General features: G+C 39.5%; 1 protein-coding gene across 1 annotated transcript; it reads left to right on the top strand.

The window, feature by feature from the left end:
• Positions 1–26,181: 26,181 nt before the first annotated feature.
• LOC115220298 (histone-lysine N-methyltransferase SMYD3-like) lies at positions 26,182–60,485 on the top strand. Its single transcript, XM_036509979.1, has 13 exons — positions 26,182–26,191; positions 39,737–39,800; positions 42,078–42,191; positions 43,423–43,492; positions 44,185–44,300; positions 45,313–45,383; positions 47,529–47,637; positions 49,147–49,260; positions 51,706–51,778; positions 53,950–54,087; positions 55,104–55,281; positions 56,391–56,499; positions 60,224–60,485. Exons 3-13 carry the CDS (start codon positions 42,081–42,083, stop codon positions 60,389–60,391), a joined length of 1,257 nt encoding a protein of 418 aa, XP_036365872.1. The 5' UTR covers positions 26,182–26,191; positions 39,737–39,800; positions 42,078–42,080; the 3' UTR covers positions 60,392–60,485.
• The last annotated feature ends 463 nt before the right edge of the window (positions 60,486–60,948 follow it).

Here is a 60,948-nt window from a genome sequence, read left to right on the forward strand (position 1 = left end):
TTGGCATTAGGAAGGGCATCCAGCTGTAGAAACTCTGCCAGATCAGATTGGAGTCTGGTTCACCAGACCCCGGTTGAACCGTCCAACCCATGCTAGCATGGAAAGCGGGCGTTAAATGATGATGATGATGGTGCACCAGCACAAGTGCTTTATATGTGGAACCATCATGAGTGTCTCTTAACATGGCACCAACAAGGGATGCTTCTTATGTGACACCAGCTTGAGATTTTTTTTATGTGGAACCAGCACCTGCAGGCTTGCAGGACAAGGGCCTCTCAACTGAGAGAGGAAATGGAACTGAGAGATTAGAGCATGATACAGAGACAGGGTTAGCCCTCTTACTATTGAGAAGATATTTGGCTGCCTCAGTAGGACAAGGGAGGAGAGGAAGGTGGGAGAGAGTTAGAGGGCCTTCTGATAGGGAACAATGGGAGTATTATAAGTAGTATAGAGGGGGGGATGTTCCATAAGAGTGTGAGGGGAGATGTTTAGAGACAGCAGAGATAGCAAGTGATGTTGAGAAGAATTGAAGTGGCTAGGAGGGAGTAGAGTAGGTATGTGAGGGCATAGAGAGTGTGCTGATAGGCACATGTGGGAGAAAGGAGGGGGCCTGCAGTGGGGTGGGGAAGATGGGTTGTGGGGAATGTTTGATTGTAAAAAGAATTGTGTGTGAGAGTCAGGGCGGAGGGCATTGTCATAAAGGATATGCCTATTACTCTTTTACTTGTTTCAGTCATTTGACTGCGGCCATGCCAGAGCACCGCCTTTAGTCGAAGAAATCGACCCCAGGACTTATTTTTTGTAAGCCTAGTATTTATTCTATCGGCCTCTTTTGCCGAACCACTAAGTTACAGGGAAGTGAACACACCAGCATCAGTTGTCAAGCGATGTTGGGGGACAAATACAGACACACAAACATATACACACACACACACATACATACATATATATATATATATACATATATACGACGGGCTTCTTTCAGTTTCCGTCTACCAAATCCACTCACAAGGCTTTGGTCAGCCCAAGGCTATAGTAGAAGACACTTGCCCAAGGTGCCACACAGTGGGACTGAACTTGGAACCATGTGGCTGGTAAGCAAGCTACTTACCACACAGCCACTCCTACGCCTATATGTATGGATGGCCACAATTTTACTTAGCTTGAGGTGTCTTCTCAAGCACAGCAAATTGCCAGAAATCTCAGTCCCTTGTCTATGGGACTCAACATCTGAAGGTCCTTTCTCACCACTTCCTCCCACAACTTCCTGAGTCTACCCTTTCCACAAGTTCCCTCTACAATAATAGATCAGCACTTCTTTATACAGCTGTCCTCATCCATATGCATCATATGACCAAACCAGCACAGTTTTCTCTCTTGTACACTACATGCGATGCCCCTCACACCCAGTTTTACTTTCAAATCATTTAGGCTCTGTCATACAACTCTGAGAAAGAGGCCATTTGCTACCAACAAAGGTAGAAGCTGTCTAAACTTTTCCCAGCCTTTTCTTATTTTGGCAACTATGGTTTCAGAACTTCTTCCTCCGCTGCTAACTTGATTGCTTAGGTAACATAAGCTATCTACTACTTCTAAGGGTTCCACCTGACATTTGAGTAAGTTTGTTCTCTGTACACTCTTAGTGTTTATTCTACCCATACATCTGCCACACCCAAAGACTACTTTCTCTGTAAACCTTCCCATGATGCTGCTGCACCTCTTATGTTTCTATTCGCTTGCACTGGGTACACCAGTGTTTCTACCAAAACCTTTTCTTCATAGCGAGCAGGGTCATCATCTCCCTGAAGGGATTTGTAATTTGTTTGTTTTCCTATTAAGACTGTGGTCTTTGCTAAATTAGCTACAAGGCCTTTTGGTTCCAGACCTTACTTCCACACCTGAAATTTCCTTGGGTTTCTTTATAGTTTCTGTGGATCAAATTTCCATGGATCAAAGTAAAAGAACATCCCTGGAAAATAATGAACAGTCTGGAAGACCTACCATGAGCATCATCCCCGGAAAAGTGGGGAAAATTCGTCAGCTTGTGTCTGAGAATTGTTGGAGGATAAACAACAAACTTGTTGATGTTGTTGGTCTGTTGTATGGGTCCTTGCTAACAATCCTCATGTCTGTCTTAAACATCTCGCATGTCTGTGAACATCCCATGTGAACATCCCATGTGAACATGTCTGTGAACATGTCATGTGAATATGTCTGTGAACATGTCTGTGAACGTGTCTGTGAGCATGTCATGTGAATATGTCTGTGAACATGTCTGTGAACATGTGATGTGAACATCACATCAAGGTCTGTCTAGATCTCAGTCAGCATGCCACTGACGACCCCTCTTTCATGTCGAAGATCATCACTAATGACAAGAGTTGGGTCTGTGCATGTGACCCCGAGACAAAGCAGCAGTCATCACATTTGAAGAGCCCTTCGTCTCCATGACTGAAGGAAGCACGACAGAGATGCAGCTCAATCAAGAGCATGTTCATCATTTTTTTTTTCGACATTCATGGTATTGTGCATTGAGAATACGTCCCCCAGGGACTGACCATCAGTTGAGACTTCTGCTTCAGTGTTTTGAAGTGTTTGAGGGAGGACATTTGGCGAAAGGGACCGAATCTGTGGAGCTTGGAGAATTGCACAACAACAACAACAACACACCCTTTCACCAACCTCTCCTCACACATGAGTTTCTCACCAATAAACAACATGGTATCACTTCTGTACCTGCCCTATTTGCCAGATTTGCAGACTTCCATCTCTTCCGCAAGATGAAAAGGCAGCTCAAAGATCATTGTTTTAACACAGTTATTGAGATCCAGAGCAAACTGCAGAAGGTCCTTGGCTTATGGAAAACAACTTCCAGGTTGGATTCCAAAAGTGGCAGGAACACTGGAACTGGTGTATTGCTGTGACTATTTCAAAGGAAATGATGTTGAAACTTAGGTAAATAAGTTATTTTTCATTAAATAGAACTAGTCTAGGAACTTTTTGATACCATCTTATATACAACGGGCTTCTTTCAGTTTTCTTCTACCAAATCTACTCACAAGGCTTTGGTTGGCCCAAGGTGCCACACAGTGGGACTGAATCTGGCTGGAACCATGGAGTTGGGAAGTGACCTTCTTTCAACACAGCCAACACAAAATAAAAACGTAAACAATCACCACTCCACCACCATTAATCAATACTGATAGAAAATGAACAAACGAAGAGGGTGGGGTGTCTTGATAATGGTGAAAATAGATTTTAAAAAAACCATATGCATACAACAGTCACTACAATAAAAAACCAAATATAAAGCAAGGTAACAGGGTAGGTATGAGGTTGTACTAAGCAGTGATGGTGGTGGTGGTGGCTGAGCAAAAAAAGTCATTGACTAATAAACTCTTGTGTCACTTGAACTGATAAAAAAAGTTTTGGTTTGATCCTGACAAAAGAGGTTTAAGGTGTGTCAGTGTGTCACCGTCTTACTCATAACAGTTACCAGATTTTATTCAGCTTATTTTACATTTTCATGGTTTTTTTCTTGTCATTCTCCTTTGTTGAAGTCAATGCAATCAATTAACCCCCACTCCCCTCAAAATTGTCGGCCTTGTGCCTTATTACTTTTTGCCTTTTTTTAAGGCGGTGAGCTGACAGAATTGTTCCCATGCCAGGTGGAAATACTTAGCAGCATTTCATCCGTCTTTACATTCCATTCCATGTTCAAATTCTTGCTATGGTTGACTTTGCCTTTCCTCCTTTTGGGATCAATAAAATAAGTACCAGCTGAACTCTGGGTCAATGAAATCAACTTACTTCAAACCCAAAATTGCTGACCTTGTACTAAAAGTTGAAACCGCTGTTTTTCGTTTTTTTACAGTGAGCTGGCAGAATCATTAGCATACTGGGCAAAATGCTTGCTGGCATTTTCTCTTTCTTTACATTCTGAGTTCAAATTTAGCCATGGTTGACTTTGCCTTACGACCTTTCAAGATCAATGAAACAAGTACCAGATGAGTACTTGGGTCATTATTTCTGCTTTACACAGTTTCTTAAACTGGCTTGGTTTTCTTTTAAGGTTTCCCCATCAGGTCTGAAACTTCAGACAGAAAAAAACCTTTTGCAGGATATGAGTAGTGCCTAATGATGTAGCACTTTTTATATAGTGCCAATGCCATATTTGGTTTTAAGTTGATCAAAGAATTGCAACAATTTCTTTGGGATGGACCCCAGTGCCCTTACCACTGCAGGAATGACTTTTGTAGTGGTGTTCCTCATTCTTGGTAGTTACACCTACAAGTTGGCATTGATGGGAATCAATTCAACTTTTTTAGCAGCCACATTATGGTCATCGGGGACAGCTATATCAATAGTAAAAGTTTAGAGGGTCTCTTTGACCACCAATATGATGTCACTCTCTCCATGTGTACATTAAAGTCTCACAGAATTTTAGCACTGTTCTCCATGACTGTCTGTGCTCTCTCCTCTATTCACCCAAATTCTCATGTACTTTTAATCTAGAGCAGTGGTTCTCAACCAATTTTGTTATGGACCGCGCCCCCGATTCTTAGTTTTCCTTACTGGACCCCCATTCAATGTTTAAATAAAGCCTAGGTTATATATATATATATATATATATATATATATTATATATATATATATATATATCAAGTAGGTACTGTAAATTTAGGGTTAATACTTGATAAGTGTAAGCACCTGTATATGCCAGATAGTGGCAGAGGTGAGAGAGAATATATCAAATAAAATTGAAAACAGAACACAAAGGATATCGTGGTACACGTGTTTCAAGCTTTATAAACAACCTGTTCTTACATCAGTCAACATAGTTAACTCTATGTTGCCTGGTGATACAGTATGGGCAGATTTTCGAAATCCAATGAATCTTTATACATTTATACAGTTAGGAAATTTTACAAGTACACTTTTTTCAAGGAGATATGATAAACCTATTATAATAGGTAATACTACATGTGCTTTTCATATTTTTTATGTTATGATGTAATTCTTTGGACTAACAATGTTTGTGGCTGAAGAGAGCTTTAAACCATCTTTTATATCAATAATACACTGATGTTATAAGCTTGAAACACGTGTACTGCGATATCCTTTGTGTTCTGTTTTTAATTTTATTTGATTTATATACATATATATAATTAAATATTATTAGGAATTGTGTGGAAAAAAATGTTAAAATATTTGTTTTATTTAAAAGTATAATCAATTTATTGCCAATAAACTTTAATGACAAAATTTTATATGCACCTCTAAGGATCATCATGTAGACCTCGGTTGTGAAGCACTGACCCAGAGCTTAGAGAGGCCCCAGTTAATGTACTGACTCATTGTGGTAGGCTTTGTGTGCATGTTTGTGCGATCATCCAACATGCACAAACAACGTGTGTGCACATTCTCTACAGCTTTCCCACACAAGCAGCTCTTGTCACATTCAGCATTCTTGCAGACTGCTTTATGGACCTCATCCTGAGCTACAATGATAATGGCAAGCTGGCAGAATCATCAGCATGCCACACGCAGTGCTTGGTGGCTTTTCTTTCAGCTTTTTTTATGTTCTGAGTTCAACTTCCACTTTCAGGGTCAATGAACTAAAGTACCAGTCATGTACATGGGGAAGGGCAGTGTCAGTGTCATTGACTAAAAATTTCTCCTAAAATTATTAGTCTTTTATCAAAGTTTGAAGCAATTTTTACCTTAATTGATAAGGTGGCAAGCTGGCAGAATCATTAGCACACACGGCAAAATGCTTAGCAGCATTTCATCCATCTTTGCATTCTGAGTTCAAATTCCACTGAGGTTGACTTCACCATTCATCCTTTCAGGGTCAATAAAATAAGTACCTATTTCTTTACTACCCACAAGGGGCTAAACACAGAGAGGACAAACAAGGACAGACAAACGGATTAAGTCGATTATATCGACCCCAGTGCGTAACTGGTACTTATTTAATCGACCCCGAAAGGATGAAAGGCAAAGTCAACCTCGGCGAAATTTGAACTCAGAACGTAGCGGCAGATGAAATACTGTTAAGCATTTCGCCCGGCGTGCTAACGTTTCTGCCAGCTCGCTGCCTTTAATAAAATAAGTACCAGTTAAACACTGGGGTTGATGTAACTGGCTTTCCCACCCTTCCCTTACACCCTTCCCACAAAATTGCTGACCTTGTTCCAAAATTTGAAATCATTATTATTAAGGCGATAAGCTGGCAGAATCATTAGCACACTGGACGAAATTCTTAGCAGTATTTTGCCCATCACTACGTTCTGAGTTCAAATTCCACCTAGGTCAACTTTGCCTTTTATCCCTTCAGGGTCTATAAATTGAGTACTAGTGAAACACTGGGGTCGATGTAATTGACTAGTCCCTCCCCACAAATTTGAGGCTTTGTTCTTCCAGTAGAAAGGATTATTATTATTATGGTGAGCTGGCAGAATCGTTTCAACACAAAACCAACTGCTTAGCAACATTTTGTCCACCTTTGCATTCTGAATTCAAATTCTGCTAAGGTCAACTCTGCCTTTCATCCTTTGGGGGTTGATAAAATGAATATCTGTTGAATACTGGGGTCAGTGTATAATCAACTTACCTCACCCCTCAACATTGCTGGCCCTGTGCCAAAGTTTGAAACCATTATTCGTGAAGGCAGCAGTATTGTTTCCAGCCATGTTTGTTTGTTTGTCCGTTGACAAGATATTCCAAGAACTGCAGGATGGATTTGGATGAAACTTTCAGGGATGTTTGGCCTTGTGACTGGCACAAACTGATTAGATTTTGGGTTTGATCTGGTACTGGACAAGGATTCTTGATTATTTTTTCCTGTTTTTTTACTTAATTTTTGTGAGCGGTCTGGTTCATTTTCAATATTCTCGTTTGTGAGAGCAGTTGAGTTTATTTCAGATATTCTCATTTTAAAAATCATCTCTGATTAATCGTTGAGAGAATGTTGGTGTTGCCTTGGCGGAAGTTTTCACTCTGAGTGATCTTGTTAATATTATTATAAAGATGGTGAACTGGCAGTATTGTTAGCCAGCTGGACAAAATGCTTAGCAGCATTTCTTCTGTCTTTGTGTCCTGAGTTCAAATTCTACTGAGGTTGACTTTGCCTTTTATCTTTTGGGGGTTGATGAAATAAGTACCAGTTGAACACTGGGGTTGATGTAATGTGACTAGACCCTGCCCCCAAATTTCGGACTTTGTGCCTATAGTTGAAAGGATTATTATTATCATATGGCACCCGCGCCGGTGGCATGTGTAAAAGATTCGAGCGAGGTCGTTGCCAGTGCCGCCTGACTGGACCCATGCTAGTGGCACGTAAAAAGCACCCACTACACTCTCGGAGTGGTTGGCGTTAGGAAGGGCATCCAGCTGTAGAAACTCTGCCAGATCAAGATTGGAGCCTGGTGCAGCCATCTGGTTCGCCATCCCTGTCATTCGTCCAACCCATGCTAGCATGGAAAGCGGACATTAAACGATGATAATGGTGATGATGATATCAAAAATCTTGACCGTTATATTTGTTTTTTTTGTTCTTTATTAGGTTTTTTTTTTTGTTTGTTTGTTTATCATACAAGAAGCACTAGTTATTTCTACAATTTTTACTCCCACATATTCCAATAGACATCTTCTTTCTGTTTTGAGCGTTTTGTACTTTGATGTAACTTTGGACTATATTATCCTTTGCAGGCAAGATTTACAACCATTTACAAGACACAACACCCAACTAAAGAACCTATTAAAAACTGCATAGATTCAGCTGTGATGGGGAAATATGCGATTAAAGAAAATCTGCCGGAGCTACTTTGAGAAAAGGTAAATTAAAACTTAAAATAACAAATTAGATTCTGGCTGTGAATTGGAAGAGAATCTGAGGAGAAGCAGCCATTTAAGTAGTTAGGAATAGATAAAAAGGATAAAACCTAGAATTGAAGGAGAGCATTGAGAGAAGGTTCTACAGAACAGTCTAGACTAATATTAAATACAAAATTGAATGCCAGAAATAAGATTATAGGTATAAATACACCAGTCGATGGACAGTTACATGCACAGCTTCTGTAAAATAAATTGGAAGTCAACTCAAGAAGTTAGAAATAAAAGCCAGGAAACTAATCACTGTGTTTCGGAATCACTGAAGTTGGTATGAGTAAGATTATAGTAAATTTGAATGGAAGATGGGTCTGGTACAAATAGAAAAGTATTTCAAAGGAACCGCAGTGGGTCTAGGTAAATAGAAGCAATCAAAGGTAGACTGACTAATGTAATATATTATCATCATCATCATCGTCATCCTGAACTGAATCAAAGTAAACTTTTCCTTCTATATAAGGAAATAATAAAGTATAAACGTATGTCTAATTACAGCCAGGAAAAGGTTTAAAAAGGAGTAAAAAGTAAGGAAAAAAAAAGAATGAAATTAACGTATAACACAAAATATAGCCAAAAGGGAGAAAGAAGAATTTGAAGAGAAAAAGAATCTCTTGATTCTTCATATCCTGCAAGATTGAGCAAAAAGGAAGTGAGCCACATCTGCAAAGTCACAATGACTTTAGTCCATATATATATATATATATATATATATATATGTGTGTGTGTGTGTGTATATATATATATATATATATGTGTGTGTGTGTGTATATATGAATTAAAGACCAAAATGGAAGCTTTGCCTTTACTTCCACAACATCAATATGTTGCCACAAAAACTTACGACATTAATTAAATGTGAAACGAATGTAGTTTTCTGAATTTTCTGCCTAAGCGCTGATGTTCACTTCCAAAATGTCAAAGCTGTAGTGTACAACTGGGCACCAACTACTGCAGTTCAGATTTGGGTATTGGCTACCAAATATCTTTTTAGACCCATCATCTTATTTCGAATTTTTGACTTTCAGTTTTTAAAAATTAGTCTGACTCTTCTTCATTTTTTTATGGAGGAATTTTATATTTAACTAATTTAATTAGCTCCAAAATATTTCTTCTGTTCTTTAATTCAATGTGTAAATCTATTACTATTTTTTTTGTTGTTGTTTCCATTTCTTCCCGACTGTCTTCCCAACACCTAGGGCAAAGAAACTCGCTGTACACATTGATAGGCCATTAAGATAAACAGGTAGAGCCTGGTGCAGCCTCCTGGCTTTCCAGACCCCGGTCAAACCATCCAACCCATGCTAGCACTGAAAACGGACGTTAAACGATGATGATGATGATGTGGCCATAAATTACCTTCGCAATTTGAAAAATTCAGAAAAAACATTGAAAAATAAGGGTAACTCAGCAGAGTTTATTGGAAAAAAAAGTAGGCAAGTAAAGTTTTATGAGAAACATCAGAACACTTTAACCCTTTCGTTACTCTATTTATTTTGAGATGCTCTGTGTTTCTTTCAGTTAATTTTAAATATAACAAAGAATTTAGTAAAATAACTTCGTTATCATTCAGCTAGTGTTAGGAACATAAATTGTGACTAAGGTTTGGTGGAAGATTTTAATTCAGAACTTTTGAAAACAAGACATTTGTACTACAGAGCCAGAGCCGGGTTGGTAACGAAAGGGTTAATGTGGGTTCCTCCGTTCATTGCAAAGGTTGATGGATGGATTTCAGCTTTAATAGATACAATAAATTGTAAATATAATTTATGAATCCCCTATTGTTCAAGATGCTTTCATGCAGAAGGATCAGGATTTTGTAATGCCTTTCATCACAGGTCGGCTGAGTCAGGCTGACCTGGGCTAAATTACAACTCGGAATTCTAAATATTTGTCTGTCTGTCTGTCTCTCTGTCTGTGTGCGTGTGTAATACACACCAATCTGGACCATGCTAAAAAAGATGATAATGACATATTTATACATAATCAATATGTGTGAATGTTCATATGTGTGTGTGTGCACTCACACGCATACACATGATATAGATAATGTAATGATAAAGTAAATGTGTGTGTTTGTATGTGAGGGTGCGTGTATATTATCATCACTTTAACATCCACTTTTCCATGCTTGCATGAGTTGGATAGTTTATTGAGGTAGATTTTATTTTTTATTATGACTGGATGCTTTCTTGTTGCCATCTCTCACCTGTTTCCAGGTAAGATAATATTATCCCATAACCAAACATGGTTTCTCAGAATATTGAAAATGAATGACACCGCTTGTATGACAGTGACACTCCTTTACTTGATATCTATACATGGAAACAGAAACATGTTCACACATCACACACACACAATGTGTGTGTGTGTGCGTGTGTGTGTATATATATATGAAAGAAGGCAGAAAATGGAGAAATATTAATGAACAACAATTGACTTACTTCAATTATCATTTATTAATTCAATACAAATAGACTGCATCCCATCTAACAGCTGTTTCTGCTTCCAATTGTTGTGTGGTATTGCCATTGATATGCTCATTACCAACGTCACCTTACTGGCACCTGTGCCAGTGGCATGTGCAAAAGATTCGAGCATGGCCATTGCCAGTACCACCTGACTGGCCCCCATGCCGGTGACACGTAAAAGCACCCACTACACTCTTGGAGTGGTTGGCGTTAGGAAGGGCATCCAGCTGTAGAAACTCTGCCAGATCAAGATTGGAGCCTGGTGCAGCCATCTGATTCGCCAACCCTCAGTCAAAATCATCCAACCCATGCTAGCATGGAAAACGGACGTTAAACGATGATGACGATGCTAAAGATATTTATCATAGTTGGTAATGAAACCGATTGGAAACAAGGAGCTTCAACAGAGTGAAGAATAGATGAAAAAGAAGAGCCTGGAGAAGAAAAAGGAAAAGTTGAATAGGGTTGTAATCATACCGTTTTGCTTGTGTGTCTTTTTGGAATCTTAATGTCACAAGCAAAATGGTACGATTACAACCCTATTCAACTTTTCCTTTTTTTTATCTATTCTTCACTCTGATGAAGCTCCATGTTTCAGATCGGTTTCATTACCAAATATGATAATTATCTTTAGCATATCAATGGCAACACCATACAACAATTGGAAGCAGAAACAGCTGTTAGATGGGATGCAGTCTATTTATATTGAATTAATAAATGATAATTGAAGTAAGTCAATTGTTGTTCATTGATATTTCTCCATTTCCTGTTTTCTTTAAATTTTGATTCTTGATAAACTCATGTTTATCCTTGTTTTATGAGCATAATATGCCTGCATATGTATGCCCAGGGTTAAACATAGGTAAGATACTGGTAGTATAATGGATACTTCTGTCCCTTAGATGGTTTTTTTAACCTCTTATATAAATGTGTGTGTGCACTAGCATAGCTAGAATGTGTGCCGCCCAGGGCAGGCTTTCCATTTGCTGCCCCCAGACCCCACAAAAAACACATATTGCCTACAGCAGACCCAAAAGTGCTGTCCCCCACCACTAGCTGTGTGTGTGTGTGTGTGTGTGTGTGTGTATGTATACACAAACACATATGATGGGCCTCTTTCAGTTTCTTTCTATCTAATTCACTCACAAGGTTTTTGCTGGCCTAGTGCCCTAGTAGAAGACACTTACCCTGGGTGCCATGCAGTGGGCCAGATCCTGAAACCACATGGTTGCAAAGCGAACTTCTTAACCACACAGCCACACCCATAACTATATACGTGTGTGTGTGTGTGTAAGAGAGAGAGAGAATATGATGTAATGATAAGTAAATGTGTGTGCGTGTGTGTGACATAATTGCTGACCATGGGAGTACTACAGATGTTGGTTAAAGATTGAGGAGCAGACACAGCGGTTCTAAATTTAGACTAACTTTGAAACTATTTTCTAAGTTGGGGAAAAAGGAAAAAAAAAGCTATAAACAAAAAAAAAAAATTTATCACAAGTCTCGTGAAAATTTGTTTTTAATTTTCATTGCTATCATGAAACTAATTCCAGACATTGATAACGATTGTGAACCACATAGTGTCTTGTATTGTGCATTCTTTTCCTCTGACTGAGAACACTTTCCTCCCTCGCCCTCCCATCTGGACTAAGTCTTTTACTTGCACTCAATGTATTGTATCTGTATCAAACTAGAGGAGTTGTGTGACAAGAGTCAAACATGTCAGACTGAGATTAATCATAGCATCCACTACACAGCACGTGAGCTAAACTGCTTTATGTGTTTAATCAGTTGAAAAGAATGGACTATAAACTGCATGGTCACAAGTTCAAATCTCACTATGGTCATTGTATTGTGTTAGAGAGCCCCTGTTAAGATATCTAAGCCTGCTTGCTCCAGAGTGTCTGACTGAACAATGATGATAATATAAATAGGTTTTGATTTATATTGAAAGGTTAGTCATGGATGGAAGACCATTGCACTATAAATGACATAAATGATCTTACAAGACAATATCAGAGGCACTACTTGGCTATTCAACCTGCTAAAAATAGCAGCAAAATTTATCTCAAATCATACTTTTCCTAAAGAAAAAAGTAAGGACATACTTGATAATATAGTTCTAGTTACACTCTGCCAGAGAGAAAAGTGATTGTCATGGTTGGAATGACTGATCATAGGTCTGCTTGGTCAAGCTCAGTTTCATGCTAAACAACATTTTTAGTCAACAATGGAGCTTGTATAGGATCAGTTAATCTTTTAGAAATCGCAGCCAAATCTCTCTCAAATCACATTCTGCTGTGTTAAAATAAGATGACTGAAATGTCTTTGATCTGTTCAAGCAAAACTGACTTAATGTCAACAACCTGAGTCTTAAATGCAGGGGAAATTATGAGCCTGAGAATCTGAGTTGGGAACCTAGGGAGAATAAACACCTCACCTCCAACACAGCTAAAAAAACCCTGTATACCCACCAGCTCAACCCACCACCCAAGCTCTTTACCCACTATCTTTATCTAACCTTTCCACCCATTACCTCCATGAAACACCCCCCGACACCACCACCACCTAACACTCCCACCAGTCACCTCTACCCATTGGAGGTGAGTCATGGAAGTGATGGATCGGGGTGTCCACACCTCATCCCAGCACCTCTACCCTACACCACCACCCAACACCTCCATCCAACACATCCACCCGACACCTCCACCCTGCCTCTCTGACACAATTCACTGGACCAACCACAAGGACTGCATTAACCTATGTTTTCTATTTTCTTAGTAAGACAATAAGGTTGATTTGAGGAATATCCAGTTGCAGGTGGAATGACACTATAAGGGACAGGATCTGTCCTATATTTTTTCCCCAGAGACATCAGTGTCACTAACAGGAAAAGTCATACCTATTTCTTTACTATCAACAAGGGGCTAAACACAGAAGGGACAAACAGATTAAGTCGATTACATCGACCCTAGTGTGTAACTGGTATTTATTTAATCGACCCCGAAAGGATGAAAGGCAAATTTGAACTCAGAACTTAGCGGCAGACGAAATACTGCTAAGCATTTCGCCCAGCATGCTAATGTTTCTGCCAGTTCGCTGCCATGGAGAAGTCATACCAGGGGTACTGTCCCTCCATCTCTGAATCATCATCGACATTTAACATCCATTTTCCATGATGGCATGGGTTGGACAATTTGACAGGAACCATCAAAGCCAGGGGCTGCACCAGGTACTATACAAGGTGGTTGGCATTAGGAAGGGTATCCAGCCATAGAAGCCAAGCCAAAACAGGCGTTATCTTTTACTTGTTTCAATTGTTTGACTGCAGCCATACTAGGGCACCGCCTTGAAGGGTTTTAGTCAAACAAATTGGTTCTGGGATTTATTTCTTAAAGCCTAGTATTTATCTTACCAAACTCTTTTGTCAAACCACTTGGTTACAGAGGATGTAAACATAACACGACTAGTTGTCAAGCGGTGATGGGGATGAACACAGACCCAATGTATACAACAGGCTTCTTTCAGTTTCCACATACCAGATCCATTCACAAGGCTTTAGTCAGCCTAAGGCTAGAGCAGAAGACACTTGCCCAAGGTGCCACACAGTGGGACTGAACTTCGAACCATGTGGTTTAGAAGCAAGCTTCTTTTATTCATTCAATTGGCCACAAGGGCCTTTCAAAGAAAAGAAGCTGCTGGCTGGACGTGGACATAATGAGATGAAATGATTGATGATATGATAATAATGAGGGCAACAGCAACGCCCACCGATTGCTGTTGACCCGAGCACATTGTTCTTTATAAATACATATTTGAGGTAACAAACCTCTTACATAACAAAGCATAAAGGAGGCAATAAACCTCTTACAAGAAAGCCATTGTGAGGCAGTGAACCTCTTACACAAGTCAAAAAGCAATAAATCAATACAAATGTGGCACCAAGCCTCTTACTTTTAATTCATTATAAGTCTTCTAACCCGACTTGACCTCTCGTCTTGGTCAAACACCTGGACGTTGTCAAGTTGGGCCGCTGGGGAAGGAGTTCATTATTCTGCACAGATCCGTCTCCCATATGACCTCGGCAGCCACCTATTTCTTTACTGCCCATAAGAGGCTAAACATAGAGGGGACAAACAAGGACAGACAAACGGATTAAGTCGATTACATCGACCCCAGTGCATAACTGGTACTTAATTTATCAACTCCGAAAGGATGAAAGGCAAAGTAGACCTCAGTGGAATTTGAACTTGTAACGTAACAGACGAAATACGGCTACACATTTCGCCCGGCGCGCTAACGTTTCTGCCAGCTCTCCACCTGTGAAGGCCAGTCAGGGTTCTCCGTGCAGGACAGAATCCCCTCCCTTTGGCCTTTCCTTTTAAATTTCTTGATGAAGTTTTCTATTGTCCCTCCCTTATGGAAGAGGACCACAAGCTCCTCCTCTACAGCATGGGAGAGATATACAGTCTCTACCTTTGGTGGCACAATTCCCACGGAAGGTACTTCGGGACACGCCTGCAGTGTATCACAAACCGCCGGCAACGTCCCATTTTTCTAACCCCACAGCTTTGCCTGCACCTGGGAATATTTTATAAAAGAAGAAAAAAAAACTGAAATTGATTTTATCAGTAACTGAACAACTGTGTGTTGTTTAGCCCCAGATCAGCTCAGATCATGCAGACCTATGATCAAATACATTCCATCTTTGACCATCCTGTCATTTTATATATATGTAGCTTGCTAACCAACCGCATGGTTCCGGGTTCAGTCCCACTGCGTGGCATCTTGGGCAAGTGTCTTCTGCTATAGCCCCAGGCCGACCAATGCCTTGTGAGTGAATTTGGTAGACGGAAACTGAAAGAGAAGCCTGTTGTATATATGTATATACATATATATATGTGCGTGTGTGTGTGTTTGTGTGTCTGTGTTTGTCCCCCTAGCATTGCTTGACAACCGATGCTGGTGTGTTTACGTCCCCGTCACTTAACGGTTCGGCAAAAGAGACCGATAGAATAAGTACTGGGCTTACAAAGAATAAGTCCCGGGGTCGATTTGCTCGACTAAAGGCGGTGCTCCAGCATGGCCGCAGTCAAATGACTGAAACAAGTAAAAAGAGTAAAAAAAAAGATATCAGTATTCACATTATCCAATGAGTAAATTTTTTTTGGGTGGTTGTGATTTGGAGGAAGTCTGGCTGCTGTTTCTAACCTTGAGATCGAGTAAACTTTCCATCAAAGACATTCTATCCGTGACCGTCAAGACATATAATTACATACCTGGGATTACATTATTTAATATGCCCTCCTTTTTTTCCTAATATAATTTCAGGAGAATTTGGTTGCTCTTTCTAACTGGCCGGGCGACCACGTAGAGGGTCTTCTCGTTGACACGATGTTTATTTTAACAGTTATTTATTTTATTGTGTGTGTTTATTTTCTTTGCCTCTTGATGTAATCAACATGGAGTGTGTGTTATCAAGCCAAGTACTTCGTCGTTGTTATTATTAATTAAATTGCGGGGTGGGGGGGCGGGGGACGTTGTACGTAAGTTACACATGAAACAATGTTAAAGTTGAAGATACATCAGAGAGGTGGGGAGGGGGAAAGTGTGTCAAAGAGATATGTTCGCTTCAAATGAGAGAGGGGGGGGAACAGAGGAGAGAGAGAGAGAAAGAGACAGCGAGAGAGAGAGAGAAAAAAAGAGACGGCGAGAGAGAGAGAGAGAAAGAGAGGTGCCTAAAATAACGTTTCTATTTGACGTCATTTCTGATTGAACTGATGAGAGACAAATGAAGAAATCTGATAGCAAACCATTCCAGTGGCTGGTTCTGGTGGGTTTTTACCGGTTGGTGTGTGCGTAAGAAAGGGTTGGCGGCGGCGGCGTGAGGGATGACTGTCGTCCTTCAAATTGAGTTTTTGTGGATGAAAGTGTGTATGTATGTATGTGTGTGTGTGTGTGTGTGTGTGTGTGAGAGAGAGAGAGAACGGGATGACTGTTGTTAAACGCCAGGTTTAACTCTATTAAACCGAGATAATTTTAGGTCTGACAGCAACATGTCACCTGTTGGCTTTATAGACCAGATCTACTCCATAATGTCATTACCTATCTCTATATATAAACGGCAAAATGTCTGTCTCTGTGTGTGTGTGTGTGTCCTTTATACAAATCCACAATTTTTCAGTTAGAGGGCTTGCACTTTCTATGGTCATTCAAAACCGTCCAAGGGTGGTCGTGCACATCTTTACATTTCCCCAGTCAGCCAGCAAAGCCATTAAAAAATCATTAGAAGTTACTTTTTTGTGAATTTTCTATCCAAAACCCAATCAAAATGCCCGAAACTTGATACGCCAATTGAATGCCAGCTAGCTGTATGTGGTTGGTCGGAGATTTGGACAGTACTCGCGTGTATGTGTGCACGCACGCAGCTGTATATGCATGCATTAGCACTATGACCCGGCGTTGCCAGGTCATAGTGCTAGTAGCTTTTATACCAGATCCACTCCATACTACTGCTATAGTTTGTCCAAAAATGTCTGCCCTGATTTTATTACAGTTATTTCACTTCCTTCATTTTATATTTTAAGCACACAAAAAGGGAGTTTCTGTTGATTAATTACTTGCATAATCACAGTTGCTTGAAGTTTATCAGTTTACTCTACCAAATATGTAAGATCTTACTATGTTGTATATTTATACTGCACTGACTGAAGGCCAATCTTGAACATGGAACCTTATGAGGGAGATGACAGAGGACTGAGGTATGTGCTGCAATGCTGTACTCGAGGAGACCCACCCATCACAGCAGAATTGAGATCCTAAAACCAAGGTGCTACAAAAAAAGCATTGGCATCGGTGCTGGTGCCACCTCTAATGATGGTGTCACATAAAAAGCATCCAGCACACTCTGTGGAGTGGTCGGTATTAGGAAGAGCATCCAGTTGTAGAAAAAGCCAGAACAGACTAGGAAACCTAGGGGAGGCCCTGACCTTGCCGGGTCCTATCAAATCGTCCAACCCATACTAGCATGCCGTTGTTGTCGTTCCTCTTCTGCTGCTGCTGTCTGGCTCCGTTACGTGTCGTCGGCTGCGCAATTCAGGGCGGACGGGGCGCGGCTGTTGCAGCGCTTCGCAATGATGACGGTCTTCTATAAATCAAATCACAAATGCTATTAGCACATCCCATGAGAAAGTTGAAGATATCCTGCCCAATGGACTTGGCATGATGAACAATTATGATTGGTGGGTTCCACGTCTTCTGATACCCAATCAAAAGCAGGCTGATCTTATCATAGGAATATCTGACTTTGAGGTAAATCCAGCTGGTTTCTTTGAATGTTGGGGTTCATGACTTTGAGCCAGAGACAGACAATTCATGCAATTGAAAAACCCCTCCTCTCTTGCTCCAAGGTCGCGTTTCATCTGCAGAGAAGGTTGTTGACCTCAGCTTTTTGGAGGATGCAAAAAGGCATTGTGTTTATTGGCCATCTTCAAAAGGGTCAACCGTCAATGGAGTGTACTATGCCAGCTTACTGAGGCACTTACAAAAAGAAATCAAGACCAAATGCCCAGGAAAACTAATGAAAGGGGTCTTGTTTCACTGGGACAATGCTCCAGCACTCAACTCCTTCGTTTCAATGGCTGCTGTGTATGACTGTGGCCTTCCCTATTCTCCTGATTTGGCTCCATCTGACTATCATCCATCTCCCAACAGGAAAAACACACTCGGCTGAGAAGTAACATCACAATGACGATGACATCATATCTGCTGTTGATGACTTTTTCAAGCAACAGGATGAAAGCTCCTTCAACAATGGTGTCCAAGTACTGCAACACCGACGGAAGAAGTGTGTGGGTCTCAAGGGAGACTATGTTGAATAATAACCTTCATTTAGTCACATTCCATGAGAGAGTATCTTGGTCAGCTTATGATCCTCGTAGCTTTGAGAGAGAGATGACCTCCAACAATGCTGCCCACACACAAATGACAAGTCAAAGAAGTATTTACTAAGTTGGTCGACTTGTTATAAGTAGCAGTTAAATGACACTCGAATCACAGTCCATTGTATTAAAAAGTGAAGCACACCAGCAATGCAGTATCAGATGAAGTATAAAAATTAAAAAAAGACAGGATGGTCACAACGGGAAACTTAAGCTCTTAGATCCAAAGATTAGGGCTGATTGTGACTGACTTGGGCCTAAGCAACAACAACAATAACAAGAATCAGCCATTAACTGAGCAGTGAAGATGTGTGTAGACACACACACACACACACACACACACACACACACTGAAATATTCTGTCTCTTCGCAGGATTCAGTTGTGAAGATGGGGGTAGAGAATTGGGTGTGATGGAAATAAATTTATTTGCTATTTGAGGATATTGGTAAAAAGTATGAAAGTGACATTAATTTAAGGCAATTTAAATAATTAAATCATGGCCATTATCATCATCATCATCATCTTTTTAACATCCGTTTTTCCACGCTTGCATGGGTCGGGCTGAATGAGTTGAGGCAGATTTTCTATGGTTGGATGTCTTTTGTCACCTTCACCTGTTTTCCAAGTCAGATAATATTTCCCTCGTGACCAAACAAACATGTTTTCACAGAATACTCCATTATGATAACACTTGTTGACAACTGTCACATGTTATTGAATCAAGGAGACAGCAACACACACACACACACACACACACACACATGTATTGGGTCATCTCATAGATAATGCAGTTTTTTTATACTTCTTTTATTTTTCAAAATTAAGAGAAACAAACTTCTTTTTTAATCAAAAATATACTCTCCTTCATTTTCTAGAATGCTCTCCCATCTATCTGGTAGACTTGCAAGACCCCTCTTCCAAAATTCACTTGTCTGTGACAAAAAATAATCCTCCATTATTGTTCTCACCTCGTCTACAGAATTCATATTTTTTCTAACCATATGATTTTGAAGACTGCAGAATAAATGATAATCAGACGGGCAATGTCTGGCAAACATAGTGGGTGGGGCATCATTTCCCATTTAAATTGCTCCAGCCATTGGAATGTCATCCTTGCTATATGTAGCCAAGCATTATCCTGATGGAAGAACACCTTTTGTCTTGAAACCAAAGATGGCTATTTTGCTTCTAGCACTGACTTAAGCCCCTCAAGCTGCTCACAGTATATCATCTTTATCATTTGGTTTGGGTTTAAAAGTTCATAGTAGACTAAACCTTTCACATCTCACCAAACAAATAACAATACCTTACATGGGTGAAGACCTTCTTTAGCCTGGGGTGTCAGTGTTTCTCCTTTCCGTACCCACCGTCTTCAGTACTTGACATTTTAAAAAGAACCCATTTCTTGTCACCAGTCACTATTCAGTTCAAAAAAGGTTCATTCGCGAGATGTGAAAGCAAAGAGCACACATTCACTCTCCACATGTGATTAGACTCGGAAAGTTTGTGAGGAACCCAGTGACCGAATTTGCTGACTTTTCCAATGGCACGCAGGTGTCGATGAATGGTTGAATAACCAAATCCAAGCTTCTCTGCTAGTTCTTCAACAGTTACAATGGGATTTTATTCTATCAGGGTTTGCAGGACGTCTTCGTTGAACTCTACAGATCTTCTAGGGTGAGGCTTGTCTAGGCTGTAATTTCTGGCTTGGAATTTCTGGAAGAACCATGGACACTGGCTTACACTTGTTGTCCGATCCCCATATACTGCATTAATATTCCTTGCACTTTCCATTGCGTTGTTACCTTTATTGAACTCATAAAGCAAAATATGCCAAATATGCTCCTTTGTCACTTCCATTATAGCTTTGAAAAAATAATTGTTAAAATTGAATGCACTCTTCAAAACTTGCACTAAGAATAAGTACAAGGTAAAATTACTACCTGATTTTATAGCAAATTGATGCAGGTAGTTTATCCTGTCCCCCTCCGACTTTTAGTTGATGCAATTGAAAAAGCAGCATTATTTATGCGATGCAGTATCCATTAATAAAGAAGTTGGGTGTCTGAAGAGTTGCCTATATTGCTAAAAATAATAACAGATATGGAACCAATGGTACCTTTCTGACCAGCCATAAACCAATGACTACATAAAATACACACAGACACACACACAAAGCACTTTTTCAGTTTCTTTGTATCAGTTGTGATACCAGTGCCGGTGGTACATAAAAGAACCATCTGAACGTGGCCATTGCCAGCGCTGCCTGGACTGGCTTCTGTGCCAGTGGCACGTAAAAAGCACCAACCGATCGTGGCCATTGCCAGTCTCACCTGGCACCTGTGCTGGTGGCATATAAAAAGCACCCACTACACCCACGGAGTGGTTGGCGTTAGGAAGGGCATCCAGCTGTAGAAACACTGCCAAATCAGCTGGGCCTGGTGCAGCCTCCTGGCTTCCCAGAACCGGGTCGAACCGTCCAACCCATGCTAGCATGGAAAACGGATGTTAAACGATGATGATGAAATCTACTCAAGGATTTAATCAACTCAGGGCTATAGTAGAAAACATTTGCCCAAGTTGCCACACAGTGGAATTGAACCCAGAAACATGTGGTTGGGAAGCAAACTTATCATACAGTTATGCTTATACCTTATAAATGAATCTTGAATTAATTAGAAAGCTGTGATGAATAAAGTGTTGTTTGAAAAGCATGGTGGCATGTTTCTATCTCATGAGACCTTGTCAAGGAAGCTTGATGTTACCAGTCATGAAAACCAAATAGTTAAGAGTGTGCTAACAATATAGTGGGTGAACAAATGTTAACATTTATCTCATTCATCCTATCTGCTTAACTATTTATATTTCATGCAGAGGACAACTTCTCTCCCCCTCCAGTAGATAACCCTATTACCTTGACTTTTATCTGTGTTTGTTTTACTCCCCCATTTTTTTGCGAAATGTTTAGTCACTTGAGAGATAAACAATTTATTTTCACTGACTCAAACAATTAATGAGCAAATAAAGGCTTTGTTCAGATTAGTTGCTTTGCTAGAAATAGTATTCAAATCTACTCTGCATTACATCGCAGTGTCTTAAAGCATGGATTTACTGGATTAATAGTCCTTAGTTCTCAGCACATTAAAGAGATAAGATGGTCACAGTTGGAATGTCTTTGCTCATAAATTTGCTCAGCCTGGGCTGACCTGGTGCTCAACAACAAGAACCAAGCTGTGGGGTTAGGTAGCATAAGGCTGTGTGGTCCTTACTGTAGACATCAGCAACACTGTAAACTAAGCAAGTGTTTTATCAACTGATTTCAACTCCCTCCTTGGATGTTTACCTTGGAAAGGGATGACCTCCACACATTCACAATTCCAACATACAATTAGTAGAGAAATCCTATGAGGTTGTCATTTGACCTTATAGAAATAGCAGCCAAATCCCCTTCAAATCACATGCAGCTACTTAATTAAAAAGAAGGACACATCAGGTATTGTAGACTATACTGTGTTTGACTAAGAAATATGGGATGGGCAAGACTAGAACGCTTTTGGTGATAAACCGGGTGGATCAGTTAAACAACACCACCAGTACAGACCTGGTTGATTAGGCCTGACCTGGGGTTAAACAGCATCAATCATAATCTCTGTGTAAAAAGGAGCAACTTCAACATCAGAGAATCACTGAGGTATACAAATGGTGTATACAGTTGTCCCAAATGACTGAGCTAAAATGATGTCATTGAACAATGAATCATAACGTTGAAGGTTCATATCACTTCAGCCACTCTTCCAGGGACTTGTTTTACCTATAAACAAGTATCACATTGTGTTGTATGATGAAAGAGGTTCCAGCCATGATCATCCAGACATTTTTTTAAACATAGCTTATATACTAAAGGATTACATTATTTAATGTGCTTATTTTCAAGACATCAGGAAGTGATTTGGCTGCTATTTTGAGTAGGTCAAGTGGCCAGATAGAAGCTCTGTCATTGACTTGTTGGTTCATCATTGTAGCATTATATATGTTTCTTTATTACCCACAAGGAGCTAAACACAGAGGGGACAAACAAGGACAGACAAACGAATTAAGTTGATTACGTTGACCCCAATGCATAACTGGTACTTAATTTATCAACCCCGAAAGGATGAAAGGCAAAGTCGACCTCGGCGGAATTTGAACTCAGAACGTAGCGGCAGACGAAATACCTATTTCTTTACTACCCACAAGGGGCTAAACACAGGGGACAAACAAGGACAGACAAATGGATTAAGTCGATTACATCAACCCCAGTGTGTAACTAGTACTTAATTTATCGACCCCGAAAGATGACAGGCAAAGTCGACCTCAGCAGAATTTGAACTCAGAACGTAACGGCTGATGAAATAACACCTGTTTCCATAATTTTCAGTGCTCAGTTTAAATCCTGCGGAAGGTAACATCAACCCTGCATCCTAGCCACAACCACTGTTTTCACTTTCCAGGAATTTCTGAAGATTTTTTACTCAAAATACAGAACAAAAGTACTAAGAGCAGTAATATATCAATACTAACTTGCTTCCATTCAAACATGCTTCAGGAATATTCCAACCTATAAGAAAGTCGTTTCAATGTATTTTGTTGTGGAGAAAATTTCTTGCTGAAGACAGTGTGATAAGAAGCTTGTTACTACTTTTCAACCATGTGGGAGCAAGTGTCTTCTACTATAGCCTTGGGTTGACCACAGCCTTTGAGTGGAGTGGATTTGCTAGATGGAAACTGGAATAAGCCCATTGTATGTGCAAGAGAGACGCTTGCACTGGTATGGTCATGTGGCGAGAATGGATGAAAATAGGTGTGTGAAAAAGTGCCACACCCTAGCAGTTGAGGGAAACTGTGGAAGAGGTAGACCCAGGAAAACCTGGAACGAGGTGGTGAAGCACAACCTTCGAACTTTAGTTTTCACCGAGGCAATGACTAGTGACCGAGACCTTTGGAAATATGCTGTGTGCGAGAAGACTCGACAGGACAAGTGAGACCATAACCTGTGGCCTTTACCTGGGATGTAGCCAGTCCACTTATGCATACCTTTCCTCCTTGGGACACAAAACTCTGCTTGCGAAGACCTGTTGAGGCAAGTGAAATCAAAATCGAAATCGATCAAAAATCAATGGAAATTGTAGTTGTGATACCAGTACTGGTGGCACGTAAAAAGATTCATCCGAACATGGCCGTTGCCAGCGCCGCCTCGACTGGCCTCCGTGCTGGTGGCACATAAAAAGCATCAACTGATCGTGGTTGTTGCCAGCCTCACCTGGCCCCTGTGCCGGTAGCACGTAAAAAGCACCCACTACACTCATGGAGTGGTTGGCGTTAGGAAGGGCATTCAGCTGTAGAAACACTGCCAGATCAGACTGGAGCCTGGTGCAGCCTCCTGGCTTCCCAGACCCCGGTCGAACCGTCCAACCCATGCAAGCATGGAAAGCGGACGTTAAACTATGATGATGATGATATATATATATATGTGTGTGTCTGTGCTTGCCTCCTGCCATTGCTTGACGACTGATGCTGGTGTGTTTATGTTCCTGTAACTTAGTGATTTTGCAAAAGAGACCGATAGAATAAGTACTAGGCTTACAAAGAATAAGTCTTGGGGTCGATTTCTTTGACTAAAAACTCTTTAAGGTGATGCTCCAGCATAGCCACAGTCGAAATGACTGAAATAAGTAAAAGAATAAAAGAGTAAATATAAATACACTGAGTCAGTTTGCAGTATTCCCTAATCCGGCCGGTGGATGCATGCATTTCAGAGTGGTTGCCTCCTCTTCAGCACTGCAAACCAACAAGACAGGTGTGTTTACACCTGTTTACTGTGAGAAATTTTCTCTGTGACAAAATACAGTGATTGGATTTTTCTTATGGGTTCAAATATGCCTCTAGTATTTTTGAACTGGTAACAAGTTTGTCTTTATTTAACCCTTTTGTTACTAACCCGGCCAAAACTAGCTCTGGCTCTGTGGTAAAATGTCTTGTTTTCATAAGTATTGAATTAAAATCTTCCCCCAAACCTTAGTCACAATTTACATTCCTAACACTAGATTAATCATAACTAAGTTATTTTACTAAATTCTTTGTTATATTTAAAATAATTGGAAGAAACACAGAGCATCTCAAAATAAATACAGTAACGAAAGGGTTAAAGGGTGACTCAACACCCCATGGTGTCCCACAGTTCCACACCAATCCCAGAAATCAGTAACAGTAACAAAAATTACTTTTACTTCTTGTTCAACCCCACAAACTGGTTCTTAATTTTATTGACCTTGAAGAAATAAAAACCAAAACTGACCTCAGTAGGGTTTGATCTCAAAATGTAAAGAGTCACGCTGGTGAGACCCATATTGGAATACGGGATTCAAGCTTCTTCTCTTTATCTCCTCAAAGACATACATCATCTCGAAAGAGTCCAGAAGCTGGCTACCCGCATGGTTCTTGATCTCAAGCATTTGTCTTATGAAGAAAGGCTGAAGACGCTCGACCTTTATTCTCTAGAAAATTGACGACGCCGTGATGATCTCATTCTTGCCGACAACATCATAAGCGGAAAGTGCAACCTCTCAAAAGAGCTGTTGTTCACTCCTGCTCCAGAGTGTGGGCTGCAGGGCCACTCCGAAAAGCTCTATCTACGACGATTTCATCTCAATCAAAGGAGAGGGGCTTTCTCTCTCCAGGTTGTGGATCCGTGGAATAAGCTACCGGATGAGATAGTGAAGATGCCGACAACCGCTCGGTTCAAAGTCTCTCTTGACCAGAAATGGCCTGAACTCTTTGTATGACCACCCTCCCTGTCTCCCTACATAGCCTTGCTTTTGCTTTTTGAACCAATAAAAATTGAATTGAAAAAAAAACTTCTGTCAGGCATTTTATCCAACACTCTGCCAGTTCTGCCAAACACAATACAGTGAAACATGTAATAGCTGTGTAAATGCTGTGTTTCTCAACATAACACTCTCTTCTAATTGTGAAGAAGAAAAACACTTGTAGTTGGCCACTCAACTTGCTAAAACTAGCAGCTGAATTACCCTCAAATTACACACTTCAAAACAATTGAAAGCCCTAATGTATCTAGGACTACATTAGCCAATGCATCTTGTGCCTCCATGTGGGTTGCTCAGTAAGACAGAAATAGCTGCTAAATTTCCTCTCAGTCACACCTGAACAGAAAACAGCACAGCTCCCATGATTTTCACAAACATTTTTTCACGCTAAGAGTTGCTGAAGCATGGAACCAACTGCCGGCATCAGTTGTTAGTTGTCAGAGCACTGCATCCTTCAAAACTTCCATGCTTTCTGAGATTCGCCAACACTACACCAGATTTTCTCCCCTCCATACACACACAAGCATGTATCTGACTCATACATTGTTCACATCCCAGACATTTGTACATTACTGCATATGCTTTATACGCACTTTTGACAAGTTGTGGTGCACCTGAGCACTGTATACAATAATTTCATTATTATTTATCTTTTTAAAAAATAGATAAGACATTATCCTGGGTACATTGTTGCTGAAATAAAATTAAGATAGAATGGTCATGGCTGGAGATTAATCAAGACCAACAGCAACCAGTGTCATTGAAGAATACCAGCTTGGAATGTTGAGGAATACCAATATGATCCTGCTATAAGACATTGATATATGATAGGTGTGGTTGGCAAGGCAGGAATGGATTATCTGAAACTATCGTTAGCAGAGACTTTCTAATGACTTAATTATATCGAAATAGACAAATACATATGTATCTTTTTATATACCTTTCACTTGTTTCAGTCATTTGACTGTGGCCATGTTGGAGCACCACCTTTTAGTCGAGCAAATCGACCCCAGGACTTATTCTTTGTAAGCCTAGTACTTATTTTATCGGCCTCTAAGTTACGGGGATGTAAACACACCAGCATCGGTTGTCAAGCAATGTTGGGGGGACAAACACAGACACACAAACATGTACACACACATACATATGCATATATATATATACATATATACGACGGGCTTCTTTCAGTTTCTGTCTACCAAATCCACTTACAAGGCTTCGGTCAGCCCGAAGCTATAGTAGAAGACACTTGGTGCCATGCATTGGGACTGAACCCGGAACCATGTGGTTGGTAAGCAAGCTACTTACCACACAGCCACTCCTGCGCCTATGATACATACGTATCTTTTTATATACCTTTTACTTGTTTCAGTCATTAGACTGTGGCCATGCTGGGGCACTGCCTTGAAGAACTTTTTAGTTGAACGAATTAGCTCCAGTATTTATTTTCTTTCATTTTCATTCGCTGTCTTTTTTTGCTGATCCACTAAGTTACAAGGACATAAACATACCAACACCAGTTGTCAAGCAATGATGGGGGACAAACACACACACATACACACACACACACACACATACATAGATAGATAGATAGATATACAATGGGCTCCTTTCAGTCTGTGTCTGCCAAATTCACTCCACTTCTAGGGATCAAGGCTACAGTAGAACACTTTCCCAAAGTGCCACACAGTGGGACCGAACCTGGAACTCTATGGTTGGGAAGCAAACGTCTTTCCACGCAGCCACACCTATATATATACGAGTGAGTGTGTGTATAATATGCACACACAGCACAATGTATGTATGCTTAGCAATTGATTAATCAATCACCATCCCTACCTCCCCACCTCTCCACACCCACCCTCCAATCATTCATCTACCATCTCGATTGATTGATATATTCCTGAATGAAAACTTGCTTTCATTTCACTCAAGACAAGCAATAAAAAGAGCTTTTAGAACGAAAACCATCTCTGTTTGTCATCATCATTATCATCTTCATCAATCAGCATCATCTTCACCCTCCACCACCACCACCACCATCATCAATACTACCATCATCACCACCAACTACCTTTATCACAATCGTCATCATCATCACCACCACCATCACTACCATCATCACGACCCACTACCATCATCACAATCATCACCACCACCACCACCATGGCTACAACAATCATCACCCCCCCCCCATTCTTGTAAACCATTCTGCTACCAGCAACAGCAGCAGCAGCAGTACCATCGTTACCATCCTCATAACAAAAACCACCACCCATCATGAACACCGCAATTACAACCGCGCTATTTTAATTTCTATATCCTATACACAAACTGTAAATAACTCAGAGCAGCAACACACACACATAAATAAAATGGAAAAATAGCTGTGGTGGTGGTTGGGGGTACAAACAACAAGAAATGTAAATAAAATCAGAGCAAATGTATACATATGAATGCGTGTTTATATATATATTATATATATATATATATAATTTATATAATTTTTCTAATATTTTATATAATTTATATATATATATATAATTTATATATATATATATATATATACATATATATATATATGTTATAAATAACATGAAGACAAGTTAAAAAAACAAACAGTGTATTAGATTAATGCTCAGGTAAAATAGAAAGAGAAGTCTGTTTTGAGTGCATTGCTCTTTCTGCAGAGAGAATAGATGAGTGTGTGTGTGATTAAATGTATATGTATGAATAGGCAGCATGTGTTTTATATGAACACTCATGCATATATGTACACACATACATACACACACATACACATTTGTGTGTGTGTGTCAATGCAATATGGCTGATGCATGGAGAATCAGATGAATAAGACTAAAAAGTTTGAATAAAATTTATAAAAACCAATATCAAGACTATGAAATATAAGAATTCACTATTTATAGATTAATGTTTGTGTGTATGTCTTTATATATCTGATCATTATATATATATATATATATATATAATATATATATATATGTTATAAATAACATGAAGACAAGTTAAAAAAACAAACAGTGTATTAGATTAATGCTCAGGTAAAATAGAAAGAGAAGTCTGTTTTGAGTGCATTGCTCTTTCTGCAGAGAGAATAGATGAGTGTGTGTGTGATTAAATGTATATGTATGAATAGGCAGCATGTGTTTTATATGAACACTCATGCATATATGTACACACATACATACACACACATACACATTTGTGTGTGTGTGTCAATGCAATATGGCTGATGCATGGAGAATCAGATGAATAAGACTAAAAAGTTTGAATAAAATTTATAAAAACCAATATCAAGACTATGAAATATAAGAATTCACTATTTATAGATTAATGTTTGTGTGTATGTCTTTATATATCTGATCATTATATATATATATATATATATATATATATATATATATATATCTACACACACACACACACATATCTTCATCATCATCAACGTTTAATGTCCATTTTCCATGCTAGCATGGGTTGGATGGTTCGACCAGGGTCTGGAAAGCCAGGAGGCTGCACCAGGCTACAGTCTGATCTGGCAATGTTTCTACAGCTGGATGCCCTTCCTAACGCCAACCACTCCAAGAGTGTAGTGGGTGCTTTTTACGTGCCACTGGCACGAGGGCCAGATCGGATGGTGCTACATGCCACCAGCACAGGAGCCAATCAAGGCGATACTGGCATCGGCCATGCTCGGATGGTGCTCTGCAAGTGCATATACATGTGTGTGTGTGTGTGTGTGTGTATATGTGTGCATCTGTGTGTGGTTTAAAACATGAAGGAAACCAAACGGTTCAACTAGAGAGTATATAGACTAAAGGACATAAATAGCTACAGGAAGGGGAAATTGGTTATTAAATATATAATGCAAATTATTTATATACCTTGCTTTCTGCATTTTTGTGTGTATATATCATATATGTTCTGTATGTGTGTGTGTGTAAATGTATCTACATCAACAATGAGTATTCAGATAAATTCATGTTAAGAAAAGAAAGTCAGATTTAATAGGAATGGAATCAAACTAGAATCACAATCAAATTTAGTCTTCTTTACCAGAAATTGGCTACAAATATTTTTTATCATTAGTGGCTGTGATGGAGCTATGTGGTGTTGGTGGAGAGGATGGTAGATGAGGCAAAAGGGAAGTGAAAACTGAAGGGGCTGGCAGAAGAGTGAAAGGGGCAAGCGTGGGCAGGAAGCACGTGTGGTTAGTTCGAGCTGAGACGGCAGAGAGGCAAGACGTGTTTAATTCGTGAGAGTGACCGCTGGTTCCGCCGAGGTCAACAGGTAAGGCCTTTTGTATTTCTTTCTCCCGTTTGCTTCTTTTTCTGTTGTCCTTTTCTTCCATCACACTACAGAGGGCATGGGAAAAGGGGACTTGCCACAGGTACTGTTCTTGATCAAATTAATTTCATAATATATGCTGTGCTCCCAGAACTTTGCAATGTGAAAGGGCCCTTTAGTTTGCCCTCAATAAGAACTTACTTTGCATGGGAAAAAGATACATGCAATACATGGGTTTTATTTGTCAATGGAACTTAAATAGGTGATGATGACTGTCTTGGAAAAGATCACCACAAGATGGTTTCCAAACCTTTGTTGGATGGCACAAATTGACAACAGCCAGATAGGTCCCTGTGGCCTACTTCTGACCAACTCATTTAATTCATACGCACAGTTTTGAGGTTCTACAGTTCAGTAAAAATCCATCCAATATGTCATTGAGGCATCTGACACAGCAAGGTTTGCTCTGATAAAGTTAATCTAATTTCATCTAGGACGAGGCATCATCATTAGGCTTTTTCCTCTTTCCCCTCCATGAAGATACTTCAACATTCAACAGCTTGCTGCCCACTTAACACTAGAAGGACCGAGTGTGTCAACGAATGCATTTTGAAATTTTAATTGCACACAATTCTAAAATTATTGGAGATTTTGACATCATGGTGCTTGACTTTTCATAGTTTTATAACATCTGTAAACACTATAAATTATAGGTTGTTTGCACCACTGGTAAAAAAAAAAATAATAAATCGCATACTACGTATAAGGACCACATGCATCAATTGACATATTGGCAACTTTTGAAAATTGCACCTGCTTTTTTTATACATGTGACACCATTTTAGATATTCAGTAATTGCATGGACTTTATAGTTCACAAAACAAAACTGCGGTTTAGTCAGAACAAAAGGAAATTAACAGGAGCAGTAAAACAGGTGAAACTAGTCCATGAAACTGTGGTTTTTGAAAGCCAAAGAGAAGCCGACCGTCACACTTATATATCATACCAATGCAAAAAAATCAAAGTCTATTTTTGTTTTGAGTACTTTACATCAACTCCGCCCACAAGGCTTTGGTTGGCCCAAGACTATAGTAGAAGACACTTGTCTAAGGTACCATGCAGTGGGACTGAACCCAGAACCATGTGGTTGGGAAGCAAGCTTTTTATCACACAACCACGCCTGTGCCTATAATAGTTTTCTACCCCTCTTCACTTTTCCTTTCAAATTGAAAAACATCTTTGCAATTAATTGAGATTCTGGTCCTTCTAGTGTTTATGGCCAATCGGTTTACTTTACTGAAACAACAAATACGAAGCCCGAGTGACAATATGGTTACAGCCTTTTACACGCTGTGCCAGTGTAACCTCTTTACAAAACCATTGTTGAACCATCAGGTGCTGCCATGCAAATACATGGAACCAGAAGTGATAGAGACAAGGAAGGCAAGGAGCCTCTGTTGAAAACCAACTCAACAGAAATGTTGTCAATGTAAGAGAGTATTCCGTGTATGCTAATCAACAGAAATGCTTCTTCTTAGGACTTCTCTCCATAAAGTCCAAGGTTTCAGTTCATTTCAAGATCTTCAAATAGTCAATAGGGAATTGTGTCCCACCTGCTGAGAGAGTAGGGGCAGAAGAGGCTTTATACATGGTTTGAGGGAGAACAGTCATCATCATGATCATCGTTTAATGTCCGTTTTCCATGCTAGCATGGGTTGGACGGTTTGACTGGGGTCTGGGAAGCCAGGAGGCTGCACCAGGCTCTAGTCTGATTTGGCAGATATCAAAGAAAATCAACCCAAACTCCCTGGGAATGATGGGATAGTCAGTTGTTTTTTTACAGAGTATAACAATATAAAGCTGGAATTTTTTTTTTATGTTACTGGTGAAACTGAAAAGATATTCTTGATGAATATTCTGAACGCCTCACTTCCCTGGGCACGGACACCTTGAAACTCCAACATCTGGCAACCAATTTGGCAGACACCCATAAAATTATTAACCATCTTACAAACAACAACTCTGAGCACCTTTTCAAACTCCACCTGTCTAACAACCGTGGACATGTTTACAAAGTCACAAAACAGCACAGCTCGCATGACTTTCGGAAACATCTTTCCACGCTAAGAGTTGCTGAAGCATGGAACAGACTGTCAGCATCAGTTGTTAGTTGTTGGAGCACTGCGTCCTACAAAACTTCCATGCTTCCTGAGATTCGCCAACACTACACCTGATTTTCTCCCCTCCATACACACGCAAGCATGTATCTGACTCTGGCTCTTTAGTACAATTGTCTGGTTTTCATAAGTTCTGAATTAAAATCTTCCACCAAACCTTTGTCCCAATTTATGTTCCTAAAACTAGCTTAATGATAACGATGTTATTTTACTAAATTCTTTGTTATATTTAAAATGATTGGAAGAAACACAGAGCAACTCAAAATAAATATAGTAACGAAAGGGTTAAACAATGTTGGTCGTGCTGAAGTGTCTAGTTTACATATATTTCAGATGAACATCAACCACATTAATCTTGCATGTGTTGCAGAGTTTTCCAAGGTCATTGGGACAACCCATTTATTCCTGATTAAACCACAATAAAAACAAACAAAATATTTTTGTGAAAAGCTGTGTATTTGAAGAGAAATGCCCCTAATGGGGAACTGAATCAATGTCACTGACTCTGGCCTTGTTAAGGAGCTCTCTGTTCTTTCTTAGATTTATTAATGATAAAAATTTATCTTAAGCATATTTCGTTTTTGGATTTGGTTTGCAAGGTTCTTGATATGAGTTCGTGTGTTGAAGCATATTCTGTTGTGTCTGGTGAGAGTCATTTTCTTTTTGTGCCTTATTATGTAACATTATGTAACCGGTAAAATTTCCACTTTTTTCTTATTTTTATTTTCCTAAAATTTTCGTTGCAGAGTCAAAACTATTGAAAAGGTTGCAAGATGTAACGGAAATTTTAGGAAAATAAAAATAAGTTAGTGGAAATTTTACCGGTGAATGTGTTATATTATAAGGCACAAAAAGAAAATGACTCTCCCCAGACACAACAGAATTATCTTAAGCAGTTATCTCCCTTATATTACTCTTTAAACCTGTTTCAGAGTTGTTTCCCTTTGTTAACTTGCTCTCCTATTTTTTTTAGTGGGAAACATTTTAACTTTTTTTGTTTTTTATACAAGCAGCCACCTCCTTTATTACCTTTTGGTTGTATATTTGTGTGGGAGTGATAGCGATAGAGAGAGAGAGAGAGAGAGAGAGAGAAAATGTTTCCTTCATTTAGATTTCCTCCACCCGAGAGGAAACATGTCGGAAGTAAAAAAAGATTTTTTGCTGTAAATATTATGAAAATGCAAAGAGTAAGATGGGAAATGTTGTACATGTTTATATGTAAGGAAATATGTTTGGTTCATAGACACACACACCAATACACACACACACTGACTTGTACATAGAACTGTATGGAGTGTGTGTTGGTTACAGTATATTAATACTCGACAGTTATAATAATAATAATAATAATAATAATGAAATGATTGTATACAGTGCTCAGGTGCACCACAACTTGTCAAAAGTGCATATAAAGTATATGCAGTAATGTACAAATGTCTATGCTTGCGTGTGTATGGAGGGGGGAAAATCAGGTGTAGTGTTGGCGAATCTCAGGAAGCATGGAAGTTTTGAAGGATGCAGTGCTCCGACAACTAACAACTGATGCTGGCAGTCTGTTCCATGCTTTGTTATCATCGTTGCCGTCAACATTTAACATCTATTCTCCATGCAAGCCATCCATGTTGGATGACTTGACAGGAAATGGCAAGGCAAAGGGGCCACACCAGGTTCCATAGTCTGTTTTGGCTTGGTTTCTACAGCTTGCAGCCCTTCTTAATGTCAGTCATTTACAGAGTGCACTGGGTGCTTTTTTGATGGCACCAACACCTACACCAATATGTTTTATGTGGTACCTAGGTTTAAGGATCCGGAGCAGTTTTGATGGCAGGAATGGGAAAGGCATAAGAAGTCAGTGTTGTGGATGATGAATGATTTTGAGTATAGGAGGACACACAAAGAGGAGGATAAGGTTAACAGACAACCCCACATGTGGAACGACAGGATTAATAATGGTACACATGTGGGAGAGGACAGAGTTAAGTAAAATTAATCCCAATACATGATTGGTACTTTGTTTCATCAAACCTGGAAAGAAAAGAGCAAATTTAACCCTGGAGATTCATCATCATCTAATGTCTGTTTCCCATGCTGGCATGGGTTGGACAATTTGACAGGAGCTGACCAGCTGAAGGCCTGTTCTGTTTCCCTGTCTGTTTAGCATACTCTCTGTGGGTCCCAATATTTGTAGGTCCCTGTGAGTCCCAACGTCTGTCGAGTGTGATGATATATTACTAAAATCCCACAAAAAGCTATTTTATTTGTTTCTTCAAATCAATTCTGCCACAAAACCAACCTTCAGTAGTGTATATATCATCATCATCGTTTAACGTCCGCTTTCCATGCCAGCATGGGTTGGATGATTTGACTGAGGGCTGGCGAACCAGATGACTGCACCAGGCTCCATTCTGATCTGGCAGAGTTTCTACAGCTTGATGCCCTTCCTAATGCCAACCACTCTGAGGGTGTAGTGGGTGCTTTTATGTGCCACCAGCACGAGGGCTAGTCAGGCAGTACTAGCAATGGCCATGCTCAGATGGTGTTTTTTATGTGCCACCTGCACAGGAGCCAATCCAGCGGAAGTGGCAACGGCCTCGCTCAAATATTTTTTCATGTGCCGGTAAGGCGATGCTGGTAACGATCACACTCGAATGGTGCTTTTTACATGGCACTGGCAATGACCTCACTCAAATGTTTTTTCATGTGCCGGTAAGGCGATGCTGGTAACGATCACACTCGAATGGTGCTTTTTACATGGCACTGGCAATGACCTCACTCAAATGTTTTTTTCACGTGCCACCAGCACAAGTGCTAGTAAGGTGACATAGGTAGTACTAGTAAGGTCACACACACACACACACACATATATATATATACCCATAAATGAAAGGTTTAGTCCACTTTGAACTTTTAAACCCAAACCAAATGATAACAAAGGAAATCTACTATGAGCAGCTTGAGTGGCTTAAGTCAGCGCTAGAAGAAAAACGTCCATCTTTGGTTTTAAGACAAAAGGTGTTCTTCCATCAGGATATGGCTCAGCCACACACGCCAACGATGACATTCCAAGGGCTGGAGCAGTTTAAATGGGAAACAATGCCCCACCCACCATATTTGCTAGACATTGCCCCTTCTGATTATCATCTATTCCGCAGTCTTCAAAATTATTTGGATGGAAAAAATATGAATTCTGTAGACGAGAACAGAACAGTACTGGAGGAGTATTTATCATCACAAACGAGTGAATTTTGGAAGAGGGGCCTTGCAAGTCTACCAGATAGAGCATTGTATAAGATGAAGGAGAGTATATTTTAGATTGAAAAAGAACTTTATCTTAATTTTGAATAATAAAAGTATTATAAAAAACCAATTATTTCTGGGATGTCCCAATATATATATATATATATATAAATATAAATATAAATGCCAATATGTTTTATAGTGTCTCCTTTTTTCATGCTTCATTTATGTAAATTATATTTCTTGTAAATTTTCAGAACCAGCCCAAGGATGGTAATAAGCACAAGCATGTATGTATGCACACACACACACACACACACACACACACACACCTATAAATACACATTTTCATACAAACAAATATATAACATACCTCTACAGTTTCAGTCAACCAAATTCTGCTGAAAAGGAGTTGGTCAACCAGAGACTGCATTGGAAGATACCCTCCCAAGATGATGTGCAGCAAGATTGAACCTGGAACACAAGGTTGTGAAGCAAAATTCTTAAGCACACACCTACATTTGCACCAGTGTATATATGTATAAGTTCAGCAAAATTTAGATTCAGATGAATATGGTACTTAAGTTAAAGGCATCAGAATTTTATATGGTATTATCCATATAAATCAAATGGGGTGATTATAATCAAAATAAGCAACAAGGATATCCAAGGTAGAGTAGTACAATTGTTTCATGCTACTTCATTTTATTAAGCACTGTAAGTATTACGTCAGTTTTAAAATGTCGAACAATCTTCAGCCACACACACACACACACACAACACACACATATATATATATATATATATATATATATATATATATCGGGTATTTGGGCTAAATTTGATGGTTTGCATGAATGGAAAAGAAAACACAACATCCTATCAAAAATTGTCAGCTCGATTATAGCTGGGAGATAACAATTTATCCAAAGTTGCTGCTCTCACTTTCCAGCACAGCCTCAGGCAGGTTCCAGAACCTGGCACATGTGTTTCTCACTGTGTCCTTAGGAAGATCTTTGAACCCCTTGATCTTAACTATTAGCTTGGCCTTGTTGTTTCAGGCATTGCAGTTGATGCCTTTCTCAACTGGACCCCACACATAGTAATTGCGAGGCCAGAATTACAAGGAATTAGGAGGCCATAAGTTGGGGCTGGTGAACTCATAGAAATTCTCCAACAATCACTTCTGACTCTTTCCTGAGGTGTGGCAAGGAACCAATTCTTGCTGCTACACATTTGGCCTTCAAGCAGCAACCACTTCCTGCCTAGGTTTCACTTCAGTCTCCAACAGCTTCAGATAATCATCTGAATTGAGCCGAAGGTTTGTTCAAAGATGTTGGCTGGCATGATGTCACCCTCACTGGACCCAAAGACTATCATCACGGTTTGAGGGAATTTTATTTCCATGATACGTGGGACAACACATGGATTGTAAGCAAACCACCTGTTGTTCTCAGTGTTGTACATCTGGTCCTTCTTTTCATCTGAGAGTGTGGGGATAAGGTGAACGGAATTAAATGGTCAGTGACGTCAATGGCTGAGAGGCCCTACCGGAAGAGTGAGTGACGATGTGGGCTTCTTTGGCATCAGGCAGTGGGAGTGGATAGATGTGTGTAGATATGCAAGCTAGGAAGGGTTGAGCACATCTCAGATTTGACCCAGCCAAATAGTCGACACTGAGAGGTAGATGAAATATATTACAATTTCATATGTCCTAATTTTGCATGTCACACTGTCATATACCATAACCATGTGTGAAGGTGGCGAGCTGGCAGAAACGTTAACACGCCGGGCGAAATGCATAGCTGTATTTCGTCTGCTGTTATGTTGAGTTCAAATTCCACCGAGGTCGACTTTGCCTTTCATCCTTTCGGGGTCGATAAATTAAGTACCAGTTACGCACTGGGATCGATGTAATCGACTTAATCCGTTTGTCTGTCCTTGTTTGTCCCCTGTGTTTAGCCCCTTCTGGGTAGTAAAGAAATATATACCATAACCATGTGTATCCCAGATGTATATGACCTAAATCTTGTATTTTACTATTTTTTATTTTACAGTTTTCTAAGTTACAATCTGGTATGTCACAATTTTTACTATTCATGATATTCAACTTGTGAAAATTTGTAAATTTCTCTACAAAGAAAACCCATTAGTCTAAGACATTTTCAATTTCAATGATTCCTGATTTGTGATAATGTTCAAAATGTTTTCCATGTCCCAGCCTATGATCTTAAGTCAAAAGACATTTTATATTTGGTGTGATTTAGTCATTTCCTAATTAGTATAAATTGTAATTGCTCTGATGTTTTTATTAATTGATTTGGTTGTATGCCACCCTGGTTCTGTTGTATTTGATAAGTTTTAAACTCATTCAATGTGAAGATTTTCAAAAACACTTAAAAAACAAAAATTTTTAGAAAATATTTCCAAACTCTTTTCTTTTTTTCAGAGAATTTTGAAGTTATCATCATTTTAAAAATATATCTTATTTGCTCACCATTTCTAAAGTTCATATTACCAGACATGTTAGAATTATTCGAACTCATAAAAAAAATGGTGTCCTCCAAGACAGGTTTGAAAAAATAACAAAGTTTCACAACCGGTGTTATGATATAAGACAGCCTAGTTTGAATAATTACAACAAACTGGACTCTACTAAAGACACACAAGGACCAAGTGCAGCTGATAAACCAGAAGATGAATTAGATCTCTGTTTCATGATGTCTCTTATGAACACAATCAACAATAGAAATTTTTAAATGAAATTTATTTTGTTGAAGTTTTATTGATTCTAAACTTAAAAGTTTTAAAATTTCCTCATTTCCAACCAGAATAAGTTCCAAAAATATTGTAATTGATTTTAGAAATTTTAATTCAATTTTCAGAACTTTACATCGATAGAAAAACAGAAAATTCTAGCACTCTCAGTTTTCAAGCTTTTACAATGCTTTGATATATTATTTTCACAGTTATTTTCTTCCTTTTATAATTTTAAAAGTGATATTTTCTCATTTTCATGTTTCTAAATATGTCAGTATTGATAAACTTCATTCTACCGTCTCTGTTGTAGAATTCTTTGAAATGTAGAAATTTTCAATTTTTCATGACCCTGGACCTTTTTATAATAAAATTGAAAATTTCTATAATTCTAAGAAATACTTGAATTTGTCCTATTTTCTTATGATCTGTAATGTCTGTGATCCCGAGACATTGAGACTTATCACAACTTGTCACTATCACACTGCACCACACACAATTTCTTATGATGCCCACCCCTTAAGACATGTCACAAATGATCACTGCACTCCTCCACCTTCTTTAACCCCCAGGGTCCTCGATATACCACAATTACCCATAATCATTCTCTTAAAATTGTTGATCTTGAAATTATTTTAAATGTTGATATTTTCAAATTTAAACAATTTTTTTTCAGCTGGTATCTATCATACTTTGCTAATGTTTGTCATTTTTGAAAAATATTAAGAATTTGTTCTAAGTTATTAAGTATTTCAAATGTTCCATACTAATTAGAATTTATCATTAAATTCTCTTGAGTGTAGATATCATTTGAACATTGTAAAATACTAATCAATATTGACCTTTATATAATTATAATTCTAAGAAAGAATTGGTTTCCTGAGGGAAATCCAGAGAAGAAACTGTGCAGCAAGTATAGTTGGCTGTGTGGTTAACAAGTTGGTTACACAACTACATGGCTCTGGGTTCAATCCCAATGCATAACATCCTAGGATAGTGTCTTCCCTCTTAGACTCTAGTTGACCAATATCTTGTGAGTGGCATCTGGGAGACAGAAACTGTGTGGCAATCCACACCTAGATGGACATTCCCATATCCCTTTTGCCATCAGAAATGCAGTAAGCCATTGGAAAGTTATGATCACTAAATGGTGAACTTAAGATCTTAAGTATTTATGAAGTGTGTAATGGTGGCTGTGTTTGTGGTGTTATAATTATAAAAAATTGATTATAAAAAAATATAATTATAAAAAAAAAGAAATTAAAATGTCTCTGTTAATTCCTATCTACTTTGTGTGTGTGTGATCTCTTTCAGTCACTAGACTGAGACCATGCTGGGGCACTGCCATAAAAAAATTTTTAGTCGAATAAATTGACCCCAGTACTTATTTTTTTTTTAAGCCCAGTACTTATTCTATCAGTCTCTTTTTGCTGAACTGCTAAGTTCTAGGGACATGAACAAACCAACACAGGCTGTCAAGTGGTGGTGAGAGACAAACAGATGCAAAGACACACACACACACATACATGTATACAACTGGCTTCTTTCAGTTTACCAAATCCACTCACAAGGCTTTGGTCATCCCAAGGTTATACTAGAAGACACTTTCCCAAGGTGTCACACAATGGGACTGAACCCAGAACCATGTGGTTGGGAAGCTAGCTTCTTACCACATGGAACTGGGTATGGAACCAGCCTTTGATTTCTTTTCTATTCAGAAGGGTTTTTCAACCCAATATTTACATATTATTCATAGCTTTATGTGCTTCAAGACCTAGTTCCAAAGGAAGAATTATTTCACATTTTCTCAACAGTTTCTAAATTCTTATGTCAACAATATCATTATCATCGTTTAACGTCCGTTTTCCGTGCTAGCACGGATTAGACGGTTTGACCGGGGTCTGGGAAGCCAGAAGGCTGCACCAGGCATATATATATGTATATATATATATATATATATATATATATATATAATATATATATATATATATATATATAGACATCCACATACATCCACATATACACACATACATATGTACACACACACATATACATAATATCACAAGTTTTCTAAATTTGTTGTTTAGGTCTGATCACTTGGAAAACTGTCCTGGATGTTCCCTTCTTTGGTACTGCAGTCCAAGCTGTAAGGTAGGGATTTTACTCAGTCTTGTTTGTCTCCCTTCTCTGCCATCTTCCCCAAAAAACAGTCCAGCCCCAGAACATCACAATCTTCTTCCTTTCACAATACTAAAAGCAATTTATTCTCTCTCCCTAATGTTCTTTCACATAACTTTGTTAATCCTTGAAATACCTGTCACACCTTAATGATGGACTTATATTTCAGTTGAAACCTTGATGACGACAACAACGCTTTAATAATAATAATAAGTCTACCAAATATAGGCAAATAAAGGCTTGAAATTTGGGGTAGAGTGCTAGGCAATTATATCGGCCCCTACAGATACTTATTTTACCATTCCTGTAAAGATGAAAGGCAAAGCTGACCTCTACAGAATTTAAACTCAGAACATAAATACAAATGAAATGCCACTAAGCATTTTGTCTGAAATGCTGATGATTCTGCGAGCTTTCAGTCTTAATAATAATAATAATAATGATGATGAGTTCAAATTTTGGCACAAGGCCAGCAATTTCAAGAGAGGGGATAAATTTATTACATTGACCCTAGAGCTCAACTGGTACATTTTTTATCAACCCCCAAAAGGATGAAAGGCAAAGTTGACCTCATAGGAATTTGAACTTGGAACATAAAGACAGACAAAATGCTGCTAAGTATTTTGCCCAGCATGCTAACAGTTCTACCACCTCACTGCTATAATAAATGATAATAATAATAATAATAATAATAATAATAATAATCTTCATCATCATCATCATCGTTTAATGTTGGCTTTCCATGCTGGCATGGGTTGGACAATTTGACTGAGGACTGGCAAGCCAGGAAGCTGCACCAGGCTCTAATCTGGCAAAGTTTCTACAGCTGGATGCCCTTCCTAACCCCAACCACTCCAAGAGTGTAGTGAGTGCCTTTTACATGTCACTGGCATCGACCATGCTCAAATGATGCTTTTACATGCCACCAGCATGGGAACCAGTCAGGCAGCAATGGCATCAACCACAACTACGATTTCGCTTGACTCAACAGGTCTTCTCAAGCACACCATATTGCCCAAAGATTGAAAGGTACTTTTTAATGGGCTGGTTATGCAACGCTGGCATCGGCCACAGCTACGATCTCACTTGACTTGCTAGGTCTTCTTAATCACAGCATATCTCCAAAGGTCTTGGTCACTTGTCGTTGCTTCTGTGATGCCCGATGTTCGAAGGTTGTGCTTCACCACCTCATCCCGTATCTTCCTGGGTTTCCCTTCTTCCACAGGTTCCTGCCAATGTTAGGCTGTGACATTTGTTCACACAACTGTTCTCATCCATTCACAACACATGACCGTACCAGCACAGTCATCTCTCTTGCACACCACATCTGATGCTTCTTATGTCCAACTTTTCTCTCATATGTGCACACTGACATTACACATCCAGCAGAGCATACTAGCTTCATTTCTTTCAAGCTTATGTACGTCTTCATCAGTCACAGCCCATATTTCATGCCGTGTAGCATGGCTGTTCACACACATGAATCATACAGTCTACCTTTTACTCTGAGTGAGAGGCCCTTTGTTACCAGCAGAGGTAGGAGCTGCCTGAACTTTGCCCAGGCTATTCTTATTCTTCTCAGAGCATCCACCTCCAATACTAACTTGGTCACCTTGGTAATGGAAGCAATCAACTACTTCTAAATTTTCCCCCTGGAATGTGATGGAATCTGTTTTCTGTACGTCTTTGGTGTTTATTGCCCCGGTGCATCTGCCACACACAAAAACTATCTTTCCAGTTAGCCTTTATTTGATATTGCTGCACCTCTTATGTGTCCATAGATTACACCAGGCACATCTTATGGAGTTTCTACCTATGCCTTTTCTACAGATCGAGCAGGGCCATCTACCTGATGGCATTTGTGATTTGTCTGCCTTTCTGCTTACTAGGACTTTGGTTTTTGCTAGATTGACTCTAAGGCCCTTTGATTCTAGTCCTTGCTTCCACACCTGAAACTTCTTCTCTAGTTCTAGTAGGGACTCAGCTATTAGAGCAAGGTCGTCAGCATGGAGGAGCTCCCAGGGGCAGCCTGTCTTGAATTCCACTGTTATTGCCTGGAGGACTATGATGAATAAGAGGGGGCTGAGGATTGATCCCTGGTGAACCCCTATTTCTACCCGGAATTCTTCACTGTACTTGTTCCCAACACTCACCTTACTGACAACATCCCTGTATATGACTTGTAAAATAAAGTCTCAAGTGTTTTGTGAAAGGGAACAAAGGTAAATGATATATCTATTATCTCTTCAGGAAATGGATCTTGATGTACATAGAACTGAATGTCTTTGCTATCAGAACCAAGGTGATCCAGTGTTGCCACCATCAGACATCAGAATGGTATTGCGACTGGTTATCCGATGGCAGGTATGTGATTTCTATCTCTTCCAACAATATTTAATTTAGTTCCCTGATATTCCCTGTGGAGTTTTTAGACCATTTCTTAGACCATGTCTGTTTTCAGGCTTTAGATGTTAGGATAACTTGAAACCTTGATGTACCGACCACTGGGTCGTAGTGTCTACCACCATCCCAATCTCAGAGTTCCAACAAAGGTTACTGGTGCTGTACTTCCTTTTTCTCACTAATAAGATCTGCTGCCACTCACTCTTGTGGTTTTAGGAGGCCGATGTCACAAGAAGACACCTTCTGGGCCTTGTCACCCTTAACCCAGTGAAACATTCATGATGTAACTACTTAAAGGAGATGGGGTTATATATGTGTTTGATTGCTGTTTTGGTAACTGATTCCTGGAAGAACAGCTGGTGAAGTTGACTTTCACAGAATTTGGACCAAGAACCCAGAGAACTAGAATTACAGTAAGACATTCTATGTGACCCCTTAACAACTCTATTTACCATTTTATACCATAACCCTTTATCGTTCAGATTACTCTGTCAAATATAATGCTTATCCAATTAGATTGTTTTTAATTAATCATACATTAGGCGAGGTATGGCTGTGTGGTAAGTAGCTTGTTTACCAACCACATGGTTCTGGATTCAGTCCCACTGCGTGTCACCTTGGGCAAGTGTCTTCTACTATAGCCTCGGGCTGACCAAAGCCTTGAGAGTGAATTTGGTAGACAGAAACTGAAAGAAGCCCATCATATATATGTATATGTGTGTGTATATGTTTGTGTGTCTGTGTTTGTCCACCCAACATCGCTTGACAACCAATGCTGGTTTGTTTATGTCCTTGTAACTTAGTGGTTCGGCAAAAGACACTGATAGAATAAGTACTAGGCTTATAAAGAATAAGTCCTGGGGTTGATTCGGTCAACTAAAGGCGGTGCTCCAGCATGGCCACAGTCAAATGACTGAAACAAGTAAAAGAGTAAAAGAGAGAGTAAAAGAGTAAAAGAGAGAGTAAAAGAGTATCTCATAACTTTGAAATTTTGATGATGTGACTGTTTATATTTACAATAACATTGTAGGGTAGGTGTGAAAGGCTTGATCAGGCCAGTTTGAACAATAAAACAGGTAGATTATTTTGGTCAGACATGGATGGTTTAAATGATAAGGGGTTAAAATTCTTAATTAATGCAGATATTGCTAAGTCTGGTGATAAAATTCTTTTTTTGTTTTGTTTTGGCCAGAACAAAGACTATTGTAAAGAATTTGTTGAAGACCCAATGTGGAAAAGACAGTTCCTTGAATTAATGTCACGTATGTAGTTATTTACTCTTTTATTGGTTCCACTCACTGAACTGGGGCCATGTTGGAGCACTACCATTATTTAATAATTTTTATGTAAATTTTGTTTCCTTTATTAACAAAATATTTTCATTTTCATAAAATTTTGATATATTTTTTTTATATATTAAAACAATTATTAAACAAAAATATATCTTATGATTAGTCTTTCTCTTTTCTTGTCTTCTATGCATATTTCCCAGCCAATAACTAGTAATTACTTTTCATCATCATCATCATCATCGCTTAACGTCTGTTTTCCATGCTAGCATGGGTTGGATGGTTTGATCGGGGTCTGGGAAACCAGAAGACTGCACCAGGCTCCAGTCTGATCTGGCAGTGTTTCTACGGCTGGATGCCCTTCCTAACGCCAACCACTCCGTGAGTGTAGTGGGTGCTTTTTACGTGTCACCGGCACAGGTGCCAGACGAGTCTGGCAAACAGCCATGATCGAATGGTGCTTTTTATGTGCCACTGGCACGGGGGCCAGGCAAGGCTGGCAAGGGCCACGAACGGATGGTGCTTTTTACGTACCACCAGGTTAAACAATTTTGTTTTGGTAGAAAACTAATATGCACAGCATTCCTCCTCTAACTACATTATATTTATCTATAGTAGAAGACCTATGTATAAGTACGATAATAGAGATTTTAAATCTGTTTCAGATTATCAGGAATTGAAACAAAGTGGTGTCAAATTCAATTTAACTTATTTCCATGATGTGGTTGGAAAGACTCTTGAGTTACCCTCGGATGAAACTATATTTGAAATGTATGGAAAAGTGAGTTTTACAATCAATTTCATCACTTCTGTTTAACACTGTTGTTATTGTTATTATTGTTGTTGTTTCAGCTGTTGCTGTTGGGTGTAGTGGTCTTCGTCCAGTGGGAGAAGTCCGAAACGTGGTCCTTTGCTATTCGTAAGACCCGCAGAAGAGAAAGCAGGTCAACCCCTGACACCGAGAGCATCGATGGATGGATGAATGCGCCTCCAGGCTCAGCGGTTGCGTAGGAAGTCGGGGACAAGAAACAGGAAGAAAGAGTGAGAGAAAGTTGGGGCGAAAGAGTACAACAGAGGTCGCCACCACCCCCTGCCGGAGCCTTGTGGAGCTTTAGGTGTTTTCGCTCAATAAACACACACACAACGCCCGGTCTGGGAATCGAAACCGCGATCCTCCGACCGCGAGTCTGCTTCCCTAACCATTGGGCCATTGCGCCTCCACTTGTTAATTCTGCTGCTGTTACTATTGTAGTAATAATATTGTGGTTTAGCCCAAGGTCAGATTAATTAAACAAACTAATGGTTAAAAGTATTATAGAGTCCTTTATATTTTTAAGACTTATGGATGTGATTTAGCTGACGTTTCTACTTGGTCAAGCAATTGCATCTAGGGCAGAGGGCGTTTTTTTTAGTTGGCTAATTGAAGTTATTGTTAATGAGGTGGTGTTGGTGATTGATGGCCTGGTCAATCTGGTGCTGGAGCAGTTGTTTCCCTTCTGGTGGTTATAGTTGTGGCTGTTGTTGCAAGAATTTATATATTCCTTATTCTTAATTTTTGACTGTTTTGGTCATATTTTTGGTACTACAATATAACCATCAACATAGCCAACATGATGGAACCACCAGACAGAAGTCTCAAACTAAACTAAAATATGACAGCAGCAGAAAACCTAAACACAGAAATAAGTATACAGCCTCTTTGTTTTTTGGTTTTTTTTTTCTGTTTTTTTTTCTTGAAGGTATTTTTTGTTGGTTTTTTGTTCTGTTCTATTCTATTTTGCCGTTTATTCCAGATGCTTATTAACTGTTTTGCAATTCCTGATGAAGATTATACCCTCTCTATTGGAACTGGAATTTATCTGAGGTAAAAATCAAGTAATCTTATTTGATGCTTAGAGCTATAATTAATTATCTGTATTGATACTGGAACATTAGTTAATTTTTAAATTCCTCTATTGCAACTGTTGTGAAATCCTCTCCTGCTACATAGAACCACAATTCGAATTATGTTCTTGCTTTGCCCCACCCCTCCAAATATGAACTGAGCACTCTTCTTTGCAAGAAACTTAGTTTGGTTTCATTTTAAAAAGAACTTCCTGTTAGCATCATCATCATCATCGTTTAACGTCCGCTTTCCATGCGGTTTTGACTGAGGGCTGGTGAACCAGATGACTGCACCAGGCTCCAATCTTGATCTGGCAGAGTTTCTACAGCTGGATGCCCTTCCTAACACCAACCACTCCGAGAGTGTAGTGGGTGCTTTTACAAGCCACTGGCATGGGGGCCAGTCAAGCGGTACTGGCAACGACCTCGCTCGAATCCTTTTACACATGCCACCAGCACAGGTGCCAATAAGGCGACGTTGGTAATGATCACATTCGAATAGTGCCCTTTTACGTGCCACCGGCATGGAAGCCAGTTGGTTGCTCTGGCAACGATCATGCTCAGATGGTGCTCTTGGCACCTTACTTGCATGGGCACAAGTGCCAGTAAGGTGACGCTGGTAACGATCACACTCGAATGGTACCCTTTTATGTGCCACTGGCACAGAAGCCAGTTAGCTGCTCACACTCGTATGGTGCTCTTTGCACCCCGCTAGTACGGATGCCAGTCATCAAATGTGATTTTGATTTCACTTGCCTCAACAGGTCTTCGCAAGCAGAATTTAGTGTCCAAGGAAGGAAAAGGTACGCATAAGCAGGCTGGTTACGCTCCTGACATGGGCCACAGGTTATGTGTTTCTATTTGTCATGTATTCAGAGAATTTCTTTGGATATTTTTGTTGCTATGGTTTTCATGCATCATAGCAATAATATCTCAATTGGTGAGTTAGAATTTCATTGGTAAATATTTATTAATGATTGTTGTGGATGGCTGTCACTATCAAACAGTGTCATTTATTTCCAATATATTGGTTTCAAATTTTGGCACAAGGCCAGCAATTGCAAGGGAGGAGTAAAGTTGATTACATCGACACCAGTATGCAACTGGTACTTATTTCATCAACCCTGGAAAGATGAAAAAAGGCAAAGTCAACCCTGGAAGAATTTGAACTCGGAACGTAGTAACAGATGAAATGCTGCTAAGCATTTTGCCTGGCATGCTAATGATTCTGCCAGCTTGCCACCGTATTCATTTCCAGTATTTTGCAAGAACATGTCTAACACTGGAGAAATATTACTTTGGTTGGAGACAGGTTGGCATCAGGAATGGCATTCAGTAACAGAAAATCTGCTTCTATAAATTCCATCTGAACCAAGCAAGCATGGAATATTTGGCATTGAAATGATGAGGTGATGGTTTAATTAGAGAAAGAAAACTTAGATTTGGAGGAAATAAACAGATATTACCATGTTGTCTGTAAACACTAACAATCCAAGGGATTGTGATTGGAATTTTTACTGGGATTTTCCAATTCCAAGGAGGAGTGGAGTGCATCCCTGTAGTGATGTATTCACTAGTGAATGACAAGGATTGAAAAAAAGAAGCATTGATTTATTGATATATTCTAAATACTTTTTTATATTGTATACTGAGAGGTTTATGTGGAGGATGTTATTACTGTAATAAGAGTAAATAAAAACAGAATTGCAGTGATGTAGTCTTTGCAAAACAAAAGCATAAGTACTCTGAATGTGTCACTGGTTTCTTGTTTATGATAGTAGCACTGACAAGAAAATATCTGTGTAACTTGGGCAGAATAAATACCACCAGGTATTTTTTCACTCTGCTTTAATTTAGGGATAATGTGGTTGTTTTTAGTCTCCCTCACCAACGACCCTGATGTCCAACCTGAACGTCTGTAGGTCAGTGTCTGCAGTAAATATATGGACAGGGAATGAACCGGAGTAGAGTTCAGGTACTTGCAACGGAATGGTCACCTTTTGACCAGCTAGAGTCTTACCTTCACTACCCTGAGTGAGATCTGCAAATCAGTGCCTTAGGGAAATTTTGTTTGCTGATAAATATTAGACAAACTGAAAAGAATACTTTTTTTTTTCTGTTGCAGTTCCTCCAAGATTGACCACAGTTGTGTTCCCAATGCTGTTATGACTTATAATGGTACAGAACAGTTTCTGAAAGCTCTAGAATATATTCCTGAACCTGAACCAAACAAGGTGAGTAACGAGGGAAGAGGAACCAAAAAAATGGATATAAATCATTTATCTCTCTATATATATAAACGGCAAAATGTCTGTCTGTGTGTGTGTGTGTCCTTTATACAAATCCACAATTTTTCAGTTAGAGGGCTCGCACTTTCTAGGGTCATTCAAAACCGTCCAAGGGTGGTCGTGCACATCTTTACATTTCCCCAGTCACCCTGCAAAGTCATTAAAAAATCAATAGAAGTGACTTTTTTGTGAATTTTCTATCCAAAACCCAATCAAAATGCCTGAAACTTGATACACCAATTTAATGCCAGCTAGCTGTATGTGATTGGTCGGTGATTTGGACAGTACTCATGTGTATGTGTGCATGCACGCAGCTGTATATGCATGCACTAGCACTATGACCTGGCGTTGCTGGATCATAGTGCTAGTATGATTCTAAATTGTAAAGATAGACTGAGATCTAAGAACAATAGAACTGGTAGACTATTGGCTAAGTGAAAGAAAATCTTTGTTAAGAGAGACTGTCTTTCACTTGAGGACATAACTTAAATTCTGCATTATTTTGAAGGATCTTTTTTCATTTTGTATTAATGTAGGCATGTAATTTATTTGTTATTAAATATAGTAATATAAATTATTTACAAGTTTTTAAGTTTACGAAATGATTTGTCATGAATTAGAATTTTCTTATTATTAAACAAAATTTCATCAAACTATTTCCCTGTCATTTATAGCTGACACACTCCTCGTTGTTTTCTCCTGTATCAGTTAATATATTCAATATGTTTTGTTGAATGATACACTAAAGAGCTTTTTTATAAGTACTACCAGAATACTTGAATCTATAAATTGTATCTTAAATTTACATATGTATAAGTTCAGCAAAATTTAGATTCAGATGAATATGGTACTTAAGTCAAAGGCACCAGAATTTCGTATGGTATTATCCATATAAATTAAATGGGGTGATTATAATCAAAATAAGCAATAAGTATATCCAAGGTAGAGTAGTACAATTGTTTCATGCTACTTCATTTTATTAAACACTGTAAGTATTACATCAGTTTTAAAATGTCAAGCAATCCTCAGTCACTTATAGAAATTTTCCAATCAAACAGACAATGCTCATTCTTATCCCTATTTCATTTGCCAACATTATAAAGAGGGTAGATATATAGACAGAGAGGTTGATCTCATTCTTAGGAACATGATAGTAGTATATTCACTCTCTGACTAGCCGAAATTGCTAGGATGATCCGGTTCTTGACTGAAGATTTAAGGCTTCGAATGTCCCGTCCATGTTTTTCGTATCGTCTTCTAAATGTTTTACGTTCTTGTCCCAGTTTGTATTTTTCTACATATAATATATATATATATATATGCAAATATATTTACTCACTAACACACACACACACACGCACATATATATGTATGTAAGTGTCTGTATATATGTAACCTAATGTATGTTTATATCTATACATGTAATTAATGTGTGTTATTTGTTTTCTTCTATAGATTTTCATTAGTTACATCAACACTGACAGACCAAGTTGGATCCGTAAAGATTTCTTGCGAAACAACTATTACTTTGACTGTTCTTGTGCTAATTGTAAAGAAACCGAATGTCTTGTAAGTAACTTTTGGTTTGTTTATTTATTTATATATATATATATATATACACACACACACAGGGTGTCCATAAAGTCTCTTTACAATTTTAAAATTTTATTACAAAGGCAGTTGACAAGATATCTTGACCAGATTTGTTTTATTGTAATAATTGTTTATTAAAGTTTATTACCTGTTCTTTAATATACCTCAATATGGGAACCATTAGTTGCGTGAAGCACATCAAGACGGTACTCGAGTTCTTGCCATGTTGGCTGTAGGATAGCCTCATCAACGGGGGCAATGGAATTACGAATCCTTTGCTTCAAGTCAGCAATGTCCCATATCTTTGTTTGGTACACGATATCTTTTACATAACCCCATAAAAAGAAGTCCAAGGGAGTGATATCTGGCGAACGCGGTGGCCATGGAATTGGCCCATCTCTTTCAATCCATCGGTCAGGAAATGTTTGATTGAGGAACTGACGAACATGCCATCCCCAATGTGGTGGTGCACCATCTTGCTGGAAAATGATGATTGGTTGTAAATCAATCAGTTGTGGTGCCACATATTCAGTCAGAAGGTCGAGGTAAACATCTGCAGTAATTGTTGCCTCGTTGAAGAAAAATGGACCAATTATTCGATTGCACATGATTCCACACCACACATTCCCTTTTGGACTATCCTGTTGAAGCACCCTAGTCACATGGGGGTGTTCTGATCCCCAGATTCTCACATTGCATCTGTTTAATTTCCCTGAAACATGAAAAGTCACCTCATCACTAAAACAAACTCACTTGAGGAATGCTTCATCCTCTATTTATAGGGGTTCAGTGAATCAGTTCCCTTCCATCAACAAAGTATCTGAAACACATAAATTTAATATCGATAAAAACTTTAATAAACATTTATTAAAATAAAACAAATCTGGTTAAAATATCTCATCAACTAACTTTGTAATAATTTTTTTAAATTTTAAAGGGTCTTTATGGACACCCTGTATATCTTTTATCTTTTACTTCTTTTAGTCATTAGACTATGGCTTTGCTGGGGCACTGCCCTGAAGAATTTTAGTCAAACGATTCAACCCCCAGCACTTGTTTCTTGTGCCACCTTAGTATTAATTCTTTTGGTCCTTTTGCTGAGCAGCTAAACTACGGGGACATAAACACACCAACACCAATTGTCAAGAAATGATGGAGGACAGACACAAAGTAACTGTGTGATAAGAAGCTTGCTTCCCAACCACATGGTTCTGGGTTCAGTCCCACTGCATAGCACCTTGGGCAAGTGATGATGACTATGGTTGTGATTTTTAGAGATTTGTCTGTTCTATGCATCATCATCCTGTTACATCTATTTTCCTTACTAGAATTGACTAGATGCAGCATCACAGTCCAAACCAGTTTTTATTCAAAGTCACTGCCTCTCCAAGACAGGTTGGTGAACACATTTTGCCTGTACCTTCCATTTTGTTTTGTCATAGCTTGATGGCTTCCCTATCACCAACCACTTCACAGAATGTACAGGTTGTATTTTATTGTGGCACCTGCATGGGAGTTGTTGTCATGCCTTGAACAAGACTGAAGGGTCCTCTCCACTTGATGTCTCTTCCACTTTACAGAGTGTACTGGGTAATATGTTATCATGGCCATCAACACTAAGGAGGTTGCCAGGCGGCGAGCTGGCAGAAACGTTAGCACGCCGGGCGAAATGCGTAGCCATATTTCGTCTGCCATTACGTTCTGAGTTCAAATTCCGCCGGGGTCGACTTTGCCTTTCATCCTTTCGAGGTCGATAAATTAAGTACCAGTTACGCACTGGGGTTGATGTAATCAACTTAATCCGTTTGTCTGTCCTTGTTTGTCCCCTCTGTGTTTAGCCCCTTGTGGGTAGTAAAGAAATAGGTTGCCATGTATTCTTTAAAACTTTCAGAATCCTCACTACCCTGGGACGAGTTGTTCATGAGTTTAGAGCCTATCTAGTCTTGCTGTAGGATGTTCTGTTATTGGTTTCACATTTTGGCACTAGGCCAGCAAGTTCAGGGGATGGGGGTTAATCGATTACATTGACTCCAGTATATGACTGGTACTTATTTTATCAAGGATGAAAGGCAAAGTTAACCTTGGTGGGATTTGAACTCAGAATGTGAAGACGGACGAAATGCCACTAAGCATTTTACCCAGCATATTAACAATTCTGACTTTTCTGAATCATGTTTTGAAGGACATTAGTCTACATGAAAAATTAATCTGAAGCTTCAACATAGTTTCCTATCCCGGAGGAGTAGTATCTTTCCACTATATTCTGCTCTTCATAAATTCAGATAAACTCCATTTTTTAATGATTACAATAGATAAAAATAATTATAATGAAATAACTTCGTTTATGTTTTTTTGTTTTTAAATTTCAATTGTTTTGGAAAGTAAGTGTGGACCTAAGAGTGCAATAATTTCTGATTGAAGGATCGCAAACAGACCAGTGTCCATTGTCCAAATGTTCAGTGTTCTGGTTTCATTGGAATCAGCTCTAATGATGGTAAGTTGCTATCTACTTTTCACATTCGATTTACCAATGTCATGAATATATGTTTCTTTCTTACCCACAAGGGGCTAAACATGGAGGGGATAAACAAGAACAGACAAACGGATTAAGTCGATGACATCGACCCCAGTGCGTAACTGGTACTTAAATTTATTGACCCCTAATGGATGAAAGGCAAAGTCGACCTCGGCGGAATTTGAACTCAGAACGTAGCAGCAGACGAAATATGGCTACGTATTTCACCCGGCGTGCTAATGTTTCTGCCAGCTCGCCGCCTTTTCCAGCTCACCACTGGAATATATTTCCATGTTACTCACAGAAACATTAATATCTTCAAATATCTAAAGGAATATGTTGTCGTTTAACTCCAGGTCAGTCCTGATCCAGTAGACCTATGACCAAAGGTATTCCAGACATGACTATTGTATTTTTTTTTTCCAGATGTAAGCTAAGGACACATAAGAAATTCCATAAGATGCACCCAGTGTAAGAGGTGTAGCAATATCAGAGGAAGGTTAACAGGGAAAATAGCTTTTGTGTGTGGAAGATACACAGGTACAATAAACACCAAAAATGTACAGAAAATAGACTCCATCAACTGCTGGTAGGGTAAGCTAGAGGTAGTAGATAGCTTCTGTTACCTAGGTGACCAAGTTAGTAGCAGAGGTGGATGTTCCAAGAGTGTAGCTGTGAGAATAAGAATAGGCTGGGCAAAGATCAGAGAGCTTCTACCTCTGCTGGCAACAAAAGGCCTGTCTTTCAAAGTGAAAGCCAGATTGTATGATCCTGTGTGCGAGCAGCTATGCTACATGGCAGTGAAACATGGGCTGTGACAGCCAAGGACATGCATAGGCTTCAAAGAAATGAAGCCAGCATGCTTCGCTCAATGTGCATCTTCAATATAGTGTAAGCATCTTGAGACAAAAGTTGGGCATAAGAGGCATCAGATGTGCTGTGCAAGAGAGATGACAGCTGGTATAGTCATGTGATGTGTATGGATGAGGACAGCTGTGCAAAGAAGTGCCAATCTTTAACTGTGGAGGGAATCTATGGTAGAGGTTGACCCAGGAAGACATGGAATAAGGTGATGAAGCATGCTCTTCGAACAGTGGGCCTCACAGAGGCAATGACTAGGGACTGAGATCTTTGGCAATATGCTGTGCTTGAGAAGATCTGTCAAGCTGGGTGAGATCATCGTTCTGGCCGATGCTGGTATCCCATAACTGGCACCCATGCCAGTAGCATTTAAAAAGCACCTTTTGAGTGTTGGACTTCACAGAGACAAAGTGGCTGATGCCGGTGGCACGTGAAAAGCCCCTTTCAAGTGTTGAGCCTTACAGGGGCAATGATGAATGACCGAGACCTTTGGTATTGTCATGCTTGACCAGAAGACCCATCAAACCAAGTAAAACTGCAGTCGTAGCAGATACTGGTCATGTGAATGGCACTCGTGCCAGTGGGACGTAAAAGCACTCATTACTTTCTTGGAGTGGTTGGCATTAGGAAGGGCATCCAACCATAGAAACCATGCCAAATCAGACTAGAGTCTAGTACAGCCTTCTAGCTTGCCAGCCCTGATCAAAGTGTCCAACCCATGCCAGCATGGACAATAGACGTTCAATGATGATGATGAGATTACATTTTCTGATATATCCTACCATTTTAAAGACAGTAGTGTCTCATTTAAGGAATATTTGGCAGCTATTTCTAACAAGCTGGGTGACCACATAGCTCTCTCATTGACTTGAAAGTAGCTGGCATATAACTCTTGTTTTATGACCTTTAGCTGAGGAGAGGAAGTTCTGACACAGAGTGAGGCGCCACTATATCACAGAAAATGTTCCCAGTGTCAGTAACTACCATTTAACCATTATGGCTTGGAATCCAAGGCTTTATTTAGCTGGTAGGGCTTTGTTGATTTCTACCTTACAAGAATGCTTTACTGGAAATATCTAGAATTGTAAAATATCAAGGATGGTATGAAGAGGAGGAGAAATTGTTGTGAGGCTGAATCACATGGTTTGAGTTATTACAACAGAGAAGCAGCATCCATTGCAGGGGCAACAGGAAGAAAGAATGGAGAAGACTCTGCAGTGTTGCTGTAAAAAATAAGGGTTAAATTTAGATTAAATCAATATTTCTGTTCATCTTTTGATATTTTCCAGGAAAGGAATTCTTCATGTTACCATGTTCTGTCTGTGGTTTAAGAGAAGACAGCTCTGAAATTTTAGAAGAAACCAAAACACTGTGGAGTTTTGGGATTGAAAAGATACAAGAACTTCGTGAACTTGATAAATGTAAAGGTATGTATAACGACACGAGTATACTGATGTTGTCTCTAAGTGCTAAAACTATTTTCAAAGTCTTCTGAGTCCAAATTCCTGGATATTGGCATAAAACCATAGAACAGAAATACTTAAGGTTATATTCTGAACGCCTTACTTCCCTGGGCATGGATACATTGAAACTCCGACGTCTGGCAGCTGATTTGGCAGACACCCATAAAATTATTAACCATCTTACAAACAATAACTCTGAGCACTTTTTTAAAATCCATCTGTCTAACACCCGTAGACATGTTTACAAAGTCAGAAAACAGTACAGCTCCCATGACTTTTGGAAACATTTTTTCACGCTAAGAGTTGCTGAAGCATGGAACAAACTGCCGGCATCAGTTGTTAGTTGTCAGAGCACTGCATCCTTCAAAACTTCCATGCTTCCTGAGATCCGTCAACACTACACCTGATCTTTCTCCCCTTCATACAGACAAGCAAGCATGCATCTGACTTGTACACTGTTCACTTTCCAGACATTTGTACATTACTGCATATGCTTTATATGCACTTTTGACAAGTTGTGGTGCACCTGAGCAAAAATATACTAAAATTTATGGGACATTTCATTTATTGGACATTTTGGTGTGTTATATACAAAATACACCACATACATATCATTGTCATCGTTTATAACATCTACTTTTCCATGCCTGCATGGATCAGAAGGAATACTCTGAATAATTACTTTGCCTTTGCCATCTGTTATATGAAATCTTATTTGCTTTGTGTGTGTGTGTGTCCATAAGGTTTAAAAATCCAGGCAGATATCTAGAAAGCCCTCAGTGTTAAACAAATTTGGTTAACTATATCCAACAATCAGATATTTATAAATGCAAGTACAATTAATATCCAAAGTAATTCTTCGTGTATGACAAACAAATCCAAAAGTAGCATTGTCGGATAAATGTGAATAGTATTTAAAATTATTGATTCTCTAACGACCATCGCTGACAATGGACCTCTCCTGTACTCACTCTTGTTAGATTATGAAAACGAGTTGCAGCTAGCAGAAGAAACACTTACCATTCTCAAAGAGACCAGAATTCACGAAACTAACTTGATTTATGTTGAAGTAATGGAACTTGCTAAAGAAGCTTGTATTGAATTGAGACTTTGGTCAAAGGCAGCATATTATGGCAACAAAGTTTGGCCGCAGAGAATGTAAGTAATTCTTTTATTATTGCTAACCAAACTAGAGAAACTAGAAGAGTCATCACCATCAATATATACATATATATATATATATACCTTTGGCATAGTTCTCAGGCAAGAATCAGTGTGACAAAGTTGGCACCAGAAATTATAGGATACTGGCATGGCCAAGCGGTTGGTTCAAATGCTCTAATTGCTGACAGTAGACTTGAGCATTGATTGTTGCATTAGATGGTAACAATTCAAAGTAAATTACTCCTTTGCAATCCCACCAAATAGAGAGGAGAACCTTTTTCCTCATGAAGTTCCCATCTCGGTTGTGGTTGAGCTTTTTCCCTTTTACCAAGTCACTGTTTACGACGTTTAACATTTCTATAGAAGATCCATTTTTCATTCCCAGTCACAAGTCTATTCAAAAAGGGTGAAATGAGAGCAGATGTCAACTTGGGATATGCGGTTGCTTTCGGACAATTCATGAGGCACCGATTTTCCAAGTTTAGGAATCTTTCCAAGTTGTTGAAGATGACAATGAACAGTTGTATGGTTTGAACAAAGCTTTATTGCCAATTCTTCAACTGATAATGCAGGATTTTCTTCAAGTGATACCTCAAGGAGCTTATCATCAAACACAGCTGTTCGATCTTCATCTTCAAGGCTGAAATCTCCACTTCTGAATTTTGCGAACCGTCTTCTGCAAGTTCTTTCATTCAAGCATTCTTCCCATAAACTGAGCGGATGTTTTGAGTCGTTTCGGCTGCAAGAGTTTCCTTTTTTGTACTCATAAAGCATTCTGTGCCTCAAATGCTCTTTGGATACTTCCATGTTAGAAAGGGTTCTAATCAAAGAAATTTTAATTCTATTATTCTGCAAAATAATATTTAATTAGCTTAAATGTACACAAATGCACAAAAATAATTTTTAATTCCATTAGACATTCTAAAATACTATTAAATTTCATTCAATCTTAAAAAAGGTAAAATCAGACAGAACTTATGGGATGACCTGATATATTACCAAATATCCAAATGTATATTTTATTTTTCTCATCATGATTTCTTATATTTTATGTTTAATTTGTTTTTTCTTTATTTTCTGTTTTCCTTGGTGGGGGAAAAAAGGCAATATTTTGAACATTCTGACTTCAGAGTTGGTTTATTGCTGTATGAATTAGGGAAGTTGTATCTGAACGCCATGGAAATTGAAAATGCCAGAGAAATATTTAGAAAGGTAACTTTTGTTTTTGTTTCATCTGGGTCTGGGAAGTCAAGAGGCTGCACCAGGCTCCAGTCTGATCTGGCAGTGTTTCTACAGCTGGATGCCCTTCCTAACGCCAACCACTCCATGAGTGTAGTGGGTGCTTTTCACGTGCCACCGGCATAGAAGCCAGTTAGGGTAGCGCTGCCATCAACCACATACGGATGGTGCTTTTTACGTGCCAGGGGCGGCTGGCAACAGCCACGATCAGTTGGTGCTTTTACTTGCCACCAGCACGAGAATTTAAAAGGGAGACAATTTTATCCACTGATGATCTCCCATGTCTAATTTTCAATATCAATCCCTACTAATTCTACTCTTCATTCTGTTTCTCCTTCTCACACCTTGTCTGGGCCCTTTTCGTATATTACGTTTTTTGCTCTGCATTCTCATCCCATCCCATTTCAAATCACTTGGATTTGACTGCAAACTTTGACCATCCTTCCCTTACACACTACTCATTAACCCCACTACCCTCACATTTCTTCATTCATTTTGACACAAATCGAAATCGATCAAAAATCAATGGAAATTGTAGTTGTGATATCAGTGCCGGTGGCATGTAAAAGAACCATCCGAACATGGCCGTTGCCAGCGCCACCTTGACTGGCCTCCGTGTCGGTGGCACGTAAAAACCACCAACCGATCGTGGCCGTTACCAGCTTTGCCTGGCACGTAAAAAGCACCCACTACACTCACGGAGTGGTTGGCGTTAGGAAGGACATCCAGCCATAGAAACACTGCCAGATCAGACTGGAGCCTGGTGCAGCCTCCTGGCTTTCCAGACCCCGGTCGAACCATCCAACCCATGCTAGCATGGAAAGTGGATGTTAAATGATGATGATGATAATTTCTTCAACCCACCTCTCTCTATTCTCTCATTCACCTTCAACAACTCTTCTATTTATTATTTCTTTGGTGACACAAACCTTCACCATCATTTTCTTTTAACTCAGTAACTTACTATTTCTAGTTAGTTTTATGATATTTCCTGTATTTGAAATGTTAACAATAACTTTAATTTTTTTTTTTTATGCAGATAGCATTTTAGAGTAGTTTATACAAAACCAATCTAAAATTGACTTATTGTCATCACTACTTCAGCAACTACAATAAAGTTTGTGTAGCTGAGGAGGTATGCATAAGACTAAAATATGTCTGTGGTTGTCTCCCATGCTTCCTGAAAAGAATCAGGAGACTGGCTAATATTTATTTCCTTCAGTACATTTATTTTCAGACGGCATTAACATATTTATGGTTTTGTTTTGGTTGTTTAACCCCGGTCATTCCAAAAGTGACCATCCCATCTTTTTAAACAAATAGTCTAAGACTACATTATCCAATTATCCTCCTTTTTTTTTAAAGATGGCAGAATGTGATTTTAGGGAGAGTTGGATGCTGTTTTTAGCAGGTCAAACAATGATTGCCATTGTTTAGTTGTAGCTCAACCCTGATTCAGGAGATCAAAAAAATGCCAGCTATGACCATCGTCTTATTTCCCTGGCATAGCTGTGAGGTTTCAGGTTCAATCCCACTCCACAGCACCACAAACAAGTGTCTTCTGTAACACCAGACTGACCAATGCCTTGGAAGTGAATTTGGTAAACAGAGACTGGAGGAAGCCTATTGAACGTGTGTGTGTATATATACATACATCATCATCATCATCATCATCATTTAACGTCCGCTTTCCATGCTAGCATGGGTTGGACGGTTCAACTGGGGTCTGGGGAGCCCGAAGGCTGCACCAGGCCAGTCAGATCTGGCAGTGTTTCTACAGCTGGATGCCCTTCCTAACGCCAACCACTCCGAGAGTGTAGTGGGTGATTTTATGTGCCACCGACACAGGTGCCAGACGAGGCTGGCGAACGGCCACGCTCGGATGGTGTTTTTATGTGCCACCGACACAGGTGCCAGACGAGGCTGGCGAACGGCCACGCTCGGATGGTGTTTTTATGTGCCACCGACACAGGTGCCAGACGAGGCTGATGAACGGCCACGATCGGATGGTGTTTCTTACGTGCCCACAGCACGGAGGCCAGTCGATGCGGTACTGGCTACGGCCACGTTCGGATGGTTTTCTTGTGTGCCACCGGCACTGGTACCACAAAGATACAAATTCCATTGATGTTCATCTATTTTGATTTGATTTGATTTGATTTTCACTTGCCTCATCAGGTCTTCACAAGTGTCACAAGAAGGAAGGAAGGTATGCACAGGTGAACTGACAACGTCCCAGGTAGGGGCCACGGGTTATGGCCTGACTAGTCTTGCCGGGTCTTCGGATGATGTTTTTATGTGTCTCCGACACAGGTGCCAGATGGATGGTGTTTGTTACGTGCCCACAGCACGGAGGCCAGTCGATGCGGTACTGGCTACAGCCACGTTCGGATGGTTTTCTTGTGTGCCATCGGCACTGGTACCACAAAGATACAAATTCCATTGATGTTCATCTATTTTGATTTGATTTGATTTGATTTGATTTGATCACTTGTCTCAACAGGTCTTCACAAGTGTCACAAGAAGGAAGGTATGCACAGGTGGACTGACTACGTCCCAGGTAGAGGCCACGGGTTATGGCCTAACTAGTCTTGCCGGGTCTTCGGATGGTGTTTTTATGTGCCACCGACACAGGTGCCAGATGAGGCTGGCGAACGGCCACGATCGGATGGTGTTTGTTATGAGCCCACAGCACAGAGGCCAGTCGATGCGGTACTGGCTACGGCCATGTTCGGATGGTTATCTTGTGTGCCACCGGCCCTGGTACCACAAAGATACAAGTTCCATTGATGTTCATCTATTTTGATTTGTTATGATTTGATCACTTGCCTCAACAGGTCTTCACAAGTGTCACAAGAAGGAATGTATGCACAGGCGGACTGACTACGTCCCAGGTAGGGGCCACGGGTTATGGCCTGACTAGTCTTGCCGGGTCTTCAGATGGTGTTTTTATGTGCCACCGACACAGGTGCCTGATGAAGCTGGCGAACGGACATGATCGGATGGTGTTTGTTACGTGCCCATACATACATATTCATTCATGAGTGCGTATGTACATGATTGTTGACATTTTACAGCTTTTAGTGAAATGATGGCACTTAAAAAGCACCATCCGTACGTGGCCGATGACACGTAAAAAGCACCAACCAATCGTGGCCGTTGCCAGCCTACCCTGGCAACTGTGCTGGTGGCACGTAAAAAGCACCCACTACACTCACTGAGTGGTTGGCGTTAGGAAGGGCATCCAGCTGTAGAAACACTGCAGATCAGACTGGAGCCTGGTGCAGCATCCTACCCCGGTCGAACCGTCCAACCCATGCTAGCATGGAAAACAGACGTTAAACGATGATGATGATCTGATGTTCACATTCCTTGTTCAAATTATGACCAATTGCTCTGTGCTTTTAAATGTATGGAATAAAAATATCTGTTACTTGAAAACGAGGTAAAGGTTGGCAGCAGGAAAAGCATCTAAGTGTAAAAACCTGCCATAAATCATACTAACATAACAAAAAAAAACATTAAATAAATGAACATAGTAGATAATGTAGTCCTTGATAAATTGTCTTTTACCAGCAGAATAAAATTTGGCTGCTATTTCTAGCAGCTAGAATAATTGCACAGAGGCTTGGGCAGTTTTGTTCCAAAGCCAAAAGATATCTTGCACTGATTCACTAAATGTCTCTCTTTTTTGCAGGCCAGCACCATTCTAGGAACGTATCATGACAAGAATGACTTTATATTTAAACAACAACAAATTCTTCAACAATATTGCGACACATTTGATTCTAATTTACAACTTTCCTTGGAAAATGCAGCACCAACTCCCTGCACACCTGACCACAAATCTCTTAAGAGTCATTAGGTAAAGTAAAATAAAATTTGAGAATAAATCAAATAAAGATCAATGAGATCATTACAAGAAAAAGAAAAAGTTTATGATGTGAAGTTTTTGTTTTGTTTTTCTCCTCAGAAACATTTGCAATATCTTGAAAACATTATTAGCGAGGTCATTGCCAGTACCGCCTGACTGCCCCCCCCCCGTGCCGTGGCACGTAAAAGGGCACCATTCGAGCGTGATCGTTACCAACGTCGCCTGACTGGCCCCTGTGCCGGTGACATGTAAAAAGCACCCACTACACTCTCGGAGTGGTTGGCGTTAGGAAAGGCATCCAGCTGTAGAAACTCTGCCAGATCAAGATTGGAGCCTGGTGCAGCCATCTGGTTCGCCAGCCCTCAGTCAAAATCCTCCAACCCATGCTAGCATGGAAAGCGGACGTTAAACGATGACGAACGAACGATAAGATGGTGAAACTGACAGAATCGTTAGCAAGCCCGTGGCCCTCAACAGGTTGTCTGGTGGAAACCTCCAGTTGTCTTCCACATCATGTGATGCTATATCCCCCTCTATTTTGTCAAAAG

This window comes from Octopus sinensis, linkage group LG16 (genome assembly GCF_006345805.1).
Source record: "Octopus sinensis linkage group LG16, ASM634580v1, whole genome shotgun sequence".
NCBI lineage: Eukaryota > Metazoa > Mollusca > Cephalopoda > Octopoda > Octopodidae > Octopus > Octopus sinensis.

Bases quoted from the DNA above. Each gene is read 5' to 3' on its own strand.
- LOC115220298 (XM_036509979.1), top strand. From the start codon at position 42,081: ATGGATCTTGATGTACATAGAACTGAATGTCTTTGCTATCAGAACCAA. The intron at 45,384-47,528 runs GTAAAAATCAAG...TTTCTGTTGCAG, and splicing joins GGAACTGGAATTTATCTGAG to TTCCTCCAAGATTGACCACA. The intron at 47,638-49,146 runs GTGAGTAACGAG...TTTCTTCTATAG, and splicing joins CTGAACCTGAACCAAACAAG to ATTTTCATTAGTTACATCAA.